General features: G+C 44.9%; 1 long non-coding RNA gene across 1 annotated transcript; it reads left to right on the plus strand.

The window, feature by feature from the left end:
- The first annotated feature begins 25,179 nt into the window (after positions 1-25,179).
- On the plus strand, positions 25,180-35,839 carry LOC310888576. The gene is made up of 3 exons (XR_014575943.1): positions 25,180-25,816; positions 33,751-33,842; positions 35,540-35,839. It is a non-coding gene; the product is annotated as an uncharacterized lncRNA (long non-coding RNA).
- Positions 35,840-72,089: the final 36,250 nt, after the last annotated feature.

Consider the following 72,089-nt stretch of genomic DNA (forward strand, 5'->3'; position numbering starts at 1 on the left):
TTATTATTATTATTATTATTATCCTTTCTTTTCTGTCCTAATAAACTGCCTTTATCTCAATCCACAGGCTTTAATTTCTTTCTGATTCTCTCCCCCTTCCCAGAGGGGGAGGGGGGAGGGTGAGTGAATGGCTGCACGGTGCTTAGCTGCCAGCCAGGTTAAACCACAACAGCATGACTAGAGTTACTCAAGCTCCACCTAAAATATTGAAAATAATATAAATTGTCTTGAGAGAGAATTTATTTGCAATTATTAGCAATAATTGCAATAATTAGCAAATCAATGGCTCTCTGATGAATACTCTGACCCTACCATTTCCCTTCCCGTTGGACCCCGAAAAATATTAGTAAACTTTCTCATTGATACCGGGGCCCAAATGTCAGTAATTACCCATGAGACAGCACAAACCCTGGGCATAACACCTGGTCAATGCAGGGTTAAATTCACAGGAATCGGTGGTGTGGAAAAAGAATGACCCACCTCAAAAATTTCACTCTGGCTGCCAGAGGAACGGAAATTAACCAGAGCAGAAGTATTAGTCGGTGCTGCATGTACTAATATTTTAGGATTTGGCATACTGCATGGGCAAATGTGGAAACTCCCAGATGGAACTGTGTGGAGTTTCGCGACACATCAAAGGGATTCAGACACAGTGAAACTGAGTCTGTTACAAACATCTATACTCTTACCCCCCTTTAAAATCACTGATGTTTGGCAACATCTGTTGCCAGCAGCAGCACTTATGGGGATTGACGGGGTGGTAACAGAAATGGAAGTCAGAGTCATTATTAAAAGGACCCATCCACCTTACAATTCACTGGTGTGGCCAGTAAAGATACCGACTGGGCAGTGGCATTTTACTGTGGATTACAGACAGTTAAATGCTAACACCACACCTTTGACTGCCACAGTTCCAAACATGGCAGAGATAGTGAAAGCCTTCTGTGCATCTACCAATACAATCACCCCAAAGGTTTATTATAAACCATGTGAATATCCTACAGGATTTTACACCAGACAACCTGTGCTGGTGAAAATGCCTTAGATTGGAACATGTAGCAATGGTGCTAACTACTCCCAAATATCCCTACACATGGGAAGTCAAACACTGTTATTTCGCCCTCTTTCTAACTCTGTTGGTTGAATACAACTGAGCATATTTTATTTCCTTTTGTGTTCACGGGAATCCTGAGTGAACTGCATGTGGACAGCTGGAGAATCACAAATCAGCAGTTTGGATTGATAATGCTATGCTTTACCCTGACCTTAATGCAATCCCTTTGGTTCATACCATGGTTATGCATGGAGCCGAGGTGTTTCCAAGTCATGAGTGGAGCTAGGATAACAGATGGCTTCTACTCCTAAAAGGAAGGACAGGAAAAGAAATTCAGGTGGGGTGTAGAATGATCAACGGTTCAGTTCACGAAAAGGCCACATTAATGACAATATCTAGAAACCCAATGACAACAAAGTCCTGTACCACTGATGAATGGGATTGTTACTATAATTTTACCCTGGTGGAACCTACTATTATAACTTGCATGTGACAACAGCACTGTACAGGTTAGGGCCTGTCGCAACCACACTGTACAGGGCTGTCATTCAGATTCAAAATAGATATGATTGAACCCGATCCGACTACACCACCTGGCCTAACTCCATCCACTGCATTTGACATGTTGCAATACGGAGCTAGAAATGTACCTATCATCACCATGACACCTCATAATGACCCTTGGAACCATGCATTGTCACAATATAGTGCAAGTGTTGGAACACCTCAAAACAAAAAGGACCTAAATCTCTCTACTTTAGTTTTACATGGAAACAAAATATTTTCAAAAGATGAATGCAGTTGGAATGATTCTCTTCAAATGGCTGAACTTCAAGCCACTTCAGGCAAGACAATACAAATCAGTTGCCGAATAACTAATGGGTCTACTTACAATAGGCTGTCTGAAATGAAGACAATTTATACTGATTCATCCAGACCACAAACTTATAGTACTGATTGTAGCAAAATAACTGAACCAAATTCTGATTGCTGGCACAATTTTACTTTCACCAAGCCTATAATTGTGTACTGTCTTTGGGGTTACAGAGGCACAGAATTACTATTTGAATTTATGATCGTTACAGCAACATCTGCGTCGACTGCAAAGGATAAGAAGCCTCTGCCCCCACAGATATTTGACAATGTACCAACTCGGCCTCCCATTAGTCTAACTCCCTCCATCTTCAACACAGGTCCTTACATAATTAAAAATGTGGGACAACAACAAGTTCTCTTTAACCCTATCTGGTCTCTAAAAAGGGTAGAGCTAGCGCTGCGCATTAATAGCTCAGAAATCAACTCAAGATGTACCACCTTTTTGAGAACTGCCTACACTAGCTGGTTAGCAGGGTTACATGGATGTTCTCTGAAACAATCTCAGCGCATGCCATAGGACACAACTGGGTTACTGGGAACAGGATTAGGTATATTAAATTCCAGGTGTATTGGACACCCCTCCAAGTGAAAGCAAACTGTGGCCTGCACTGTGCTGCTAGAGGGATGGAGAAAAATGCATTAGCGATATCAGTTGTGGCATACCACTTGGCTGCCTTTGATTCCAGTTCATACTGGAGTTCTAGCATGTCCGGCACTGCAGCGCTCAGTGGTGGCGTGACTTCGTTCAGGCCACGATAGTCCACTGTTAGTCTCCAGTTGCTATTAGACTTTTGCACTGGCCATATGGCAATATTAAAAGGTGAATGAGTCTCGCTGATCTCTCCTTGGCTCTCCAGTTGACGAGTTAGCTTATGGATGGGACTCAGGGAGTCTCGGTTGGTGCGATATTGCCACCGGTGCACAGTTGTGGTAGCGATCGGCACTTGCTGTTCTTCCACCCTCAGCAACCCCACAACAGAAGGGTCCTCTGAGAGACCAGGCAAGGTAGACAACTGTTTAATGTCCTCTGTCTCCAAGGCAGCTATACCAGAAGCCCACTGGAACCCTTTTGGGTCCTTGAAATATCCTCTCCTTAGGTAGTCTATGCCAAGAATGCACGGAACATCCAGGCCAGTCACAATACGGTGCTTTTGCCACTCATTCCCAGTTAGACTCACTTCAGCCTCCAATACAGTTAACTGCTGGGATCCCCCCATCACTCCAGAAATACAGATGGGCTCTGGCCCTTTATAGCTTGATGGCATTACAGTACACTGTGCACCAGTGTCTACTAAAGCCTTATACTTCTGTGTGTCTGACGTGCCAGACCATCGAATCCACACAGTCCAATAAACTCGATTGTCCCTTTCCTCCCCCTGGCTGCAGGCAGGGCCCCTCTAGTCCTGGTCAGAATCTTCGTTTCTGTGTCAGAAGGACTGCCTGCTGGAAGTTGGTGCAGCAAGCTTCTCAGAGAACCCATTTTTCAAGACTGTTTTTCTTTGCAACTCACGAACCCATGCCTCTAGGGTCGAGGTAGATTTTCCATCCCATTTTCTCATGTCCTCTCCATGGTCACGTAACTAAAATCACAGGGTGGCGCGGGGGTGTGTACCCACCATATCGTCTTCCTTGCACGGATGAACACTTACCCCTGATAGCTGAGACACTGGTTTGTACAGGTGGGGAGGAAGATGAACTCTCTTCAAGTTGGTGGACCTCTTCAGAAAGTTTCTCCAAAGTATTCTCTTTTAGTTGGTGGAACTCTTCAGAGAGTTTCTCCACAGCCGAGACACAGGCCTGTAGGGAAGAGGAGAGACTTTCTTCATACTGCTGGAGTTGTTTAGCCACTTCATCCACTGTGGGTTCCTCATCCTCTTTCCAGGCCATTATTGCCAATGAGCTGGCATATGATGATGGTGCACTCCTTACAAACTTCCGCCACATGGGTCGTGTACGCTGGCCTTCATCTGGATCTGTGGCTATTCGTTCGTTGTCTAGGTCTCTATAAATCACCTCCCGTATGGCTAATTCCCTCAGGTACTGAATTCCCTTCTCCATGGTGGTCCACTTGCCTGGTAGACATACAAGTTCTTCCTGGAAGTGATACCTTTCCTTCACAGCTGACAGGAGACGCCTCCAGAGGCTGTAAAGTGGTGCTCCATCTCCAATTGCTTTGTCAATGCCTGAGTCTCTAGCAAGGGATCCCAGCCGCCTGGCTTCCCTGCCCTCTAATTCCAGACTATTGGCTCCGGTGTCCCAGCACCGGAGCAGCCAGGTGACAAGCTGCTCACCTATGCAGCGACCAAAATCTTTTTGCACATCTCATAGCTCACGCTGGTATAGGTTTCAGGTAATTGCTGTTGGTTTTTTGATATCTTCATCTTCATCCTCCTGCTCCTCTGATGGCCCAGCCTCGTCTTCTCTATACCTAGACCTAGCAGAAGACTCTGCGTTCTAAACGACCTGAATCTCCATACCATTTAGTCACCTTGTCTACAGGGGCAACTTGCACTGCTACAGCTCGTTTCTCTGACCCAGCCACAGGGCCCGCCACAGGGGTTGGAATACATGCTGGGCCCATCACAGGGGATGGAGAGGCTGCAGGAGCTGGAGCGGCTGTGGGAGCTGGAACAGCTGCAGGAGCTGGAGAGGCTGCAGGAACTGGGGCGGCTGCCCGAGCTAGAGCAGCTGCAGGATCCATCGTAGGGGTTGGAGTGGCCATTGGGCCTGTCATCAGTTAATTGTAAATACCCTTGGAAAAACTCAAGGTGATACTTCCCTTGCCTTGAGCTGTATCCGAGCGTAGTTATGGATAGTCTGTAGCAGCAGCTATTATTAGAGCAGGAGAAAGAGGAATCTTACCCACTGAAATTCGAAAATTGATTTGGGATAATGCTTTAGAATTTGAAAAGGAGTTTCAAGCATGGTGGCAAAGGACTTTTCAGCCAAGGACTTTTCAGCTTCTCGCTCTGTTCTGCCAGCGGGCAGGCTCGGGGTGCAGCAGGAGCTGGGAGGGGACAGACCCAGGACAGCTGACCCAAACTGGCCAAAGGGATATTCCATACCATCTGATATCATGCTAAACAGTATATCGGGGTGGCTAGCCAGGGTGGGGGGACCGACTGCTCGGGAATAGGCGGGGCATCGGTCAGCGGGTGGGGAGCAATTGCATTCTGCATCACTTGTTTTGTACACATTATTATTAGAAGTACTTTTATTATTATTATTTTCCTGTCCTAATAAACTGTCTTTATCTCAACCCACAGACTTCAGTTTTCTTGTTTCTCTCCCCCATCCCAGAGAGGGAGGGGGGAGGGTGAGCGAACGGCTGTGTGGTGTTTAGCTGCTGGCCGGCTTAAACCACAACAGTCCTTTTGGTGCCCAACGTGGGGCCTAGAAGGGTTGAGATATCGACAGATCTGACCAGAGTGTGTTAAACTAAAATTGGTATCAGTATTAGACCTGCTTAATAGTTGCTAGTCACAGTGTTGATTGCCTTAATCTCAAGTCTGCTGTGCCTGTTTTCCAAATTGAGTTATATAGCACGTTACTTTCTGTATGTGCTCCCTGTCGCGCTGTTTATCCTCTCCGGGCCCTGCTTTAAGATTGTTATGGTACTGTGCGGTGTAACAATGGCTTATGAAATGATGAGATGTCTGGTCATGAGACTAACCTGGTATTTGTACTCAGCACTGTCATCGACTCTATACTTTGGAAACCATATCTCGGAAACTATTAACAATTACACCTATTGCCTTTTTTCGTCAGGGAGCCAATCTGTGGAGGGGACGGGGAAGATATTTTTTCCTACCTGTTCACTCTCCCTTTCTCCTTCACCACCCTCTTATCCTCCGAGCTAGTTACGATATCTCTCCAAGATGTTGAATATCCTTGGGATACTCAGACCAGCATGTTCTTGCTGTTATGTCTCCTGAATGGAATGCGCTTCAGGTTTTGTTTAAGGTTAAACAACTACTTAGGAATCTCATCCGGAGATCTGTCTTGAGGCGGGATAGTTGCGAGTGGCAGGGAGTGTGGGAGGATATGGACAGGTTTCTAGAGCAGTGGGCACCTCCAGTGTTTTGGACATTCACCCCTGAACAACTGCAAAATCCTAAAAAGCTGGCAGAATGCTTGAAAAAAAGGTGTCATGACTCTGGCAGTTCCAAAGAGACACAAATGACTGTAGCGTGCTGGGGTCTGGCTTGTACCTATCGAGCTGCAATCGATGCTACTATCAACCTATTGACAGACCCTGTGGCCACTCCAAGTCCTGTGACAGGCCCAATGGCCACTCCAACCCCTACGATGGATCCTGCAGCTGCTCTAGCTCGGGCAGCCGCCCCAGTTCCTGCAGCCTCTCCAGCTCCTGCAGCTGTTCCAGCTCCCACAGCCGCTCCAGCTCCTGCAGCCTCTCCATCCCCTGTGATGGGCCCAGCATGTATTCCAACCCCTGTGGCGGGCCCTGTGGCTGGGTCAGAGAAACGAGCTGTAGCAGTGCAAGTTGCCCCTGTAGACAAGGTGACTAAATGGTATGGAGATTCAGGTCGTTTAGAACGCAGAGTCTTCTGCTAGGTCTAGGTATAGAGAAGACGAGGCTGGGCCATCAGAGGAGCAGGAGGATGAAGATGAAGATATCAAAAAACCAACAGCAATTACCTGAAACCTATACCAGCGTGAGCTATGAGATGTGCAAAAAGATTTTGGTCGCTGCATAGGTGAGCAGCTTGTCACCTGGCTGCTCCGGTGCTGGGACACCGGAGCCAATAGTCTGGAATTAGAGGGCAGGGAAGCCAGGCGGCTGGGATCCCTTGCTAGAGACTCAGGCATTGACAAAGCAATTGGAGATGGAGCACCACTTTACAGCCTCTGGAGGCGTCTCCTGTCAGCTGTGAAGGAAAGGTATCACTTCCAGGAAGAACTTGTATGTCTACCAGGCAAGTGGACCACCATGGAGAAGGGAATTCAGTACCTGAGGGAATTAGCCATACGGGAGGTGATTTATAGAGACCTAGACAACGAACGAATAGCCACAGATCCAGATGAAGGCCAGCGTACACGACCCATGTGGCGGAAGTTTGTAAGGAGTGCACCATCATCATATGCCAGCTCATTGGCAATAATGGCCTGGAAAGAGGATGAGGAACCCACAGTGGATGAAGTGGCTAAACAACTCCAGCAGTATGAAGAAAGTCTCTCCTCTTCCCTACAGGCCTGTGTCTCGGCTGTGGAGAAACTCTCTGAAGAGTTCCACCAACTAAAAGAGAATACTTTGGAGAAACTTTCTGAAGAGGTCCACCAACTTGAAGAGAGTTCATCTTCCTCCCCACCTGTACAAACCAGTGTCTCAGCTATCAGGGGTAAGTGTTCATCCGTGCAAGGAAGACGATATGGTGGGTACACACCCCCGCGCCACCCTGTGATTTTAGTTACGTGACCATGGAGAGGACATGAGAAAATGGGATGGAAAATCTACCTCGACCCTAGAGGCATGGGTTCGTGAGTTGCAAAGAAAAACAGTCTTGAAAAATGGGTTCTCTGAGAAGCTTGCTGCACCAACTTCCAGCAGGCAGTCCTTCTGACACAGAAACGAAGATTCTGACCAGGACTAGAGGGGCCCTGCCTGCAGCCAGGGGGAGGAAAGGGACAATCGAGTTTATTGGACTGTGTGGATTCGATGGTCTGGCACGTCAGACACACAGAAGTATAAGGCTTTAGTAGACACTGGTGCACAGTGTACTGTAATGCCATCAAGCTATAAAGGGCCAGAGCCCATCTGTATTTCTGGAGTGATGGGGGGATCCCAGCAGTTAACTGTATTGGAGGCTGAAGTGAGTCTAACTGGGAATGAGTGGCAAAAGCACCGTATTGTGACTGGCCTGGATGTTCCGTGCATTCTTGGCATAGACTACCTAAGGAGAGGATATTTCAAGGACCCAAAAGGGTTCCAGTGGGCTTCTGGTATAGCTGCCTTGGAGACAGAGGACATTAAACAGTTGTCTACCTTGCCTGGTCTCTCAGAGGACCCTTCTGTTGTGGGGTTGCTGAGGGTGGAAGAACAGCAAGTGCCGATCGCTACCACAACTGTGCACCGGTGGCAATATCGCACCAACCGAGACTCCCTGAGTCCCATCCATAAGCTAACTCGTCAACTGGAGAGCCAAGGAGAGATCAGCGAGACTCATTCACCTTTTAATATTGCCATATGGCCAGTGCAAAAGTCTAATAGCAACTGGAGACTAACAGTGGACTATCGTGGCCTGAACGAAGTCACGCCACCACTGAGCGCTGCAGTGCCGGACATGCTAGAACTCCAGTATGAACTGGAATCAAAGGCAGCCAAGTGGTATGCCACAACTGATATCGCTAATGCATTTTTCTCCATCCCTCTAGCAGCACAGTGCAGGCCACAGTTTGCTTTCACTTGGAGGGGTGTCCAATACACCTGGAATTTAATATACCTAATCCTGTTCCCAGTAACCCAGTTGTGTCCTATGGCATGCGCTGAGATTGTTTCAGAGAACATCCATGTAACCCTGCTAACCAGCTAGTGTAGGCAGTTCTCAAAAAGGTGGTACATCTTGAGTTGATTTCTGAGCTATTAATGCGCAGCGCTAGCTCTACCCTTTTTAGAGACCAGATAGGGTTAAAGAGAACTTGTTGTTGTCCCACATTTTTAATTATGTAAGGACCTGTGTTGAAGATGGAGGGAGTTAGACTAATGGGAGGCCGAGTTGGTACATTGTCAAATATCTGTGGGGGCAGAGGCTTCTTATCCTTTGCAGTCGACGCAGATGTTGCTGTAACGATCATAAATTCAAATAGTAATTCTGTGCCTCTGTAACCCCAAAGACAGTACACAATTATAGGCTTGGTGAAAGTAAAATTGTGCCAGCAATCAGAATTTGGTTCAGTTATTTTGCTACAATCAGTACTATAAGTTTGTGGTCTGGATGAATCAGTATAAATTGTCTTCATTTCAGACAGCCTATTGTAAGTAGACCCATTAGTTATTCGGCAACTGATTTGTATTGTCTTGCCTGAAGTGGCTTGAAGTTCAGCCATTTGAAGAGAATCATTCCAACTGCATTCATCTTTTGAAAATATTTTGTTTCCATGTAAAACTAAAGTAGAGAGATTTAGGTCCTTTTTGTTTTGAGGTGTTCCAACACTTGCACTATATTGTGACAATGCATGGTTCCAAGGGTCATTATGAGGTGTCATGGTGATGATAGGTACATTTCTAGCTCCGTATTGCAACATGTCAAATGCAGTGGATGGAGTTAGGCCAGGTGGTGTAGTCGGATCGGGTTCAATCATATCTATTTTGAATCTGAATGACAGCCCTGTACAGTGTGGTTGCGACAGGCCCTAACCTGTACAGTGCTGTTGTCACATGCAAGTTATAATAGTAGGTTCCACCAGGGTAAAATTATAGTAACAATCCCATTCATCAGTGGTACAGGACTTTGTTGTCATTGGGTTTCTAGATATTGTCATTAATGTGGCCTTTTCGTGAACTGAACCGTTGATCATTCTACACCCCACCTGAATTTCTTTTCCTGTCCTTCCTTTTAGGAGTAGAAGCCATCTGTTATCCTAGCTCCACTCATGACTTGGAAACACCTCGGCTCCATGCATAACCATGGTATGAACCAAAGGGATTGCATTAAGGTCAGGGTAAAGCATAGCATTATCAATCCAAACTGCTGATTTGTGATTCTCCAGCTGTCCACATGCAGTTCACTCAGGATTCCCGTGAACACAAAAGGAAATAAAATATGCTCAGTTGTATTCAACCAACAGAGTTAGAAAGAGGGCGAAATAACAGTGTTTGACTTCCCATGTGTAGGGATATTTGGGAGTAGTTAGCACCATTGCTACATGTTCCAATCTAAGGCATTTTCACCAGCACAGGTTGTCTGGTGTAAAATCCTGTAGGATATTCACATGGTTTATAATAAACCTTTGGGGTGATTGTATTGGTAGATGCACAGAAGGCTTTCACTATCTCTGCCATGTTTGGAACTGTGGCAGTCAAAGGTGTGGTGTTAGCATTTAACTGTCTGTAATCCACAGTAAAATGCCACTGCCCAGTCGGTATCTTTACTGGCCACACCAGTGAATTGTAAGGTGGATGGGTCCTTTTAATAATGACTCTGACTTCCATTTCTGTTACCACCCCGTCAATCCCCATAAGTGCTGCTGCTGGCAACAGATGTTGCCAAACATCAGTGATTTTAAAGGGGGGTAAGAGTATAGATGTTTGTAACAGACTCAGTTTCACTGTGTCTGAATCCCTTTGATGTGTCGCGAAACTCCACACAGTTCCATCTGGGAGTTTCCACATTTGCCCATGCAGTATGCCAAATCCTAAAATATTAGTACATGCAGCACCGACTAATACTTCTGCTCTGGTTAATTTCCGTTCCTCTGGCAGCCAGAGTGAAATTTTTGAGGTGGGTCATTCTTTTTCCACACCACCGATTCCTGTGAATTTAACCCTGCATTGACCAGGTGTTATGCCCAGGGTTTGTGCTGTCTCATGGGTAATTACTGACATTTGGGCCCCGGTATCAATGAGAAAGTTTACTAATATTTTTCGGGGTCCAACGGGAAGGGAAATGGTAGGGTCAGAGTATTCATCAGAGAGCCATTGATTTGCTAATTATTGCAATTATTGCTAATAATTGCAAATAAATTCTCTCTCAAGACAATTTATATTATTTTCAATATTTTAGGTGGAGCTTGAGTAACTCTAGTCATGCTGTTGTGGTTTAACCTGGCTGGCAGCTAAGCACCGTGCAGCCATTCACTCACCCTCCCCCCTCCCCCTCTGGGAAGGGGGAGAGAATCAGAAAGAAATTAAAGCCTGTGGATTGAGATAAAGGCAGTTTATTAGGACAGAAAAGAAAGGATAATAATAATAATAATAATAATAATAATAATAATAATAATAATAATAGCACTACTACAAGAGCAAACACCCAGCAACTTCCATGTCTTAACAGCTGGAGAACAAGTAGTTTGAGACAGTAAGGCATCTCCTGAATCACCCTGCTTTGTTCCTTCTAAGCTCTTTACATTCCTCGTGGCCATTAATTGTTCAGCATAAAGTCATATGGTATGGAATACCCCTTTGGCCAGTTTGGTTCAGCTGTCCTGGCTCTGTCCTGTGAGAAACAAAGTTGTGTTTTTGCAATAGAAGGTGTTTTTGCAGTGGAAAATTCCAGTAACCTTGCATATTCAAAAGTGATCATGCAGGCATGACAGTAGCATAGCAGTGGGGAGTATGTTAAGCAGATAAGGGGAAGGTCCCACTGTTCCAAAATAAGGAGGATAGTTAAGAAAAACAGGACAAGCAGTGCGAAATCAGTAAAAACAAAAATTACGGGACCTCTAATCATGAGAGAAAAAGAAAAAAAAAAAAAGGAAAAGGAGAAATTAATGGTTGGTCAAATAAAATTGTACATATACGGTATAGAAGTGCATGTGGGAAGCCCACGCAGGATCAGTTCAGGAAGGACTGTACCCTGTGGGAGGGACCCCACATTGGAGCAGGGGAAGAGAGTGACCATGAAGGTGCGGCGGCGGCGAAGTGCTACAGGCTGACCGAAGCCCCATACCCCATTCCCCTGCGCCACTCGGGGGGAGGAGGTGGAAGAGAGTGGATGGGGGGAAGGTGTTTTTAGTTTGTTGTTGTTTCCCGCTTCTCTAGCTTGTTAGTAATACATAATATATTTTATTAATCTCCCTCTGCTGAATCTGTTTTGCCCATCATGATAATTGTTGAGTAATCTCACTGTCCTTATCTCAATTTTTGAGCCCTTTTCATTGTATTTTCTCCCCTTTCCCTTTGAGGAGGGGGAGTGAGAGAGCGGTTGCGGTGGAGCTCAGCTGCCTAGCTGGGTAAAACCACCATGACTGGTTTCATTTTTCTCCACCTGGATGGACACAGGGCCCATCTATTCCTGGCCAATGTATTTGTTACTCAGATCTTGTAAATGCAAATCAGAAGTCCCTTCATTAAGATCAGATGTAAGATCAGACATTCCACTTTGTGTAGGGAACTGCCAATTGGAAACTGGAGTAGCAATTTTCCCGGAAGAACACCCTTTTGTTTTTCATTGCAACTCACCTACCTATGTCTCTAGGGTCGAGGTAGATTTCCTATCCAATTTCCTCATGTCCTCTCCATGGTCACACATGTAAAACTACAGGGTGGCTGTGGTGTGTGCCCACTATATCCTCTCTTTTTAGCAGAGGAAGGCTTACTTGTATTATCTGTGATAGTGGTCCATACAGGTGGGGAGAAGGAGTATGAGTTGGTGGACTGTGGGAATAAAAATGTTGTTTTTGCACAGAGTTACATTGTTTAGAGGGAAGGAATGTGGTATTGAGATATGCTTGCAGTGATAAGAAAGCTTAACAGACAACCTTGTAAAATGCAGACAACCAGACTCCTTAGTGCAATTAGGCAGAAATCACGGTGTCAAGTCAAGTCAGATAAGTGAAGAAACATTACCACCTCGAAGAGTAAAAAAGTCAAAAGAAATTTGACTTATAACAGGCCGGCAACTGAAAGCCATGTATTGTTTGTGAAGCATCGGATAGATTGTGAACCTGGATTACCCAGTCAATGGGGAAACAGGGGAGGGTCCCGGTCGTCGAGAAATAAAGTATACAAACTGTACTATGTGACTAGTAGGTGCGCTCCTGCTTGTGGGATGCCCGCCATTGTAACCACGAATAAAAATGCTACTTCACTGAGATCCTCGCCTGAGCCTATGTTATTGGCTACAGAGTGTTTCTCACAATTTGGGGGCTCGTCTGGGATACAGTCACCTACCGGGGAGCCCTGCCGCTGCAGCAGCAGGAAGGCATGCCCTGCTGATTTCAGCAGTCCTGTGCATCGATGGTGGTGGTTCTGCAGAGAGCTGACAGAGGGCCCGAGACTGATTAAAGAGGCAGGATCCATGAAGTAGTGGGGAAGGGAAGAAGGTAGGTGCTCCGGGTTCGAGAACTGATCCGGTAACTCTGTGCGCAGACCAAGGTAAGAAGTACTAAGTATTGCCTTGGGGATCGGGTGAGGCGCTGTGTGACGTGTGATTGAGACGTGCTTTTGTACGAAGCGAGTTTGGAGTCCTGATCCGTGGTTCCATAGCTCCGCGAGGGGCGTGGTTCCGCAACTGGAGACTAACAGTGGACTATCGTGGCCTGAACGAAGTCACGCCACCACTGAGCGCTGCAGTGCTGGACATGCTAGAACTCCAGTATGAACTGGAATCAAAGGCAGCCAAGTGGTATGCCACAATTGATATCGCTAATGCATTTTTCTCCATCCCTCTAGCAGCACAGTGCAGGCCACAGTTTGCTTTCACTTGGAGGGGTGTCCAATACACCTGGAATCCGTTGCCCCAGGGGTGGAAACACAGCCCTACCATTTGCCATGGACTGATCCAGTCTGCGCTGGAGCAGGGGGAACCTCCTGAACACCTGCAGTACATCGATGACATCATTGTGTGGGGTGACACTGCAGAGGAAGTTTTTGAGAAAGGGAAGAAAATAGTCCAAATCCTTCTGAAGGCCGGTTTTGCCATAAAACAAAATAAAGTCAAAGGACCTGCACGAGAGATCCAGTTTTTAGGAATAAAATGGCAAGATGGACGTCGTCAAATCCCAATGGATGTGATCAACAAAATAGCAGCTACATATCCACCAACTAGCAGAAAGGAAACACAAACTTTCCTAGGTGTCGTGGCGTTTTGGAGAATGCACATTCCAAATTACAGTCTGATTGTAAACCCGCTCTACCAAGTAACCCATAAGAAGTATGATTTCGAATGGGGCCCTGAGCAACGACAAGCCTTTTGAACAAATTAAGCAGGAAAAGTTCATGCAGTAGCCCTTGGGCCAGTCCAAACAAGGCCAGATGTAAAGAATGTGCTCTACACTGCAGCCGTGGAGAATGGCCCCACCTGGAGCCTCTGGCAGAAAGAGCCTGGGGAAACTCGAGGTCGACCCCTGGGGTTTTGGAATCGGAGATACAGAGGATCTGAGGCCCGCTACACTCCAACTGAAAAGGAGATATTGGCAGCATATGAGGGAGTTCGATCTGCTTCGGAAGTGGTCGGTACTGAAGCGCAGCTCCTCCTGGCACCCCGACTGCCAGTACTAGGCTGGATGTTCAAAGGAAGGGAGAAGGTGAATCGAGTCAGTTTGCAGAAGTGAAAGCCATCCAGCTGGCTTTAGATATTGCTGAACGAGAAAAGTGGCCAGTTCTCTATCTCTATACTGATTCATGGATGGTAGCAAATGCCCTGTGGGGGTGGTTACAGCCATGGAAGCAGAACAACTGGCAGCGCAGGGCTAAACCCATCTGTGCTGCTGCATTGTGGCAAGATATTGCTGCCCGGGTAGAGAACCTGGTTGTAAAGGTACGCCATGTAGATGCTCATGTGCCCAAGAATCGGGCTACTGAAGAACATCAGAACAACCAGCAGGTGGATCAGGCTGCTGAGATTGAAGTGGCTCAGGTGGACCTGGACTGGCAACATAAAGGTGAATTATTTAAAGCCCGATGGGCCCATGACACCTCGGGCCATCAAGGTAGAGATGCAACCTACAGATGGGCTCGTGATCGAGGGGTGGACCTGACCATGGACACTATAGCACAGGTTATTCATGACTGTGAAACATGTGCTGCAATCAAGCAAGCCAAACGGTCAAAGCCTCTTTGGTATGGAGGACGATGGCTGAAATATAAATATGGAGAGGCCTGGCAGATTGATTACATCACACTCCCTCAAACCCGCAACGGCAAGCGCCACATACTTACAATGGTGGAAGCAACCACCGGATGGCTGGAAACATATCCCGTGCCCCATGCCACCGCCCGGAACGCTATCCTGGGCCTTGAAAAGCAAGTCCTATGGCGACATGGCACCCCAGAGAGAATTGAGTCAGACAATGGGACTCATTTCCGAAACAACCTTATAGACACTTGGGCCAAAGAACATGGTATTGAGTGGGTGTATCACATCCCCTATCATGCACCAGCCTCCGGGAAAGTTGAACGATACAATGGACTGTTAAAGACTACGCTGAAAGCAATGGGTGCTGGGACATTCAAGAACTGGGACACACATTTGGCAAAGGCCACCTGGTTAGACAATACTAGGGGATCTGCCAACCGAGCTGGACCTGCCCAATCAAACCTGTTACGCACTGTAGAAGGGGATAAAGTTCCTGTAGTGCACGTAAGAAACATGCTGGGGAAGACAGTCTGGGCTACTCCTGCCTCAGGAAAAGGCAAACCCATTCGTGGGATTGCTTTTGCTCAGGGACCTGGATGCACTTGGTGGGTAATGCAAAAGAATGGGGAGGTCCGGTGTGTACCTCAAGGGAATTTAATACTGGGTGAGAATAACCCATGAGTTGAATTGCGTTATGTTAATTATTATATAATACTGTATGTCATCACTACCATGATTCCTATATGTCAATGTCCTGTTAATGGTATTACAGTAACAACCAAGTAGATAATAATTAATGAATTTTGATAGAAATGGACAAGCACAGAGATGTGATGGAACGAGAACAGGCTTCAACGTGTGACAATCCAACATCACACACCATCTCTTCTGCCCTATAAAGACTGCTGTGACAGATGGAGCCAGAAGTCAGTCACAAAATATGAAAACTCAGTGGAGTTTTCATATTTTTCTACGTAGCTTTTTCATAGTTTTCTATGTACCATAGATGAAAATGGTGGTCAATTGGAATGTATTGGAAAGGGTGTAACCTCAGCATGACATAAATGGTATGGAATAAGGGGTGGATATACATCCTGGTTTCAGCTAGGATAGAGTTAATTTTCCTCCTAGTAGCTGGTAGGATACACACTAACTGTGTATCCTCTTAGGTGAACTCCCCCCCTCCTTACCGGTAGAGAGGTGTTAGTGGGTTTTAAGGAGAAGATGAAGTCTTTAACTGAGGACCCCATCAGGCTAACTGAACAATTAGACCAGTTCCTAGGGCCTAACTTATACTCTTGGGGGGAAATGATGTCTGTACTAAGTATGTTGTTTACAGGGGAAGAAAGGGGAATGATCAGGAGGAGAGCTGCTATACAAGAATGGGAAAGAGCTCATCCTCCAGGACCGGGGGTAATACTGGCAGAGCATAAATACCCACTTGCCAATCCTGGCTGGAATAATAATAATGCGCAACACAGAAATCATATGAGAGACCTGGGGTCAGAATGAGAAAGTACTCATGGATGAATCCCGAGGACCCAGTATCCCAAGGGCTCTTGAAAGTTCATTTTGTGATTAAAGCCTGGCCAGATACACAGAAAATGCTCCAGAAGGTGGGAGGATGTAGTGAACAGTCACTGGGGGCCCTCCTGAGGGAGGCCCTGAAGGTGTATGTCAGGAGGGGAGATGAGAAGGAAAAGCAGAGAGTGAAACTAATGGTATTGACAGTGTAGCAGGTAGTGAGGCAGAGGGTTGGAGAAAGAGGAAGAAAATCTTCAGGGGGAGTCAGGGCCAGGATGGAAAGGAGAGGAAGAGAGATGAAGGAATGGCAGGCAAGGAAAGCTACCCGTGTTGCAGCCTGAATCCTAGCAGGGACAGGCTTTGATGGGATGTTTTAAGTGTGGCCAGGCTGGCCACTTCAAATAGGAATATCCGGAGTGGAAGAAGGAAGAGAGAAGGAAAATGGGATGAAATATGGTATACTGATATGTTGTTTCAGCATCCTGGAGAGAAAAATATATGGAATTAAGTTGGCCCCTGACTGAGCCTTTGGTGAAAGTACAGGCTGGAGAAAGATAGAAAGAAGTGTTAAAAAGGGTTATTGAAGGTGTTAAATGTGTGTTATGCACTGTTTGACAGAGCTGTTTGACGTTGAATGGTTGAATGAGCAGGGAAAGAGGATGTAGGCATTATCTAAGTAACAATCCAGAAGTTTTGATATGTTTGCTGTGGTGTTTGGTCAGTTTCCCAAGTAATGGGGGGGAGGGGGGGGGAAACACACGACGTAGCCTGCTCCACCAGGGGCCTCTCCACAGGCCACAGGGGGGCTTCGGCTCCAGCGCCTGGAGCCCCCTCCTTCTGTGCTGACTTTGGTGTCTGCGGGGAGGTTTCTCGCTCCTCGCTCTCCCAGCTGCTGTTGAGCAGCAGGTTTTTGTTCGTTTGTTTGGTTGGTTTCATTTTCTTGGATGTGCTCTCACAGAGGCACGGACTGTGTTGCTCATGGCTTGGCTCTGGGCAGCGGTGGGCACCTTTGGGGACGGCTGAAACTGTCCCTTACCTGCCAGGGGGAGGCTTCTGGATTTTTATCGCGGGGGCTGCCACTGCAGCCCCCCCCACTACCAGAACCTTGCCATGTGTACCCAGTACACTGGGGCAGCTAGGTCATTACTGGCCTGTAAAGTATCAGGGATTAAATTAACTAATGAAACCCCTAAATGGAATTGGGGTAGAAGGGGCTGGGATAACAGTGCCACCTTTGGGGGATACCAAGCTGAGACTAGGGGATAAAATGATCACTGGGCAACTATTGTATGTACCCAAGGCAGGGACTAACTTGTTGGGAAGGGATTAGATGATGAAATTGGGCATTCAAATAGTAAATTGTTAGACTGGAATAACAGTGTTATTAATGGAGTGCCCTCAGACCCTGAGAGCAAAGATATATTCACTTCTGACTGGAAAGACCCTGAAATGGAGGCGGAAGCAGCAATACAGATGGACAGTTTTACCTCAGGGCTTTACAGGGCCACCGATTTATTTGGGCAAGTCCTAGAACAGATTTTGGAGCATTTCCAACCTCCCGAGGAGGTGTTACTGTTACAATATGTGGATGATCTTTTATTGTCAGGACAGGAGAAAGCAGTTGTGAAGGAAGCTACTAACAGGCTATTCATCTTTCTGGGAAAACAGGTTGGGAGTATTGAAAAATAAATTACGATATGTAGAAAGAGAAGTCAGGTATTTAAGGCATCTAATGTCTGAGAGAAAACGAAGAATAAATCCAGAGAGGATTCAGGGAATTGTTGGGCTACCCCTACCCAAAATTAAGAAAGAACGAAAAAGTTCCCCTAAAAAGGGCTTTTTTAAGGAATCAGAAGCCACGAAGCCTGAGGGAAAATGGATACTCTCTGATGGGAGAGAAATGCTGAATAAAGCACCAATGAGGTAAATATTAACTGTTTTATATCAAGAGAGTCATTGGGAGGTGCAAGCAACGTGTGATGTCGTGCTAAGTAGGTCTGTGTAGGAATATACACTTTAGTGAAGCAAAAACGCAGAGGATGTACCAAATGTCAAAAGGTAAATTAAAAGGTCATCCGTAACCCACCTAGAGGGGGACGGGAGCCAGGGATTCGACCTTTCCAAAGTATACAGGTAGACTTTACCGAGTTACCTAAAGTAGGGAGACTTAAGTACTTGTTTGTCCTAATTGACCACGTGACTGGATGGGTGTAAGCTTTCCCCTTGGTATCTGCCACTGCGTACACGGTGGCTAAGGTATCGCTGGAGCAAATAGTCCCTAGATATGGGATAGCTGAAAACATTGATTCAGATCAAGGAAGTCATTTCACTTCACAAGTACTGCAAGGGTTAATGCAGGCCTTAGAGACTGAGTGGGATTTTTACACCCCCTGGCACCCCTCCTCTTCTGGGAAGGTGGAGCGAATGAACCAGACATTAAAGAAGCAATTAACTAAATTAGTGTTAGAAACCCCACTTCCTTGGGTAAAATGCTTACCTTTAGCACTCCTCCAGGTTCAAACAGCACCAAGAAAGGATATAGGAATTTCACCATATGAGATGCTGTTCGGATTACCCTATCTGGGCAGAAGGGATGAGATACCACAATTTGAAACAAGAGAGAGTTTTCTTAAGAACTGTATTCTGGGGTTGTCCTCTTCTTTGTCATCTCTCAGGACCCGTGGGTTGTTGGCTCAAACCCCACCTTTGGAATTTCCCATTCACCACCCTCAACCAGGAAATTGGGTCCTGATTCGGACCTGGAAAGAATCAAACTCCGGCCTGAATGGGAAGGACCATTTCAAGTACTACTGAACCAATGAAACAGCTGTAAGAACTGCGGAAAAAGGTTGGACTCACTATACTCGAGTGAAAGCACCCATCGACCCTAGTACCTGGGAAGCTGTTCCTACAGAAGACTTGTTGAAAGTTAAAATCAAAAAGAGAAATCTCATAATGGACTCTGAGCAGGATAAAAGCTTACAATTGTAAACTAACCTTTTATTTTCACAGGTAACTAATGAGTGTGACTTGTGATTGAGAGAAAGGACTGGCCTATAGCAAACTGAAGTGCTCCTGAGGGGTTTTTGTTCTAGTAGTAGTGTACATATATCTTATTCTTTGCATTGATAATTATTTGGAAACCTAAGGGTTAAAAATAATGACAGGGAAAAATCAACTATTAATTTTGTTTCTAGTGATTGTAGGCCTCAGAGAAGGCCTTGGTCAATTGGCAACTTGGAAAAGGCATGACCAGATAACAGTAAGACGGGATACCCCGTCAAAATATGGGTGACTGTGACAGAGGGTAATGTACCACAATCCGTCATGTTTGATGCTTGTGAGATGTAAGCTTAACAATTAGTCAGACTGATTACATTATAACCATACTTATGGTCTCAGACGTAGCTGGGAGAGAGACCCAACAGCCAGATTGAGAATAGCTGTATGGAAACGATCCTCTATTGCCACCAAAGTTAGGGAGAAACTCAAGGAGAAAACAGGAGGCCCTCTTCGAAATGCAGCAGTTGTCACAGTTAAAGAAGTAAAAGATCGTAGGCAAACATTTGAGATTGAAACAGGGTATGGGGATGTGAATGCCTGGATAGAATGGGTCAAATATACTGTCCAGAGTCTCAACCATAGCAATTGCTATGCTTGTGCCTCGGGACGACCGATTGCCCAGATAGTGCCCTTCCCGTTGGGGTGGACCAAGGATTCCCAGGGGATGCGATGTATGATTGCATTGTACCAAGAAAAGACTGCCTGGGGAAAAGAGGCCTGTAAGTCTCTCTCTTTGCTGTTCCCTTCCTTGCATGATAGCAATATCAGGGTTCCCCCTGTTTTCTCTACATCTATAGGTAACCATACAGCTTGCCTCTCACGGCAGGGTGTGAGTGCTGCCCAGCATTTGGGGAGAATTTGCCTTGTGCACGAGGACCTTGAATGCTACCAAGGACTTGATGGGAAACTACTCAAGACTTGAGATCCCCAGGGCAGATCTCTGGTGGTACTGTGAAGGGAAGATCTTACGGTCCACCCTACCATCTAAACGGGGAGGCACTTGTGCACTTGTTCAATTAGCTATACCCTTCGCCCTGGCATTTGAAAGAGAAACATCACATGTATCCAGAAGAAGTAAAAGAAGCTTAGGAGTATCATTCGATGATAGAGTCTACATAGATTCCACTGGGGTGCCTAGAGGAGTTCCCGATGAACATAAAGCCAGGAATCAAATTGCTGCAGGGTTTGAGTCACTGTTCTGGTGGGTAACAATCAATAAGAATGTGGATTGGATTAATTATATTTATTTTAATCAGCAGAGATTCATAAATTATACAAGGCGTGCGATAAGAGGAACCGCTGAACAACTAGATGCCACCAGCAAAATGTCTTGGGAAAACAGAATAGCATTAGATATGATGCTCTCAGAGAAAGGAGGTGTGTGTGTGTGATGCTGAGCAACCACTGTTGCACTTTTATACCCAACAGTACTGCCCCGGATGGCACAGTAACTAGAGCATTGCAAGGGCTTACAACCCTTGCCAGTGAATTGGCAGAATAATTGGGAACAGACACTTCCATCACAGGATGTTTGGAATCTTGGTTTGGTAAATGGAAAGGGATGGTAATGTCCATATTTACATCCTTGATCGTAGTAGCAGGAGCTTTGACAGCCATTGGTTGTTGCATTATCCCCTGTGTAAGAGGACTAGTCCAGTGGTTAATTGAAACTGCACTATTGAAACAAATGACCATGGAGCCACCACCTTACTCAGATAAGATGATGATATTAGAGGAGATGGAAAGCAAAGAAAGTGAAGAAGAGGAAGATATCTACCAAAATAGACCTTAGAGAAAAGTTTTGCAAAAATCAACAATTTATAAAGGAGAAAAGGGGGGAATTGTGGGAATAAAAATGTTGTTTTTGCACAGAGTTACATTGTTTAGAGGGAAGGAATGTGGTATTGAGATATGCTTGCAGTGATAAGAAAGCTTAACAGACAACCTTGTAAAATGCAGACAACCAGACTCCTTAGTGCAATTAGGCAGAAATCACGGTGTCAAGTCAAGTCAGATAAGTGAAGAAACATTACCACCTCGAAGAGTAAAAAAGTCAAAAGAAATTTGACTTATAACAGGCCGGCAACTGAAAGCCATGTATTGTTTGTGAAGCATCGGATAGATTGTGAACCTGGATTACCCAGTCAATGGAGAAACAGGGGAGGGTCCCGGTCGTCGAGAAATAAAGTATACAAACTGTACTGTGTGACTAGTAGGTGCGCTCCTGCTTGTGGGATGCCCGCCATTGTAACCACGAATAAAAATGCTACTTCACTGAGATCCTCGCCTGAGCCTATGTTATTGCCTACAGAGTGTTTCTCACAGGACCTCTTGGGAAAGTTTCTCTACAGCCGAGATGTAGGCCCATAGAGAGGAAGAGAGACTTTCTTCGTACTGCTGGAGTTGGATTAGCCGAAGTGCCTTTTGCAGGAGTTGGATCAGATCCAGAGTCATTCTCTTCAACTTGAGGGTGCTGAATAGCGTTTTAGTTTTTGATAAGCACAGGTGTCCTGGTTTCAGCTAGGACAGAGTTAATTTTCCTCCTGGTAGCTGGTAGGGTGCTATGTTTTGGATTTAGGATGAGAAGAGTGTTGATAACACACTGATGTTTTAATTGTTGCAGAGCAGCGCTTACACCAGGCCAAGGACTTTTCAGCTTCTCGCTCTGTCCTGCCAGCGAGCAGGCTAGGGGTGCAGCAGGAGCTGGGAGGGGACAGACCCAGGACAGCTGACCCAAACTGGCCAAAGGGGTATTCCATACCATCCGACGTCATGCTAAACAATATATAGGGGTGGCTGGCCGGGGTGGGGGGACCAGCTGCTCAGGGATGGGCTGGGCATCGGTCAGCGGGTGGAGAGCAATTGCATTCTGCATCACTTGTTTCGTACGCATTAGTGGTAGTACTATTATCATTATTTTTTTTCCCCTGTCCTAATAAACTGTCTCTATCTCAGCTCACAGGCTTCACTTTCCCGTTTCTCTCCCCCATCCCAGAGAGGGAGGGGGGAGGGTGAGCGAACGGCTGTGTGGTGCTTAGCTGCTGGCCCGGTTAAACCACAACAACAGGCCAGGCTGCAGCACGGTGCAGTGAGATTGAACTCTCTGGCGTTGCCAAGGTCCTGGCATATCTTTTTATAACATTCTACCTGTTTTTTATGATTCCACGCTTGGTCAGTTTTGAAGTCCAAAACCACTGGAGGTGACAGCCATAATAGATAACTGCACATATTGTCCCACATGCCTTGCCACCCATATCTATCCTGACTTAGGGCAGATCTGTATGTGATATTCTTAACGAGTTGTTTAACCTTAGACAAACCCAAAAACACATTCAGGAGACATAGCAATAGGAAGTGATAAACAGCAAAAGAGAGGGGTTACATAAAATAACCTTGTGAACAAATAAATAAACTTTGAAAACAATTAAATCAACATTGTTATTGGCAGCTTTTAAGCAAATATATTACTTATAACAAATTATAAACAAATTTGTTTTAACATGCTCTGGTTATCTCTATCATCATCTCAACCCTTCATGTCCTATGTTGGGCACCAAAAAAGACTGTTATGGTTTAACTCAGCAGGCAGCTAAGTACCACATAGCTCTTCACTTGCTCCTCCCCACAGTGGGATGGGGAAGAGAATCAGGGAAAAAAAAAAAAGGTCAAACTCGTGGGTTGAGATAAAGACAGTTTAATAGGAAATAAAAGGGAGGAAAAAATGAATATACAAAGCAAGTGAAGCATAACACATTTGCTCACCATCAGCCAACCTATGCTCAGACTGTCCCCAAGCAATGGCAGCCCCCCTGCTGAAAACCAGGAAATAAGAGAAGTTCATGCATTGTGGTTTCCATTAACAATCTGATGCATTTATTAATGCATTAATGATGCATTAATACAGGTGCATTCCATCATAATTAAATTTTTGTATTAACTTACTTTGTAAATAAAAGAATCAATCAGAAATGTAGCTCTATACATTTTCTGAATGTAATATGTTGCTAAATAATATAGCAAGGTCTGAAACTGGTGCTCTTGGCTGAGGACCATCCCTTAGCTCCTGTGACATTATTTATTTCATAATTCAGTACTATGCACAATTTCCTTTGAAATATCCTATAAACTTATAAAGTGCATTGAGTTTCATACCTGACTAGCACCAGCTGACTAGTGAAGGTCAAAGCTGAGGAAAATAAATAACGGTGACAAATGTACTTGAAAACAAAGGACTCTAGAGTTGCACAAAAGCCATCTTTACTACCTTAAATAATCTTTTTCTAGACACATGAGAAGATTTGATAATATACAGAACAGATTAAGAGCATACATTCTGACAATTTGTTTTCATAGAATAATAGAAACATAGAATGGTTTAGATTAGAAGTGACATGAAAAATCATCTAGTTCTATTGGCAGGGACACCTTCCGCTACACCAGGTAGCTCAAAGCCCCATCTAACCTGGCCTTAAACACTTCCAGGGATGGGGAAGCCACAGCTTCTCTGGGCAACCTGTTCCAGTGCTGCACCACCCTCATAGGAAATAATTCCTTCCTTATATCCAATCTAAATCTACCCTCTTGTAGTTTAAAGCCATTACTCCTTGTCCTATCACTACAGCCCCTGATAAAGAGTCCCTCTCCAGCTTTCTTTTAGGCCCCCTTTAGGTACTGGAATGCTGCTATAAGGTCTCCCTGGAGCCTTCTCTTCTCCAGGCTGAACAACCCCAACTCCCTCAGCCCGTCTTCATAAGAGAGGTGCTCCAGCCCCCTGATCATCTTTGTGTCACTCTATAGCCTTATTTCTTAAGAAATTGCACATATTTTTGGCCCTCTTTACTTGATATATGAAACCAGATTTACAGATATAACCTTATATAGAACAAATATTTGAGACTTGGCTATGTGCAAACTGTAGGTTTATTTTAACATTTTACAGTTGCAGAAAGTAAAGAAAGATCTTGAGATGGTATTGTCAACAACTCAATCAAAGAATAAAAACTGAAAGAAGATCTGGAAAGGTAATAAAGTAATTTGGACTTAAAAATGATGTAAGCTATTTACTACAAATTATTGTTTTGACTGCTTAGAGAAAACTGTATTTATCGATTGTGCAACTTCCTATTTGTCATGTTTCAAAGAGAACAGCGGTGGCATGAAGGACAGAAGTAGATACTGGGTGTTTTTAACGGAATGGAAGAAGAGATGAAAAATGAAGTTGTACCATGTTCTGAAAAAAAGGTATTGCTATAATGTCAAGTTTTTCATATTGCATTTAAATTTCAAGAGAAGCAAGTGAGCAAACTCTTAAAAACATACTACTTGTTTGTCCTAGTTTTGGCTAGGATAGAGTTAATTTTCCTCCTAGTAGGAACTGTGTTTTCGATTTAGGATGAGAATAATGGTGATAACATAGAATCATAGAATCATAGAATATCCCAAGTTGGAAGGGACCCATAAGGATCATCAAGTCCAACTCCTGGCACCGCATAGGTCTACCCAAAATTTTAGACCATGTGACTAAGTGCACAGTCCAATCACTTCTTAAACTCTGACAGGCTTGGTGCAGTGACTACTTCCCTGGGGAGCCTCTTCCAGTGTGCGACCACCCTCTCGGTGAAGAACCTCTTCCTGATGGCCAGCCTAAACTTCCCCCGCCTCAGCTTGACACTGTTCCCGCGGGTCCTATCACTGGTGATTACGGAGAATAGGTCACCTGCCTCTCCACTCCCCCTCGCGAGGAAGTTGTAGACTGTGATGAGGTCCCCCAACATGCTGATGTTTTAATTGTTGCAGAGCAGTACACTAAGTCAAGGACTTTGCAGCTTCTCACACCTCCCTGTCAGTGAGAAGGCTGGGGGTGCAGCAGGAGCTGGGAGGGGACTGTGAGAAAAATCTCAATAATTTTCTTCAGACAGGATCTTCTGTGAAGCTATTTTGTTCCTGATTGCAATGGCAGGCATCCTGCAAGCAGGAGCGTACAGTAAAAGATTATATATATAAATTTACATAGGGAACTTATATTCCCTATTACCCGACACCTGATTTCTCCCGTTTCCTCATTGGTTGAGTACTACAGGTTCACAACCTACTCAACACTCTTCTATACCATATATGTACAATTTCATTTGACCAACTATTAATTTCTCCTATTCCTTTTTTTTTCCTTCTTCTCTCATGATTAGAGGGCCTGTGATTTTTGTGTTTACTGATTTCGCACTGCTTATCCTGTTTTTCTTAGCTATCCTCCTTATTTTGGAACAGTGGGACCTTCCCCTTATCTGCTTAACATACTCCCCACTGCTATGCTACTGTCATGCCTGCATGATCACTTTTGAATACGCAAGGTTAGTGGAATTTTCCACTTCAAAAACACTTCCTATTGCAAAAACACAACTTTGTTTCTCCCAGGACAGCTGACCCAAACTGACCAAAGGGGTATTCCATACCATATGACGTCATGCTGAACAATTAATATGGGGTGGCTGGCCAGGGTGGGGGGAACCAGCTGCTCGGGGATAGGCGGGCCATTGGTCAGCAGGTGGTGAGTAATTGCATTATGCATCACTTGTTTTGTACACACTATTATTAGTAGCACTATTATCATTATTATTATTTTTTCCTTTCTTTTCTGTCCTAATAAACAGTCTTTATCTCAACCCACAAGCTTTTACTTTTTTTATTTTCTTTTTCTTCCCCAATTCTCTCCCCCATCCCAGAGAGGGAGGGGAAAGGGTGAGCGAGCAGCTGAGTGATGCTTAGCTCCCGACCGGGTTAAACCACAGCAGTCCTTTTGGCGCACGCCGTGGGGCATGAAGGGTTGAGATAAAGACAGATCTGACCAGAGCGTGTTAAAACAAAATTGTTATAAGCATTAGATCAGTTTAATAGTTGCTATTCACAATGTTGATTGCTTTGATCTCAGGTCTGCTATGCCTGTTTTCCGAACTGAGATTTATAGCACGACTTACTGTATGTGCTCCCTGTCGCGCTGCTTATCCTTTCCAGGGGCTGGTTTAAGATTATTATTTTACTGTACGGTGTAACACTGGCTTATGATATGATAAAATTACTAGTCATGAGACTAATCTGGTATTGTACTCAGCATTGTTGTCAACTCCATATTTTGGAAACCCTACCTCAGAAACTATTAACAATTACACCTGTTGCCTTTTTTCTTCAGGGAGCCAATCTATGGAGGGGATGGGGGAGATGTTTTTATCCCACTTGTTCACTCTCCCTTTCTCCTTCACCCCCCTCTTCTCCTCCAGGCTAGTTACAATAGCTCTTCATAACTTTGAATATTCTTGGGATGTCCAGACCAGCATGTTCTTATTGTTATGTTAATGCACTTCAGGTTTTGTTTAAGGTTAAACAACTACTTAGGAATGTCATCCAGAGATCTGTCCTGAGGCAGGACAGTTATGAGTGGCAGGGAGTGGGAGAGAATATGGGCAGGCATCTAGAGCAGTGGGCACCTCCAATGCTTTGGAAATTCACCCCTGAACAACTGAAAAATTCTAAAAAACTGGTAGAATGCTTGAAAAAGGTGTGTCATCACCCTGGAAGTACCTGACATACAGAAATCACTGCAACGTGCTGGGGCTTGGCCTATGCTTACTGAGCTGCAATTGACTCCACTATAACTCTGGTGACAGACCCTGTGGCCACTCCAACCCCAGAGATTGGCCCTGCGGCCTGACAGGCCCATCAGCCATTATAGCCCCTACGGCCACTCCAATCCCTATGGCGACTCCAACACCTACAACAGGCCCTGTGGCCATTCCAAGCCCTGTGACCACTCCAAGCTCTGCAGCCACTCCAAGACCTATGATGGGCCCTGCAGCCACTCCAAGACCTGAGGCGGGCCCTGCGGCCACTCCAAGACCTGTGACGGGTCCTGCAGTCATTCCAACCCCTGTGACAGGCCCTGCAGCTGTTCCAACCCGTGTTGGAAACAAAACAAACAGTGCCAGCGTCAGTTGTTCCTGTATCCAAGATGAAACAATGGATGAAAAAGTCAGTTTGGATCTCTTTAGCGGAATATTTTCATAGAATAATAAAGGTTGAAAAAGACCTCCAAGGTCATCTGGTCTTAATAATATAATACTTATAACAATTTTGTTTTAACATGCTCTGGTCAGATCTGTTGTTATCTCAACCCTTTTTTTGCCCCACTTTAGGTGCCTATTGGGTGTTTGGGTGACTTGTGGTTTAACCCGGCAAGCAGCAAAGTACCACGCAGCTGTTTGCTCACTTCCCCCCAGGGGGATGGGGGAGAGAACCAGAAAAATGTAAAACTCATGGGCTGACATAAAGACAGTTTAATAGGACAGAAAAGGAAGGGTGTGTTTTTAATATGTTAATGACCCTTAATGAGCAAAAGGTTAACATAGGTCAGTTTGGAATCTTCCTTTAACTGTTTTTCTCCTTATTGTTTTTTACCTTTCATTCCTTATCTCCCTTGCTTCTGCTAGCTCAAGGCTACCAGTCTCCCTGTTTTCTTTAAGGTTTCCTTGTTTTCTCAACTTAAAACTACCATTTCCCCCCTTTGAGACTATGAACCTCACTTTTAGGCTTCATAGTTCTCACTACATAGTTCTTGTCCATTACTGCTAATTTGAGGAAGTACTCTGTTATCCATATCTCATTTTGCTAGCATTACTCGGTGAGGTTTGCATCGGTAGTGGCATTGCTTATGATTTCTAGTGTTGCAGAAATGTTTACTATTGCCCTTTCAAGTTCTATTATTCCCAATGAAGGGATTAAGGCCCTCCACAAAGCATGAAACCAGGTATTTCTGTTTGAAAGGGGATTATAAATGCCTTGATTCTCCTGAGGCGTCATAAAGATAGCCTGTGATCTTAGCCAACTCCTTAAGTCTGAGTGTTATGGAGTCTAACGTCTGGAACTACAATTCCCAGGGCACAAGTCCCATACCATCCAGGAGGAAGTGCTTTTCGTGCTCATGGAACACATAGCAAATATACTCCTCCCAGGGATATCCACCAATGGAGGCCGATAGGTCCACTTCTATATCCATAATTTTTTATGATAGTGTAATTGGTAGTTTCAACTGTAATAATTGCTTTACATTATCCAGTTAGATTCCAAGAACCTACATACGATCCCTGGGCCACGTTCTCCTTACTTCTATTAACTGAATATAGACATGAAAGATTTTCTCTCTGTCCTGGTTTCAGTTAGGACAGAGTTAATTTTCCTCCTAGTAGCTGGTAGGGTGCTATGTTTTGGATTAGGATGAGAAGAGCGCTGATAACATGCTGATGTTTTAATTGTTGCAGAGCAGTGCTTACACCAAGCCAAGGACTTTTCGGCTTCTCGCTCTGTCCTGCCAGCGAGCAGGCTAGGGGTGCAGCAGGAGCTGGGAGGGGACAGACCCAGGACAGCTGACCCAAACTGGCCAAAGGGGTATTCCATACCATCTGACGTCATGCTAAACAATATATAGGGGTGGCTGGCCGGGGTAGGGGGGCCGGCTGCTCGGGGATAGGCTGGGCATCGGTCAACGGGTGGTGAGCAATTGCATTGTGCATCACTTGTTTCGTACACATTATTATTATTAATACTATTATCATTATCACTATTATTATTATTGTTATTATTATTTGCCTGTCTTAATAAACTGTCTTTATCTCAACCCACAGGCTTCACTTTCCCGTTTCTCTCCCCCATCCCAGAGAGGGAGGGGGGAGGGTGAGCAAACGGCTGTGTGGTGTTTAGCTGCCAGCCGGGTTAAACCACAACACTCTCTCAATAGGATACACAAGGATAGAGGGAGACTGGGGTGGAGGAGAAATACTAGCATTGCTCGAGTTTGCTAATTGCCACACATCTGTCTTGTTTACAGTGAGTGGTACAGCATAGATAGGAGTTCCCTCATGTGCTGAGGCGGGTACACGGGTACACACACAACAAGATGATATGTCTGCAAAATGGGTTAACTTTAAAGCTAACTGAACTAGAGTTCTGTGTCGAAGCATTGGAACTGTAAGTCAACCCTGTTAAGGAAATTCTAATCAGAACAGAAATCATTTTGTCCTTTTAAACAGCAATTTCAAGTCCTCGGTCGGTTCTACTTGCCACAAAGTCTCTTTTGCTTCTTCTGATGGTAGGTCTTGCTTCTCCTCTTCTGGTGGTGGTGCCTTCACACGAGTGGAGTGAATCCACGATTTGATCCTTTCCACCTTGACTGCAGTGTAGGTGTGGAGCATGACAGTATAGGGTCCTTTCCACTTTTCCTTTAGAGGCTCATCTTTGCACATTCAAATCAGTACCTAGTGTCCAGGTCGGAATGGGTGTACTGGAACATCCAATGGAATTGGTAGTCACTCCTGTACATATCTGTAGAGAGAGGACAACACAGCGGACAAAGACAGCAAATATTGCCTTACCCAACCTTCCCCTCTTACATGCATTTGACTCCCTTCTGTCACTAATTCATTTACTGGGTATGGTTTGCCATATAACAATTCAGATGGGCTAACTTTTCCTGTAGCTTTGGGGGCTATCCTAATTCTCAACAAAGCTATTGGTAGGGCTTCCAACCACTTCAGTTGAGCTTCCTGGCAAATTTTAGTTAACTGACTTTTTAGTGTTTGATTCATTTTTTCTGCTTGTCCACTCGATTGTGGTCTCCAAGTAGTATGTAAATACCACTTAATCTGTAATGCTCTTGATATTTCTTGAACTACTTGTGATATAAAATGAGATCCACTGTCTGAGGAGAGTACCTCTGGTATTCTAAACCATGGGGTTACTGATTTCAGTAAAGCCTTTATGACCTCCTTAGCTTTATTAGTTTGGCTTGGGAAGGCCTATGGCCATCCAGCGAGTGTGTCCATTGGTACTAGAAGATATCGATATGATCCTTGTCTGAGCAACTCATAAAGGTCCACTTGCCAATACTCCCCAGGTTTCATCCCTTTTATTCTCTCCCCTGGCAGTGGTTTTGGCTGGATCTTGGGGTTGTTGGCACAGCATACAGGACACTTTCGCACTATTTGGTTTGCGATAGTTTGCATTTTTGGTCCAATTGAAAAGCACTTCAGTCTATCCACTATGGCATCAGCACCAAAGTGTGTCCCTTCATGTTAGTCTTTCATTAGCTGTTCACTCAGTTTCTGTTATTAGGATCTGTTCAATGGGATCTCCCTCCCATCTTTTTGCTTTGTACATTAGTTTTTCTGCTAGTTGGAGTTCTTCAGCGGAATATTTTTGTAGAATCATAGAATCATTAGGGTTGGAAAAGACCTCCAAGATCATCTGGTGCAACCATCCCCCTACCACCAATAATACCCACTAAACCATGTCCCTAAGCACCACATCTAACCTTTCCTTAAAAACCTCCAGGGATGGTGACTCCACAACCTCCCTGGGCAAGCCATTCCAATGCCTAACTACTCTTTCTGAGAAGAAATTTCTCCTAATTTCCAACCTGAAGCTCCCCTGGCACAACTTGAGGCCATAACCTCTAGTCCTATCACTAGTTATCTGCGAGAAGAGGCCGAACCCCAGTGGATTAAGTGAAGTCTTTGCGCAGGGGACTAACATACCTTGTAGGTCTCCCAGTGCACTTCTGGCTGCTTCTTTGGCTGTTAAAGTCAGCTTTCCTGTTCCCTATTATTATGTCATGAACTCCAAAGGCCTATTTAGAATCCGTATAGACATTGAGTGCCTTCTCTTCTGCTAATTCCAAGGGCCTAGTCAAGGAAATTAATTCGTTTTTTTTTTTGTGCTGAAGTGTTATGGGGTAGTGACTTTGCTTCTACAGTGTCCCAAAGGGTCATGACCACATGTCCTGATTTATGCTGTCCATTTTCCATAAAACTGCTACCATCTGTAAAATACTCAAGATGTACATTTAGTGATTTAGTTCATCCTTAAGGTCAGCTCTACTGGCATACGTGTGCTCAATAATATCCACAAAATCACGTTGGATTTCTCCTGTCTTCTTGGTTAGAAGAAGCATAGCCGGGTTCAGGGTGCTGACCATGGACAGATTTATGTCTCCTTGGTCTACTAACACGGCTTGATATTTAGCCATTCGACTTGGGGATAGCCAGCGGTTTCCTTTGGCTTCCATTACAGCTAGCACTGCATGTGGCATAAATACCATCAAGGGTTGTCCCAGAGTCAGTTTTCTACCCTCTTGGACTAGGAGTGCAGTCAGTGCTACTGCCCTCAAACAAGATTGTTTCCTCTAGCTGTTTGGAAAAGTAGGCCACTGGTGTTTCCCCAGTGTCCGGGTCATTACCCTGGCTGCCACCCCTCTTTGTTCATGAACAAACAACTGTAAAGGTTTTTCCATGTTTGGCAGCCCTAGGGCTGGTGCTGGTATAAGGGCCCTTTTTATATCATCAAATCCCTTTTGGCACTCAGCTGTCCACTCCAACACATTTTCTGGCCCCTTTGTGGCTTCATACAGAAGCTTTGCTATTAGTCGAAAATTGGGGATCCAGATTCGACAAAAACCTGCCATCCCTAGCAATCCTCGCAATTGTTTTTTTGTTTTGGGAACAGCAGTTCAGCATATAGCTTCTTTTCACTCTGAACCTAATGCTCACTGTCCTTGGAAGATATCGAACCCCAGATACTGTATTTTCTGCTGGGCGATCATAGAATCATAGAATGGCCTGGGTTGAAAAGGACCTTAAAGATCATCTAGTTTCAACCCCCCTGCTCTGGGCAGGGTTATAAACCATTAGAGCAGGCTGCCCAGAGCTGCATCCAGCCTGGCCTTGAATGCCTCCAGGGATGGGGCATCCACAGCCTCTCTGGGCAACCTGTTCCAGTGCCTCACCATCCTCTGAGTGAAAAACTTTCTCCTAATATCTAACCTAAATCTCCCCGTCTTAGTTTAAAACCATTCCCCCTTTGTCCTATCACTATCAACACACATAAACAGGCATTCCCCCTCCTGTTTATACGCTCCCTTCAAGTACTGGAAGGCTGCAATGAGGTCTCCCCAGAGCCTTCTCTTCTCCAAGCAAAAGAAGCCCAGTTCCCTCAACCTTTCTTCACAAGAGAGGTGCTCCAGCCCTCTGATCATCTTTGTGGCCCTCCTCTGGACCCATTCTAAGAGCTCCACATCCTTCTTGTGCTGGGGGCCCCAGGCCTGCACGCAGTATTCCAGGTGGGGTCTCACAAGAGCAAAGTAGAGGGGGACAATCACCTCCCTCTCCCTGCTGGCCACCCATTTTTTGATGCAGCCCAGGACATAGTTGGCTTTCCGGGCTGCAAGCACGCACTGCCAGCTCATGTCCAGCTTCTCATCCAGCAGGACCCCCAAGTCCTTTTTTCACCTTGGTTACGGGTGCAACCAACACTGGTACAGTTTGTTTCCCTGGCTCAGCCTTGGGGCCCGTTTTAGGGCTTGGAGTGGCCGCTGGCTCTGTCTCAGAGGTTGAAGTGGCCGCCGGGTCTGTCACTGGGGTTATATTGGCATTGAGTGCAGCTTGGTAAGCATAGGCCAAGCCCCAGCACGTTGCAGTGATTTCTTTATGTCTGGTACTGCCGGGGTGATGACACACCTTTTTCAAGCACTCTACCAGTTTTTTTAGGATTTTTCAGTTGTTTGGGGGTAAATTTCCAAAGCACTGGAGGTGCCCACTGCTCTAGATGCCTGCCCATATCCTCCCACTCTCCCTGCCACTCATAACTGTCCTGCCTCAGGACAGATCTCTGGATGACACTCTTAAGTATTTGTTTAACCTTAGACAAAACCTGAAGTGCATTCAGGAGACATAGCAATGAGAACATGCTGGTCTGAACATCCCAAGGATATTCAAAGTTCTGGAAAGCTACCGTAACTCGCCTGGAGGAGATTAAAGGGAGAGTGAACAAATGGGAAAAAACATCTTCCCCTGACCCCTCCATAGACTGGCTCCCTGAAGAAAAAGCATGAAAGGTGTAATTATTAACAGTTTCTGAGGTAGGGTTCCCAAAGTATGGAGTTGATGACAATGCTGAGTACAAATACCAGATTAGTCTCATGGCCGGTAATTTTATCATATCGTAAGCCAGTGTTACACAGTATAGCAAAATAATAACCCTGCCGACACTGCCGACTCATGTCCAGCTTCTCGTCCAGCAGGACCCCCAAGTTTTTCTCCGCAGGGTTGCTCTCAAGTTCCTCTTCTCCCAGTCTATATAAATACCTGGGATTATGCACTGTGATTATGCAAAACACACTGGCGTTCCTGATGCTGAATGTCAACAAAAGTTGTGGTTAAGTTAGGGCTTCAGTAATAAAATAAGATCTCATTCTAAGGACTATGAGATTGCATCAGTTTTGTATTTTGATTTCAGTGCACAATATACTATAATCTAATTAGTTAGCTTAGTCTTAGTACAGTATGATTCGTTTTTCATTTATAAATGAATCATGCATTTTCCTTTAGGAAAATGTTTCCAAAAGCCATTTTCTTGGCCGTGCTATATGAGTTTTTCTTTCAGGTGAGAAAATCTAGATGCAATTCCCTGTATTGCCTTCACGAGATACTGCAAGGAGCTGCTATTAAGACACGGAGGTAGCCCTTTGTTTCAAGGTATTTTTAGCATTGTTTTGTTTTGTTTTGTTTCCGCCGCCACCCCCACCCCCCACCCCCACAAGGAGGATGGTTATAAGTTTTAAAAGTTTACATTCTCAAACTTCCAGTTTTATAAGGTACTATAAAATATTGACAAAAAGCAAGGAAGCGATAAGCCTATGACACAAACACGTTGAGAATGAGCCAAAAGATAAGAACCTGGGGTAACAAGAGCTTTCAGAGCTCATAACGAGAGGCAAGAACATCTAGCACACAGCTATAGAGCTTACTGTTCCTCCAAAGCTAGCTCAGAACAGCTACTGCTAGTTGCCATTAAATGAAATCACAGAGATCAGCACAGAAATCTGTACTCATTTATTACTGAAATGTTTAAAATGCTTCTCAGTTTTTAATATCTAGATGAAAAAAAGTATTAAAACAGTATAAAAAAAACAGTTTTAAGAAATATTTTTTCTACATTTCAAGGAACCATTTTATACAGAAGCATCACAACAATTACTTTGATATTGTCAGATAAAACTATTTTGAACTTATCCCTCTTTCAGTGATCTTTTCACTCAATTTATCTACTATATTTTCCAAACTTACTGATAACAAGGTGCTTTTTATAACTTTGGAACATGCTGAAGTTTTGGTGTTTTATCTATTGCTACTATCTGTCCAGGATAGGACAAACAGTCTGTTTAAAATGAATGCCTACCCAAGAAGCGATAAAGAACGTTTTAGTATAATTAATCAGTGTTTGCACCAAGCTTAATAATGTAAGACACTATAAATTCTAGCAGGAATTTTATTTTCCACTTTATATATCCAATCCAGAGAAAACCATGTTTTAAAGAAAATTTCATCTCTAAATTAGTTAATTTGCTGCATAACTTGCTGTATATACAACAGTGTAAGAAGTCATTGAGATTTGTTTGTCCAATCATTTTCTGGCTACTGCCCATCGACATAGCCTCAGTGTCCTTAAATCTATGTATTTTGATATACGATTATCCTTATGGTATGCCCAGACTGACCTAGCAGAAGTTGTCAGCCGTCTCGCAAATCACACAGCAGAGTGAACAGCATCTCTACAGTGCTGGGTGTTGTGACTTGAAGCTACAGAGCAGTCAGGGCTTTGCTTAAGATCAGTTTTCTTGTTTCCAGAAAGATCATGACAATTTGATTATTAAAAACAAAAACAAACAAAAAAGTAAAACTTCATTAAATTCAGTCATAAATACTCACCAGCAACATTATAAAGTGAAGGCCTTTGAAAAAGATATCCAAATTGTTTGTAAAATATCTTTCAAACCAAACCCAATGCATCTGAGACGTGATTTCACTCTACACAGAGAATCAAGAACTGTAGAAAATTTTCACAAGTTTTCCATGGAAAACTTGGCTCTTCTTTAGTTAGATATTTTCATCGGCTAACAGATGTTCAGTGAAATGAGTACTCAACATTTTCCTCTCACCTGCAAATGCAGCTTTATTTCTTTTACTTCATGGATCATCGATTCACCTAACAGAGAAATCAATGTCCTATATAAAACAAATCTTAGTAGAAATAACACTAATTTAAAACTTTATTACAGCATACTGTAACAAGCACTAAACTTGAGATTAGCTGTGTCATAATTTGAGTCTCACAGGCCATGCCATCTTTCTCTTGCTTTGCAGCTCTATTAATGTTTTTCTTTTTGTAACAGAGATCAAAGCTAGAGACATCTGAGAAATCTGCAACATGCAGAGAATCACTGGGATGTGCTGCAAAGAGCAGGAGGAGGAAGAAGGAAGGGGGACCTCCAGTTCTTTTGACAATGGCACAGGTGTCCACACCCCATGCTTCTTCAAGGAAAAAGGCATGTAAATGAAATACGCAATTGATATATTTCTGGTCAAAATATAAGGATTCAACATCATCCATGGAACAAATTCTGTTTAAATGTTGCAAATACATCGTGGAATGCTTCCATGATTTACAAATTCTGGCCTCTGAATGTATTACGTGAAAGACAATATGCAATGCAGCAATGTTTGATTTTAAAGTTTCCAAACTTAGAATTTGCTTTAAGCTAGCTCTGTAATCACATTAATACAAATGCATTAAAATAACTAGTGAAGTTAAACTGTTCTTCACATTTGACAGTTTTGCACTAGCAAACAGGTTACTTCTGCAGTTGTGTCGTCCTTCTACGCGGATAAAACTTTTTCTCATCTGAATGTACTTCATTTTGCAAAGCTTTAGGAAGGCAGAAGCGTTTGTTTTTTAAAGTCAAAATATTCTCCTGAAATGTATTTATATTCTTTATTCCCCTCTATCTCTGCTCTAACAGCTTTTAGCTTCTGTTAAGTAAACACAAATGAGGAATCTGGCAAGGCTGACAAAGTCCCTTTCATGCCTTACTCCTATCAATTTTAAAGCAGTAGAATAGAGTACAAAGAGCACCTCCTAAACATCAAGTATTGATCCTGAACTGCAGAAATATTACTAAGTAGAAGCCTGTGACACTTTCTCAGATTAAAACTTGCTAGTCTTTCTTCCATTTAAAAAAAAATCAAGCTTAATGAACTTTCACTGAATTATATAGATAACCTACTGAAGCATCGGTAAAGGCTTCCTCTACCTGCCTGAGACTGATGAGTCTGGGATGAGGCTGAAGTTCTGAAAACTCAGTTTCACAGCCCAAATTACGAGCAGCGCTGGACCTGGCAATCTTCCGGCCCAAGGGTTTCATTCTGTTTCAGACTAAAAGCAATTAAAATAATAATCACACAATAATCACGCTTCTATAATAATAAAGAAGAAGATTTCTGGTGGTTTAAAAACTTCAGTGTTAGACCAATACTGAAGTCCTTCACTTCAAGGCTAGCCATATATGCTTAGCGATCCAATCTATGTGCCTTGCTTTCTTTTTTTTTTTTTTAATAATGATGCAATTTTCTACTTAATATCAGAAAATTAATTCAAAGATTAATAAAATTCAGCAGTTCTGACTCCTCATTTTTATACAACTATATCCTGTACCTAAAAATTAGAAATTTGCATAATTTCAGACTTTTTCAAACATGGCAATATTATTTGATAATAAGTCTATTTGGTTTTAGCCAAAAATCTCCTACCATAACTGCTTGAATACATCTGCTGGTTGCAGTTGCTTTTCCTCAAGAGAAACTTATTAAACTACAGTAGAAAGAATTAAAGCCTGAATTATACTCAACCTTGGGTGAGAGCAGAATACTTCAGAGAATCACAGAATAATCTAGGTTGGAAGAGACCTCCAAGATCACCTAGTCCAACCTCTGACCTAACACTGACAAGTCCTCCACTAAACCATATCACTAAGCTCTACATCTAAACGTCTCTTAAAGACCTCCAGGGATGGTGACTCAACCACTTCCCTGGGCAGCCCATTCCAATGCCTAACAACCCTTTCAGTAAAGAAGTTCTTCCTAACATCCAACCTAAACCTCCCCTGGCGCAACTTTAGCCCATTCCCCCTCGTCCTGTCACCAGGCACGTGGGAGACCAGACCAACCCCTACCTCTCTACAGCCTCCTTTAAGGTACCTGTAGGGTGCGATAAGGTTGCCCCTGAGCCTCCTCTTCTCCAGACTACACAACCTCAGCTCCCTCAGCTGCTCCTCGTAAGACTTCTTCTCTAGACCCCTCACCAGCTTCTCCTGGCAGAGCTCCGACACTGCACAGGAATGCCCCCACCTTTTTCCTCCTTTCTTCAGCCCTGCTCCTTGGCAAAAAAAAAAAAACAAAAACAAACAAACAAACAAAAAAAACATGCTAGTGCTTCTGTCCAGATAGCTATCAATTGGGGAAAAAGTGCTGGCAAAGAGTCAGGACACACAAGTGAGTTTGCTGCTGGAAAAGGATGAACCTGTCTATGCTGACCTGTATGCTAATCAAAACAGAAATATTTCAGATCATCAAAATTGCTTCTGTACCAATATGCCTCACAGCACAAGTAATGCATCTTCCCCAGATTCACCCCCCTCTGTTCAGATTGTTGTACCATAGCCTCTCTTTTTTTTAACCAATTCAATCTCCCAACTACGAGTGTAATCTTTAAAGTTTCTGCTGATAGAGAAAAGTCTACTTATCTTCAGAGAAGGAGCAGGAGAATAGACGATGGGGAAGGCATTTCTTAGTAGCTACTGATACATCCCAGTCATGAATATCGGTGAGGACACTGGCCTGTGACCACCAGATGAGTTGTGACAATTAATTTTTTGAGGTGAATACCTCTGACAATAAAAACAAGACTAGGAGCATCAACTTGGTGCACGCAAGACACCAAGATTTCTGGTATTTGACATATACTAACAACTCAGTTCTGATAATCAGGTGAAAAACATCTTTGCACATACAACTGTACAAAGATATAGTACAAACTGACAAGCAGCTTCAAACAAATTTTCAGTTAGCAGAATATGGTGCATCATTTCTTGGAAAAGTTTATTGCAGACAAGACAGGGTACTATGTTTGAACTAAAAATATAAGGTAGTCTTCAAATTTAAGGAAAAAACATGAGAAAAGGTTTAGAAGAACCACAGATAAGTATGAAATGAATGAATGGATTACACATGCAGTCTTTTACTCCTATATCATGAGTAAAAACAAATATACACAACTGAATATTTATACACATCTTACGTATCTACACAGACATACAAGGTTCTAGTGCAAGAATAAGTAATCAAAATAAGTATTGAGAATGTAACAATATGTTCAACCATTCCTTTAAAATAAGTGGAAGTACTGTTCTAAGGATCAGTAGTTTTTTTTATTGTAATCCATGAATATCACATGCTGCAGTAAATCATTTGCTTCAAAAAGGTACTGTATCTCCTGAAGTGAGATACACTGTTGACATGTTCTCCTTTGTCTGAACAAATATAAACTAGAGCAGAAACCAAAACCTTCTCCCCAGGTAAGGTAGCCACTAGACCAGAATGACTCAGAGGCAATATTGATATTGAAAGTATCCATGTCAGAAGTGAAATGCAAAGAAAATGCACAGGTTCAAATCCTCTCCAGCAAAGGACGGAAACTAGCCTGTACTTTCAACATCCGGGCTGATGGTTTTGATTCTTGAGCTGATGAGTGAATGTAAGCATTCATATACATGCTCCAATATATGGGTTGAAAACTGCATTGATATTTTGTTAACTGAATTTAGTGTATCTATTTATTTATATTGCTAAAACATCAATTGAGAATACCATGTGTACAACAATATTTTAAGTTACAGAAGTATTCTTCTACAAGCCAGCTTAAGCTTTTCCCCATGTCTCCTCCTTATGATACCCTGTTTACATGGCAACGCACCTTGCAAGTTCTGTGCTAATGAGTGGGTAGGAAGACAAATGCTCAGTTAGGAAGTTTCATATCAAGTTTTACCATTATCTCTCAAAACAAGTTCATACTTCATACACTGAAACACCTGTCCCTACCATGAAGAACAGCTTTTGTAGATTTATCCTCCTCACACCAACCATATTCAGACCCCCCTCCCTTTTTTTTCATTATTCAACTTGTATCCAGATCCCTCTGTTAGCCATTTGCCTTCCATAATATTTAAATGGATACAATGCAATTCTAACATTTCTTTAATAATTCCCAATTTGCATACTGTATGCTCCAATCCTACCATCCTTTTGACAGCATAGCACTCTGCCTGCACCACCAAAAAAAAATCCGCTCATTATGTTGCTAGACATAGCTGTGATCAGATAGACCTGATATTCACTTGTTTAAAACAAAAAGGAAAACCCAAAACAGCAAAGCAAACAAGAGAATATATGATGTTCAAAGATGTTCTAGTTACTGACCTAAATACCCGTTATCTTATTAGTTTTACCTATGCTCTTCTTGTCTCCTTTTCAAGCTATTTTACCCTCTAATGCTCCATCAAGCTTTGCACAGGTAGGACTGAACAAAACCTCTTGTAATGCAGTTACAAGAAGCTCAGCCAAGGGTAGATGTTTGGAACACAAACCAAGCTTCATGGGATGATTTAGTGGTTTTATCCTGCTACGCAGCTGAACTCCACCACAACCACTCTCTCACTCCCCTTCATCAGAGGAAAAGGGGGAGAAAATACAATGGAAAAGACTCAGGGGTTGAGATAAGGACAGGGAGATCACTCAACAATTATTGCCACAGGCAAAACAGACTCAGTGCAGGGAGATTAATGTCATTTATTCCCTATCACTAGGGGACTAGAACAGCGAGAAACTAAAAGCAAACTTAAAACACCTTCCTCCCCATCCACCCTCCTCTACATACTCCCCCCAAGCGGCACAGGGGAATGGGGGTTGCAGTCAATCTGTAATGCTTTGTCACTGCTGCTCCTTCATGGTCACTCTTTTCGCCTGCTCCAATGAAGGGCCCCTCCCACAAGATGCAGTCCTTCCTGAACTGATCCTGCACGGGATTACCACAGGCAGCAGCTCTTCAAGAACTGCTCCAATATGGGTCAGTACAATGGGGTCCATCCATCAGGAAGAAATTGCTCCAACATGGGTCCCCCACAGGCGGCAGCTCCTGCCAGATCACCTGCTCCTGCGTGGGCTCCTCTCCAGTGGCTGCAGCTCCGGCCCAGAGTCTGCTCCAGCGGGGGCTTTCCATAGGCTGCAGCCTCCTTCATGCCAGATCCACCTGCTGCACCGTGGGCTCTTCCACGGGCTGCAGCATGGAAATCTGTTCCACCATGGTCCTCTTCACAGGCCGCAGGGGAACTTCTGCTCCAGTGCCTGGAACACCTCCTCCCCCTCCTCCTTCACTGACCTTGGTGTCTGCAGGGCTGTTTCTCACTCCTCTCTCCCAGCTGCTGTTGTGCAGCAGTTTCTTCCCTTTCTTAAATATGCTGTCAAAGACTCACAACCAACATCGCTTATTGGCTCTGCTCTGGCCAGCAGCGGGTCCCTTTGGAGCTGGCTGAAACGGGCTCTTATTTAACACGGGGCAGCTTCTGGACTCTTCTCACAAAGGCCACCCCTGCTACCAAAACCTTGCCATGTAAACCCAGTACAGATGAAAAATCCATCTCTTGGATTTATGAACATTGCTTAGTGCAATGGAATGCTATTGCTGAACAGCCTTTTTGCAATTTAAGTCAATATAAGGAAGCAGAAGTTTTTGTTTGTTTGTTTGTTTTTTAATGAAATGTCCTTGGTTATTTTAAAAGAAAAAAAAAGGGGGGGGGGGGGGGAATCAACCTCCCTTTGTACACTTATTAGGTATTTTTCAATCTGCCAGGCAAAAAATAACTTGCAATGTCAGGCACTCCAGAGAGATTGCCTCAACACACAACGAAGGCTTTTGTCCTTCCAATATACCTTTGCCAGCAGCAGTACTGCTTGGGACATCCCTCCCATGGTTGTAATTTAAAAAAAATGAGTTTCCATTGTGGTTTGTCACAGGTATACGGAACACTGCAGTAAACTATTGCAGCTTTTCAATACTTAAAGGAGGCTTATAAAAAAGACGGAGAACAACTGTTTGCTCAGGCAGATAATGGCAGGACAAAGGGGAATGGTTTTAAACTAAAAGAGGGGAGATTTAGATTAGAGGTTAGGAGGAAATTCTTCAGTCAGAGGGCAGTGAGGCACTGTAACAGGTTGCCTAGAGAAGTAGTGGATGCCCCATCCCTGGCAGTGTTCAATACCAACCTGAATGAGGCCCTGGGCAACCTGATCTAGTGGGTTGCATCCCTGCCCATGAAAGGGGGGTTGGATCTAGACGATCTTTAAGGTCCCTTCCAACCCTAGCCATTCTATGAAATAGTCAACATCTGTTTCTAAAAAATTAACCTGTATTAAATTTACAAACCTTTGTGTTGAAAGTACTTTCTGAATCATGGCAGGTTATAGGCTTGAAATATACTTGTTAATTATTTTTATATCCAACAACCATATGAAATGGTTGTTTAACCACTGGAAGATATTTGTTACCACTATATAAATTAATATAAAATATGTTTCTATTCTATATTCATTGAGAAAGAACCATCCAAAGTGAAGTTGTTATATAAAATATATTAAAGCTTTTTTCTCAAAAGCAATTATTTGGAGCTGCAGAGAAACATGTCAGTTCTCAGCCTGAAAAAATAACAGACTGATGGAATTATTAAGATCTGAAAAATTATTCAAACTTAATCACAGGCTTTGTTATATGCTTCACCTATAAATACTTATTAGAAAAAGATACGAAAGGGAAATATTTAATAGTCTACTTCTCCACCAGCAAGCTTCGTATTTTAGTAGAGCATTTTGTTTTTCACAATTGACTTTGAAGTTTCTCCATTCAGAAATTCTCCGCCTCTGACCTTCAGGAGCTCAAACGAAGCACTCCATCTTATTCAGGGACCGTGCAGCCCCTGGGCTGGCTCTGGGGATCAGGCACGCCACGCAGGTTAAGGGTGACAAGGGAAAGCACGCACCTGCAAGTGAAGCTGCCTATAATAGTAGCCACTGATAAGCTGCTCTAAGTAAGAAACTTTGGTCAGGGACCTATGACCTGAACTATAAACAACAACAAAAGTAATGAGGAAGCTATTTACTACCGTGCAGACAGATGACTGTTACTTCGAGACATCAAAACAAAAAGAGCTTCCCTTTACTGTTGAAAATAAAACACAAGATGTTCATCTTTCTTTCATCCATATTCATACAAAATTAAGTTGTCTAAATATAATAAATAGGTTTCTGATGTTCAGGAAATGAAAACATTTTACTTTGGAGATCTCAGAAGAGGTTTTAGTCATAAATCAGAAAGAGGAAATTAAATTTAGCCAAATATTTGTGCTTAATTTTTGGAGGACAATGAGTTATGAACTATTCAAAGAAGTTTAACTTAAAAATGTGCAATAATTAGAAAAACCAAATAGATGTTAAAAATTCATTGGTGGAGAACAGCAAGAAATTTAGGATTAAAAATGATTGATAGAATTTCTCATCAGAATCTTAGAAAAAATACTGATCTGTAAACAGCAGAATCAAAATATATAATCTACTGAAATGGAACAAGAAGCATATACAAATTATTCTGATACAGTAATTCTGAGAACACACAGAACCCATGGGTGGCATTTAAAAAATAATAATAAAAGCAGTTTTGCCATTAATAGCTCCTCATGGCTTGAGTTGTGAAAGGTATTCAGCTATCAAGTCCAAATGCTTACAAGTACCTGACCCGCGGGGGAATGAGGAATGCCTGTGATGTGTCGGATACCCCAAGTTTGAAAAAAGGTTTGAAGGGAGTGACTACCATAGGCGGGGCGATTGTCGGTTTTTATTTCCGTTGGGATGCCTAGCGCTGCAAAAGCGACACGGAAGTGAGCCTGGACATGGCGACCAGTTAAACCCTCCGCAGCTGTCGCCCAAATAGCATGAGAGAAAGTATCTACCAATACGTGAACATATTTCAAGCGACCAAATTCTGGAATATGCGTTACATCGGTCTGCCATAACTGTAGGGACCGTAGACCTCTAGGGTTTACCATTAAAGACGGGGTCGAAACATGTTGTTGACAGTCAGGACATGTTTGGACAATCAATTTGGCGTCAGTGATCGATATAGCGAATTGTTTCACCAAGACTTTGGCGGATTGATGGAAAAAGGCATGGGTGCTTGCTCCAGCACCTTAGGCACCAGGGCAGTCAGGGTCATATTAGTTAGCTGGTCAGCGCGTGCATTACCCTCTGCAGAAATACCGGGTAACATGGTGTGGCTTCGCATGTGAATAATACAATATGGGTGCACTCGCTGCTCTACCAAAAATAACAGCTCTTTAAATTTTAGAAACAAGTTTTCCTTTGGGATATGTCTCAAATGTGCCCTCTCAATGCGCTGAGCAACACCTACAGCTTATTGCGAGTCCAATACAATATTCAAAGGTAATGTTTTCTTTTGTGTTTTTTTTTTTTGGTTGGTTTATTTTTTGTTTGTTTGGGTTTTTTTCTGTTTTCTGGCTGCAAGGAGCCCATGTCCTCGATCACCGCATTGATTCATCACAAATCATGCAGTAATCTCCATTGCCCGCTCTTCTTCTTGATGACAAACACTGATGAATTCCATGAGCTGTTTGTCGGAACAACATGTCCTTGTTGGAGTTGTTCTTGAACCAACTCCTGCAGACTACTGCTCGGAAAAGAATCAATTGAGCAATTCTAGTTCCCTTTTGTATTGACAATGGTGGAGATGGTGTCCAAGCCATAGCTTGGATTTGTCCATTGTAGTCAGCATCAATTATCCCCGGCAAAACAAACAATCCGGTCAAAGTTGTACTTGATCGTCCTAGCAGCAGTACACTACAGTCATTCCCAACTGGTCCTTTCACGTTCAATGGAATTTTATGAACGTGAGTACCGCACAAGGTGGCGTCTATTACTGTGGAGACATCCACTCCAGCACTCCCTCTGGTTCTTGCTGAGAGGGTGTCCACGGTGGTAATCGTGGCAGCGGGGCTGCAGCGGGGAACCCTGCTCCACCGTGGTGACTTGCGGAAAACGGACTCCACAATCAGTAAGATTGTAAAGTAGGTATGTTTATTCAGCGCTGGGCAGCACGGGGGGTAGTCCCGCCAAAGTCGTGCGCACCTGACGCGGCAACTTGCCTTGGTTATATGCAGTAAAGAGTTACATATGCGTGAAGTTTCACAGTACGCCTATACGTATTCATAACCTGTCCCCACTTCGTATTAAAATTAGTTCCAAGGAGTCATTTCCATAAACTCCTCCCATCTGCGCTTGCGCAGTGTATTCTGGTGGTGGTCGTCAGGGGTCGTGGGGATGAAGATTGATGACTTCCTCATCACCGCTAGTTGACCTCTTGTCTTTGCGCAGACTCAGTTGCTCCTTGGCTCTTGTCCATCTGCAGGACCAGTTTCTACCAGTTTCTTAAGATAGGCTCACTCTCTTATTAGGAGACTGACCTTGGTAAGGGGCCCAAGGCTTCTTGCTTTAGTTAATTTGCACAATGCACCATAGTTAGCAAAGACACTAAGTAGCATCCTAGTTTAATGCCGTCAGCGCTCTCTCTCTACTTGATAAGATTCTCCTAACTCCCTCTCTCAGTCCCCCCTTTTCTAAAAAGTTAGTAAATTCTTTTACTATTTCTAGGTTCAATATAGTGTTTCTCTATCTATCACTCTTCCAAAATATCTGTTAGACTCCAGTTTCCGTCTGAGCTGTTTTTTTTCCACTTGCTGTAGGAGTTTCCTGTACTCTTAAAACACCATAAGGTACATCGGATCACTACACAAAGAACCATGGACAAAACCACGACCACGATTACTGTGATAAACAACTGTTTCAGCCAGGTTAGGTTTGGCAACCAGGAAGTTAATTTTTCTACCAAGTCTATAAATCCCCAGGACGTGTCATCCTGAGCTACTGCATGCAAAATTTTATTCTTTTCCAAAATCTTCTCCAGGTCAGTCTCAATCTGTTTTTGTTGACATATACACAGCAAGTTTGGTTTATGACTGTACACAATCCTCCCTCCTTGGCTAAAAGTATATCTAATCCCATCCTATTCTGAAGCACTACTTTGTGTAGGGAGGAAATTTCTTCCTGTAATGCCGAAAGAGCATCAGCTGTGGCTGAGATATTTACGACAGCTTTTTCTAATTCACTTATTCCCAGAGATGGAATCAACCACCTTACAAAACTATGGAATCCCGTGGGTCTCATCACGAAGGGGTTATTTGAATATACCCCCTCGAGGGCTAAGATAGCCCCCGATACAATGACCCTTCCAATTTAAGGGTAAGCTTTTTCTAGCATGATCATCTCCACATAGCCAATAGAAACCTTTTTGTAGCTTGCAGATTTGCATAAGAAAATTGAGGCCGTGAGATCCTGAGTTCGTTGACACCTACACCATAACCTCTAATTTTAGTAAGATTAAAAGTTCCTACATATTCTGCCATACTACAGTTGTCAGGTTCCTGGGCTAAATAACTAAGCGGACCTGTACCTACGCATGAGGTTTTATTGTTTAAGCATCTGGTGTATATGTTAACATTTTCGTGTGGGAGTAGTTCAAATCTCTCCGCTAGATGTTCACGATCATCCTTGCCAAATGGACATGTTCCATTTTGTTGTGGTTTAACCCGGCTGGCAGCTAAACACCACACAGCCGTTCGCTCACCCTCCCCCCTCCCTCTCTGGGATGGGGGAGAGAAACGGGAAAGTGAAGCCGGTGAGTTGAGATAAAGACAGTTTATTAAGACAGGAATATAATAATAACAATAATAATAATAAGAGTGATAATGATAATAGTATTAATAATAATAATGTGTAAGAAAACAAGTGATGCACAATGCAATTGCTCACCACCCGCTGACCGATGCCCAGCCTATCCCCGAGCAGCCGGCCCCCCACCCCGGCCAGCCACCCCTATATATTGTTTAGCATGACGTCAGATGGTATGGAATACCCCTTTGGCCAGTTTGGGTCAGCTGTCCTGGGTCTGTCCCCTCCCAGCTCCTGCTGCACCACCAGCCTGCTCGCTGGCAGAACAGAGCGAGAAGCCGAAAAGTCCTTGGCCTGGTGTAAACACTGCTCTGCAACAATTAAAACATCAGCATGTTATCAGCGCTCTTCTCATCCTAATCCAAAACATAGCACCCTACCAGCTACTAGGAGGGAAAATTAACTCTGTCCTAACTGGAACCAGGACACATTTCTTGGTTGCGCAAAGGTCAATGTCCAATTCATACTGGGTATGCCCCATACGGGGAATTCTAGGTTGCCTCTAGGCAGCACTGTGCACACCCAACAGTCAGAAAGGTTGAAGCTATCACTCACTGCCTGGGTGAGTTTCACATAGGTATCGTGCACCCACTGTTCAGTTTCCTTGACCAATGATACCATTAGGACTGTGAGAAATGTAACCTTCCAGGTCACACCTGAGTAACCTTCCATGGGGTCTTGGGTGCCTTTTTCACACTGTTGTGATAGATCCAGGCATTCTGCTCCTTGATTCTTGTCGCTGTGACCTGGAACAGTCCTTCCCAGTGTGGTTTCAAGGTCTTCTCTGCAAGAGACTTTACATACACATAATCTCCAGGTTGTATATTGTGCACTGGTCCATCTAACCCTCTACCCCGAGTCCCACTCACATGCTGTCCAATTTCATCGAGCTGTTTACCTAAGGCCACCATATAGGAGGTCATAATTTCATCCCCAGCTTGCATGGATATCCCTCTTTGTATTCCATAGGGTCGTCCATATAAGATTTCAAAGGGGCTTAACCCTTCCTTTGCCCTTGGTATACGCAAAGGGGCTAAAGGAAGAGACTGAGGCCAGACCAAATTTGCATCTTGTCCCAGTTTCACAATTTGCTGTTTGATTAGGTGGTTCATTTTTTCTACTTGGCCACTCGACTGAGGGCGATATGAAGTTGCCAGTCTATACCCAAATGGCAGCTAATTTCTTGTACCACTCTTGAGATAAAGTGTGGTCCCCTGTCAGAGGATATAGTTGCTGGAACTCCAAAACGTGGTATTATTTCTTATATCTTAATTACCTCCCGAGCCTTGGCTGTTCTAGTTGGGAATGCTTCTGGCCATCCTGAAAAGGTGTCAATTAATACCGATAAATACTGATACCTCCCTTTTCTTGGGAGTTCAAAAAAATAATTTGCCACTGTTTGGAGCTTGATTACTTTTATACCTGTCTAACAATGGTATACAAATTAGGCCCTATCCATTTTCTATTTAAAAACTCTTATACTACTTCAGCTCCCCAGCATGCTTTATTATGTTCTACAATTACCATTCAATTTAATATGGTATCACAATTCTCCCATCATTTATTTACATTAAACCTGCAGGTAACATTTTCCATTTACATCTTAGAATATCCTACTTCATTTTCTAAAGCTTTTGTTAATGCCTGATTTTCTGTTCTTGGTACTAGTGCCAAAATTTGACTCTCAGGGGCCCGTTCTGCCACCCCTTTGGCTCCTACATCAGCCAACCTATTTCCCTCTTCAATATCAGTATCCCCTAGTTGATGTCCTTTAATGTCAACTTTAGTAGGCAGGTATACTGCTTGGAGTAATTTCAGTATCTCTTCTGCATGTTTAATTGAGGAAGATAAAAGTCCTCTCTCTCTTTCCAAATTGCCCCATGTGCATGCACCACACCAAAGGCATATTTCAAATCTGTCCAAATGTTTGCCAGCTCAAAAGCTCTTATCAAGGTGATGATATCCACCTTTTGGGCTGATGTTTGTTACCGCATATCCTGTGAGGCGAAGTCCCTGGTGGATGAAGCTGCTGCCATCTATATACCAATCCTCCGCATCTTCTAGGGGTGTATCCTTTAGGTCTGGTCAGCTGGAGTATACAGTGTCCATGGTCTTGATGCAATCATGAATGGGTAATCTGGAAACTCTGTTACTAAGGAAAGAGGCTGGGTTCACAGTATTAGTGCCGAAAAAAATCAGTAAACTAATAGTCCATTATACACATTCCTTTTCTTCTTCATATTGCAACAGTGTCCCCTTTTCCCGAAGGGGACTTTCAAGCTTCAAGATCACAGGCTAGTTGTTTCCCAAATATGGTGGGGCTATTCTTGAACCCCTGTGGTAACACTGTCCAAGTAAGCTGAGTTTTCCGTCCTCTAGTAGGATTTTTCCCATTCAAAGGCAAAGAGTTTCTGGCTTTCAGTTGCCACGGGCAGGCAGAAAAAGGCACCCTTTAAATCTAGTACCATGAACCAAACTCGACTGTTTTTCTCAGTTTGTAATTCCAATCATTTTTCCTAATTTAAATTTCAAGCATTGCAAAAAAAACCCGCCTTTTCCTGTTGGCCAGTTGCTCCTATTACATTTACTGACTAATTAACACAGAGAAAGAAGCTCCCATAACCAACAAAAATTCAAGCCTCTGTCTTCGTTTCCTAGCTTTATTTCAACTGGTGGACCTGCTAGGGTAGATGCCCCATGTCCCCGTCATTCCTGACTGTTGTAAGTTTGTCCTGCAGCCTAAGACAATTTCTTTCTGATATCAGGGGCCGATTGCCCTAGAAAGAGGCTAGCCAATTGCCTCTGTTTGTTTTCTGAAGCCAGGTCCAAATTTTTGTCTGTTTGTTTTAGTTTTTTTCTCTTCGTTGCATTTCAAAGTTGGTCCAAAAATTCAAAAATTCCATAGGGGTTTCTTTTGGACCTTGTTGGGACAGATTCTCAATTCCCAGTTTAACCAGATTTTGGTATTTCCGGGGTGATTAGGGTCTCAGTGAGGGGGTCGGTCAGGGGAATGCAATCGTTGACAGTTCCCTGAGCGGTCCCATTGGCAATCTGAGCTCACACATGAACTCAGGTTGTTTTAAGAGTTAGCTGCTTTTCTGTTTCCATGACAACTCTCTCGGACCCATCACGGTCCCTCTGCCCCAGAGGGCTCACACCCGTGATTTAGAGATCTCAGCCTCGGGTTGAGGCGGAACTATTAGCATTCCTACATCCTCTTTCCCTGCTCATTCAGCTTCGAACAGCTCTGTTAAATACTACATGCCACACAACCTTTAACACCTTCAACAACCCTTTTAACACTTCCTTTATCTTTCTCCAGCCTGTACTTTTCTAATGCCAACACCAAAAGCTCAGTCAGGGGCCAACTTAATTCCATACCCTTTTCCCTCCAAGATGCTGAAACAACATATCAGTATACAACATTTCATCCTATTTTCCTTCTCTCCTCAAAAACAACATTAATTGCAAGACACTGTTATAGTCGATTGATCCATAAAGTGGCCATTTAGCTTATATAGTGGCCACCGTTGATTGCAATACTTAGTGAAAGTCCTCTTGCTTTCTGTGCCCCCATTTCTAACAATATCCTTCCAATGTGCCAATATGCACCCAAGGAGGCTTTCTTTTGGACGTCTTTGTTTTGGATATTACCCATTTCCTCGATTTCCCATTCCCTTTTATTTATTTATATTAGTTACTGTCCCTTGTTTCAATTTCCACGCAAACCTTTTTATTGAAGGTTTTTACTATCTTTTCCTAATCTTCTTCCCAAATGTCCCAGTTCTCTGGGATTAAACTCTTCTTTCCACATACAAACTTCACTATTTCAGATTATTAATGAGCCCCGTTCCAATCATAAATCCACAGGACTTCGGAAAAACACCTGAAGCACTCAGCCTTCCGTCTTCTAGACAAACAATACCACCTTTTTCACAAAATTTACATTTCAACAGGACCGAATTTCAAGCCGAATGCTAATTTTTCTCATGCACTTTGTTAGTAAGCCCACACAAAACAAGGAATCACTCCTGTGTATCCGTCAAGATGGGGGTTTAAAAGGTATTGAGGCCTAAATAAATTCGCTCTCCCCCTTTTTACCAAATTCCCAGGGCTCAAGCCCGAACCACCAAAGAAGTGACTCTCCATTCTACCGCTTTGATAATCAGTCAGCCCCCCTCCCCCCATACTTGGGAAACTGACCAAACACCACCGCGAATATACCAATACTTCTAAACTGTTACTTAGATAATGCTCCTGTTAGCGTAGCAACCACATAACCACCAAGTGATTATATGAAGGTGCTTTATTCAGCGCTGGAAGCCGGGGCAGGTGCCCAAATCTGGCTTCAAGTCCCGTTACTTCCCAGCCGTTATTTATACATACAACATTGCGTCAGGTATACATATTCATTACAGGTTGCAACATCAGCCTCGCTTTTCATTCTAATTAGCTCCCCTCCCCTTTGCACATGCGTGGCGCACTCTGGTGGTCGTCCAGGTGGTCGTCCAGATGAAGTAAGGAGTCTTCCTCTTCGCTAAACTTTTCACCTTTCTATTCGACGCATGCTCTCTCCGCTCCTCGGTTCTACTTCAACTCACTTCATCATTTCCAGGCCCTTATCCAAGGTCAGGTTGTACCTATTCCCTCCCGGGGTTCCCCTCCAACGATTCTTTTGATTGTTCAGTGTACTCCCTAGGTTTCCAGTATACATAGATTACTTGATAATGTAAGTACATTTAATAATATTTAATTATACCGTATGATCCATCACCTGAGAAACATTAATAGAACATCCATTCGATTCTCCCTGTTAGTGTTGGGGAGAATCGAATGGATGTTCTATTAATGTTTCTCAGGTGATGGATCATACGGTATAATTAAATATTATTAAATGTACTTACATTATCAAGTAATCTATGTATACTGGAAACCTAGGGAGTACACTGAACATTTAAAGGAATCGTTGAAGGGGAACCCTGGGAGGGAATAGGTGCAACCTGACCTTGGATAAGGGCCTGGAGATGATGAAATGAGTTGAAGCAGAATCAAGGAGCGAAGGGAGCATGCGTCGAGTGAGAAAGGTGAAAGAGTTCAGCGGAGAGGAAGACTCCTTACTTCATCTGGACGACCACCTGGACGACCACCAGAGTGCGCCACGCATGTGCAAAGGGGAGGGGAGCTAATTAGAATGAAAAGCGAGGCTGATGTTGCAACCTGTAATGAATATGTATACCTGACGCAATATTGTATGTATAAATAATGGCTGGGAAGTAACGGGACTTGAAGCCAGATTTGGGCACCTGCCCCGGCTTCCAGCGCTGAATAAAGCACCTTCATATAATCACTTGGTGGTTATGTGGTTGCTACGCTAACATTTTGGCGACCCAGATGGGACAGCGTGGGCACTGCTGAGGCGGATCGCGTCTCGGTTTCGCTCCAGCCGGCACCGAGGGATTCTCGGGGAGCAGTCGACCACGACCGACCTCCGCTGCTCACGACGTACCACTGGAGTGGTAAGCAAAGGTGCTTTCAACTTTGGGTATTCGGTACCGATTTGGTTGGGAAAGCCTGCCGGTCAGACGCGGCGAAAGCCACGCTCGGTTGGGCAGGGAGCTCCCGGGGTAAGCCTAGGCGCCGTCCGTTAGACAGAGCGAAAGCTCTGCAGGTTCGGCATTGGTAACTGTATTGGTTTGTGCTGAAGGGTCAGCACCAGGTATTATTGGTATGTAGAAAGCGTGCTGCTGCTGCTCCGGCAGCTTTTTTGCGAAAAGCACGCTGCTGCTCCGGCAGCTTTTGGGAAAGCACACTGCTGCTCCGGCAGCTTCTGGAAAGTGTGCTGCTGCTGCTCCGGCAGCTTTCGGGAGAGTGTGTTGCTGCAGCTTTCGGGAGAGTGTGTTGTTGCTCCAGCAGCTTTCGGGAGAGTGTGTTGTTGCTGCAGCTTTCGGGAGAGTGTGTTGTTGCTGCAGCTTTCGGGAGAGTGTGTTGCTGCAGCTTTCGGGAGAGTGTGTTGTTGCTCCAGCAGCTTTCGGGAGAGTGTGTTGCTGCAGCTTTCGGGAGAGTGTGTTGCTGCTCCGGCAGCTTTCGGGAGAGTGTGTTGCTGCAGCTTTCGGGAGAGTGTGTTGTTGCTCCAGCAGCTTTCGGAGAGTGTGTTGCTGCTCCGGCAGCTTTCGAGAGAGTGTGTTGCTGCTCCGGCAGCTTTCGGGAGAGTGTGTTGCTGCTCCGGCAGCTTTCGAGAGAGTGTGTTGCTGCTCCGGCAGCTTTCGGGAGAGTGTGTTGCTGCTCCGGCAGCTTTCGAGAGAGTGTGTTGCTGCTCCGGCAGCTTTCGGGAGAGTGTGTTGCTGCTCCGGCAGCTTTCGGGAGAGTGTGTTGCTGCTCCGGCAGCTTTCGGGAGAGTGTGTTGCTGCTCCGGCAGCTTTCGGGAGAGTGTGTTGCTGCTCCGGCAGCTTTCGGGAGAGTGTGTTGCTGCTCCGGCAGCTTTCGAGAGAGTGTGTTGCTGCTCCGGCAGCTTTCGGGAGAGTGTGTTGCTGCTCCGGCAGCTTTCGAGAGAGTGTGTTGCTGCTCCGGCAGCTTTCGGGAGAGTGTGTTGCTGCTCCGGCAGCTTTCGGGAGAGTGTGTTGCTGCTCCGGCAGCTTTCGGGAGAGTGTGTTGCTGCTCCGGCAGCTTTCGAGAGAGTGTGTTGCTGCTCCGGCAGCTTTCGGGAGAGTGTGTTGCTGCTCCGGCAGCTTTCGGGAGAGTGTGTTGCTGCTCCGGCAGCTTTCGAGAGAGTGTGTTGCTGCTCCGGCAGCTTTCGGGAGAGTGTGTTGCTGCTCCGGCAGCTTTCGGGAGAGTGTGTTGCTGCTCCGGCAGCTTTCGAGAGAGTGTGTTGCTGCTCCGGCAGCTTTCGGGAGAGTGTGTTGCTGCTCCGGCAGCTTTCGGGAGAGTGTGTTGCTGCTCCGGCAGCTTTCGGGAGAGTGTGTTGCTGCTCCGGCAGCTTTCAGGAGAGTGTGTTGCTGCTCCGGCAGCTTTTGGGTCCGTATCATAAGCTCAAAATGAAAAAGATTAAAGAAATTCTGGGAAAAGATGTACCTATCCCGCGGACATCCCCGCTGGGGTGTTTGCTAGCACACTGGAAAGAGGGAGGTTTTGGTCAAGAAATGCGGAAAGGAAAGCTGATTGATTATTGTAACATTTGGTGGCCACAGTATAAACTAGAGGACCAAGAAACTTGGCCTGAGAATGGGACATTGCAATATAATACAATTTTACAATTAATGCTATTTTGTAAGTGGGAAGGAGAATATGATGAACTGCCGTATGTGGAATTATTCTTTTATTTGCGCCGAAAGCCTGAATGGCAGCATGCTTGTGGAATAATGGTGCTTGAAGTTTAAACTGAGGAACGTTGTTGTGCATGTACTAAGGAGGGACGCTGTATACAGCATCAGGCAATAGAGAATAATAAGTATTATGGGAAATAATATAATATAATAATATAATAATGTATATAATAATATAATAATATAATATAATAATATAATAATGGAAATATTGATCTGGAAGTTGCGCCGTTGGCTCCGCCGGAAGAGCCAGGACAGGGAGGGAAAAAAAGAAAAGGAAGATAGCAGTAGTGATGGAGAATCCCCGATTTTAGTCTCCCCGTGTCACATAGGACCCGGCAACAGCGAAGGGCAGGAGAAACTATAAATGAACAGGGAGGGAAAATAATCGCTCCCCTCAGGCAAGGAGTGGGGACAGAAGGACCGGTATATGTTAAGGTGCCTTTTTCAGCTGGGGATTTAATGATATGGAAGCAAGCAGCCGGCACCTACAGGGAAAACCCAGATAAAGTAGCTAGGATAATGAAAATGATAATTAAAACCCAAAATCCCGATTGGGATGATCTCCAGGTGATCCTGGATACTTTGATGGATTCAACAGAAAAGGACATGGTATTACGGGCAGCCAGAGAGAGAGCCCGAGAAGATATACGTAATGGATTAGTGCTTGGAAATCTAGATCAAAACTTCCCCACCGAGGATCCCCAATGGGATTATAACTCAGGGGATGGAATAAGGAGGCTGAAGAGATATCAAGATTGGGTACAAATCGGGGTACAGAATGCCATGCCCCGGACCATAAATTGGTCAAAATTGTATAATGTCAGGCAAGAAAAAGCGGAATCACCTTCCGCCTTTTTAGAGAGATTGAAAGAAACTGCTAAGAAATATACAGATTTAGACGTAGAGACTGAGCAAGCTAAAGCTCAATTAGTACTCATTTTCTTGGGACAAGCCCAAGAGGATATTAGGAAGAAATTGCAAAAGTTAGAAGGTGCAGATTTGAGAAATTTGGATAGGCTGTTGGAAATGGCCTGGAAAATCAAAACTAGCCCAGCCAGTAAAAATTGAACTTAAGGAAGGGGCCCGACCGGTACGGATTAAACAGTACCCGTTGAAGCTAGAAGCTAGGCTAGGGATAGTAAAGATTATAGATAAATTTCTTAGCTACCACATTCTGGAGGAATGCAAATCTGAATATAATACCCCAGTTTTCCCAGTAAAGAAACCTAATGGGGAATACAGGCTAGTGCAGGACCTTAGGGCAATAAACGAAATAACAAAAGATATTCACCCAGTGGTGGCTAATCCTTATACATTGTTAACATCTGTAAAAGAGAAATATAAGTGGTTTACGGTAATTGATTTAAAAGACGCCTTCTTCTGCATACCCATTGACAAGGAAAGTAGAAAGCTTTTTGCTTTTGAATGGGAAAATCCACGGAACGGACGAAAGATGCAACTAACCTGGACAAGGTTGCCTCAAGGATTCAAGAATAGCCCGACCCTCTTCGGCAGTCAACTAGCTAAAGAAATAGAAGACTGGATTAACCAAGAACAGATTCAGGTACCAAAGGACCGATACTTGCTGCTACAATATGCGGACGATATATTAATAGCTACCGAAGGAGAGTCAGAATGTATTCAGGTAACTACTGATATTTTGAATCAATTGGGACTAAATGGGTACAAGGTTTCTAAACAAAAGGCACAAATTGCGTGCACAACAGTAATTTATTTGGGATGTGAAATTTCTCAAGGACAAAGAAAATTGGGAGTTAACCGAATACAAGCTATTTGTGAAATCCCCGAGCCGCGAAATCTGCACGAACTACGGGCTTTCCTAGGTATGGCCGGGTGGTGTAGACTGTGGGTAATAGACTATGGACTCATAGCAAAGCCCCTCTATGAAACCCAAAAGGCCTGTACATTTACCTGGGGAAAGCCACAACAAGAGGCCTTTAAGAAATTAAAAGAAGCCCTGATGAAGGCGCCTGCCTTGGGCTTGCCGGACTTATCAAAGGACTTTCAGCTGTTTGTGCATGAGAGACAACGATTGGCATTAGGAGTACTGACCCAGCGACTTGGGAGCTGGAAAAGACCTGTGGGGTATTTTTCTAAACAATTGGATGCGGTAAGCGCCGGATGGCCCTCGTGTTTAAGGGCCGTGGCAGCCACAGTCCTTTTAATACAGGCAAAAGGGGGGCCATTGGCTATCGCCCAGCCGAATGAATCTTAAGAACTACTAACCTATTGAACCCAGCAGTGTTTCTAGGAACAACTGCGGAGGAAGGAGACCTCAGTCATGATTGCATGGAGATCATCGAACATACCTATGCCAGCAGAACAGACTTAAAAGATCAGCCTCTGGAGAGACCAGATTGAGAACTTTTCACGGATGGAAGCAGCTTCGTGGAAAATGGGACTCGTTTTGCAGGATACGCGGTAACTACATCAACGGTAGTGATTGAGGCAAATTCCCTACCTCCGGGGCCTTTAGCCCAACGAGCAGAAATAGTTGCCCTGACACGAGCCCTGGAACTAAGCGAGGGTAAGAATGTGAATATTTGGACAGATTCAAAATATGCATTCGGGGTAGTCCACGTACATGGGGCATTATGGAAAGAAAGGGGAATGCTATCCTCATAAGGGACTAATATAAAATATCAGGAAGAAATATTGAAATTAATAACAGCTGTACAGAAACCCCAACAGGTGGCCATAATGCATTGTAAAGCTCATCAAGGAGGGATGTCAGAGATTGCAGAAGGTAACAGATTGGCAGATTTGACGGCCCGGAAGGTCGCGCGTGAAGTACGGAAAGTAATGGCTCTAATTCCATCGAAGGTAGGCCTCTCTTGTTTCAAATTACCTAAAAACCCAAAGTATTCAGCAGAAGATGAGAGACTTGCAAATTTGATGAAGGCCCGGAAGAATCCTGACGGATGGTATGTGACTGCGACAGGACAACTCATAGTGCCTCCTATAATAATGCGAGAAATCTTACAAATAAAACATAATGAATGTCACTGGGGTGCAGGAGCAATGGTGACCTATTTGAAACGAGGTGTCATCTCGGTACACATGTTAACAATGGCAAAGTCAGTAATGTCAAAATGTGAGCTTTGCTTAAAGAATAACCCGGTAGCAAGGAAACATGCTGAGATGGGAAGAACTAGAGCTGGGATAGAGCCTGGAGATTACTGGCAAATAGACTTCGTAGAACTGCCTAAAGCAAGAGGTTATAAATACCTATTGGTAGGGGTTGATACTTTTTCAGGATGGCCGGAGGCCCTTCCCTGTCGCACCAACCAAGCAAAGGAAACGGTAAAATGGTTACTACAGGAAATAATCCCTAGATTTGGTGTACCATTGGGTATTTCTTCAGACAGGGGACCACATTTCATTGCCAATGTGGTTAAGGAGGTTAGTAGGTTACTGGGAATCACCCAGAACACCCTATCCCACTTACTCCACCCCCATCCTATAGTACTAGCGTTAACAAGCAGGCATAGAGGAATCAATAAGATAGTAGACTAACGAAGATGCGTTAAGATTATACTTACTAATCTCTATATCAAGTTATACTCACTAACTTCTACTAACCTGATTCAACCTAATAGTAATGAAAATACTTGCTCTTGGTATGAGTGAAGTATTTTCAAAGGGGGGAAATGTTAGTGTTGGGGAGAATCGAATGGATGTTCTATTAATGTTTCTCAGGTGATGGATCATACGGTATAATTAAATATTATTAAATGTACTTACATTATCAAGTAATCTATGTATACTGGAAACCTAGGGAGTACACTGAACATTTAAAGGAATCGTTGAAGGGGAACCCTGGGAGGGAATAGGTGCAACCTGACCTTGGATAAGGGCCTGGAGATGATGAAATGAGTTGAAGCAGAATCAAGGAGCGAAGGGAGCATGCGTCGAGTGAGAAAGGTGAAAGAGTTCAGCGGAGAGGAAGACTCCTTACTTCATCTGGACGACCACCTGGACGACCACCAGAGTGCGCCACGCATGTGCAAAGGGGAGGGGAGCTAATTAGAATGAAAAGCGAGGCTGATGTTGCAACCTGTAATGAATATGTATACCTGACGCAATATTGTATGTATAAATAATGGCTGGGAAGTAACGGGACTTGAAGCCAGATTTGGGCACCTGCCCCGGCTTCCAGCGCTGAATAAAGCACCTTCATATAATCACTTGGTGGTTATGTGGTTGCTACGCTAACATCCCCAACACTAACATTTCCCCCCTTTGAAAATACTTCACTCATACCAAGAGCAAGTATTTTCATTACTATTAAAACATAATTATATACATCCTGTTTACCGGTAACATGCATATTCGGGTTCGGTTCAGGAGACTCATAAGGTTTTCCATACATGATTTCATAGGGACTTACTGACATCCCACTTCTTGGCTTTATTCTAATTCTTAGCAAGGCTATTGGTAAGGCCTGTGGCCACTGTATCTTAGCTTCCTGACAGATTTTGCTTAATTGTCCTTTTAAAGTTTGGTTCATCCTCTCTACTTGACCACTAGATTGAGGCCTCCATGGGGTATGTAAGTTCCAGGTAATTCCTAGTAACCTACTAACCTCCTTAACCACATTGGCAATGAAATGTGGTCCCCTGTCTGAAGAAATACCCAATGGTACACCAAATCTAGGGACTATTTCCCGTAGTAACCATTTTACCGTTTCTTTAGCTTGGTTGGTTCGACAGGGAAGGGCCTCCGGCCATCCTGAAAAAGTATCAACCCCTACCAATAGGTATTTATAACCTCTTGCTTTAGGCAGTTCCACGAAATCTATTTGCCAGTAATCTCCAGGCTCTATTCCAGCTCTAATTCTCCCCATCTCAGCATGTTTCCTTGCTACCGGATTATTCTTTAAGCAAAGCTCACATTTTGACATTACTGACTTTGCCATTGTTAACATGTGTACCGAGATGACACCTCGTTTCAAATAGGTCACCATTGCTTCTGCACCCCAGTGACATTCATTATGTTTTATTTGTAAAATTTCTCGCATTATTATAGGAGGCACTATGAGTTGTCCTGTCGTAGTCACATACCAGCCGTCAGGATTCTTCTGGGCCTTCATCAAATTTGCAAGTCTCTCATCTTCCGCTGAATACCTTGGGTTTTTAGGTAATTTGAAACAAGAGAGGCCTACCTTCGATGGAATTAGAGCCATTACTTTCCGTACTTCACGCGCGACCTTCCGGGCCGTCAAATCTGCCAATCTGTTACCTTCTGCAATCTCTGACGTCCCTCCTTGATGGGCTTTACAATGCATTATGGCCACCTGTTGGGGTTTCTGTACAGCTGTTATTAATTTCAATATTTCTTCCTGGTATTTTATATTAGTCCCTTGTGAGGATAGCATTCCCCTTTCTTTCCATAATGCCCCATGTACATGAACTACCCCGAATGCATATTTTGAATCTGTCCAAATATTCACGTTCTTACCCTCGCTTAGTTCCAGGGCTCGTGTCAGGGCAACTATTTCTGCTCGTTGGGCTGAAGTCCCCGGAGGTAGGGAATTTGCCTCAATCACTACCGTTGATGTAGTTACCGCGTATCCTGCATAACGAGTCCCATTTTCCACAAAGCTGCTTCCATCTGTGAAAAGTTCCCAATCTGGTCTCTCCAGAGGCTGATCTTTTAAGTCTGTTCTGCTGGCATAGGTATGTTCGATGATCTCCACGCAATCATGACTGAGGTCTCCTTCCTCCGTAGTTGTTCCTAGAAACACTGCTGGGTTCAATAGGTTAGTAGTTCTTAAGATTACATCATCTTGCTCAGTTAGTATAGCTTGATATTTCATCATTCGGCTGGGCGATAGCCAATGGCCCCCCTTTTGCCCCAATACCGTAGTCACCATATGTGGCACGAACACCTCAATTCGTTTCCCTAATGTGAGCTTCCTGGCTTTCTGTATTAAAAGGACTGTGGCTGCCACGGCCCTTAAACACGAGGGCCATCCAGCGCTTACCGCATCCAATTGTTTAGAAAAATACCCCACAGGTCTTTTCCAGCTCCCAAGTCGCTGGGTCAGTACTCCTAATGCCAATCGTTGTCTCTCATGCACAAACAGCTGGAAGTCCTTTGATAAGTCTGGCAAGCCCAAGGCAGGCGCCTTTATCAGGGCTTCTTTTAATTTCTTAAAGGCCTCTTGTTGTGGCTTTCCCCAGGTGAATGTACAGGCCTTTTGGGTTTCATAGAGGGGCTTTGTTATGAGTCCATAGTCCATTACCCACAGTCTACACCACCCGGCCATACCTAGGAAAGCCCGTAGTTCATGCAAATTTCGCGGCTCGGGGATTTCACAAATAGCTTGTATTCGGTTAACTCCCAATTTTCTTTGTCCTTGAGAAATTTCACATCCCAAATAAATTACTGTTGTGCACGCGATTTGTGCCTTTTGTTTAGAAACCTTGTACCCATTTAGTCCCAATTGATTCAAAATATCAATAGTTACCTGAATACATTCTGACTCTCCTTCGGTAGCTATTAACATATCGTCCGCATATTGTAGCAGCGAGTATCGATCCTTTGGTACCTGAATCTGTTCTTGGTTAATCCAGTCTTCTATTTCTTTAGCTAGTTGACTGCCGAAGAGGGTCGGGCTATTCTTGAATCCTTGAGGCAACCTTGTCCAGGTTAGTTGAATCTTTCGTCCGTTCCGTGGATTTTCCCATTCAAAAGCAAAAAGCTTTCTACTTTCCTTGTCAATGGGTATGCAGAAGAAGGCGTCTTTTAAATCAATTACCGTAAACCACTTATATTTCTCTTTTACAGATGTTAACAATGTATAAGGATTAGCCACCACTGGGTGAATATCTTTTGTTATTTCGTTTATTGCCCTAAGGTCCTGCACTAGCCTGTATTCCCCATTAGGTTTCTTTACTGGGAAAATTGGGGTATTATATTCAGATTTGCATTCCTCCAGAATGTGGTAGCTAAGAAATTTATCTATAATCTTTACTATCCCTAGCCTAGCTTCTAGCTTCAATGGGTACTGTTTAATCCGTACCGGTCGGGCCCCTTCCTTAAGTTCAATTTTTACTGGCTGGGCTACTTTTGATTTTCCAGGCACGTCCGTTTCCCAAACAGCAGGCATTACTGCATTTTCTACCTCTTTTGGTATATGAGGAACAGCCTTCTCTTTAATCATTAATATTTGTCCCACTTTTGATTCCGGGATTCTCATAATCAATTCTCCATCTTCAAACATTATGGTAGCGTTTAGTTTAGTTAGCAAATCCCGTCCCAAAAGAGGAATAGGGCACTCTGGTACATATAAAAATTTATGCGTAATTTCTTTGCCTCCAAACCGTAAATCAAGGGGTTGTAAGAACGGCCGTATTTCCTCCTTCCCCTGCCCCTTAATCCTGCATGTTCTCTCCCTTGAATTACTGCTAATAAGTTCTGTTGTTGCCTTTTTGTCGTTTCCTTTTCTCTGTTATTATACACTTTCCAGGTTATTTCCAACAGCCTATCCAAATTTCTCAAATCTGCACCTTCTAACTTTTGCAATTTCTTCCTAATATCCTCTTGGGCTTGTCCCAGGAAAATGAGTGCTAATTGAGCTTTAGCTTGCTCAGTCTCTACGTCTAAATCTGTATATTTCTTAGCAGTTTCTTTCAATCTCTCTAAAAAGGCGGAAGGTGATTCCGCTTTTTCTTGCCTGACATTATACAATTTTGACCAATTTATGGTCCGGGGCATGGCATTCTGTACCCCGATTTGTACCCAATCTTGATAACTCTTCAGCCTCCTTATTCCATCCCCTGTGTTATAATCCCATTGGGGATCCTCGGTGGGGAAGTTTTGATCTAGATTTCCAAGCACTAATCCATTTCGTATATCTTCTCGGGCTCTCTCTCTGGCTGCCCGCAATACCATGTCCTTTTCTGTTGAATCCATCAAAGTATCCAGGATCACCTGGAGATCATCCCAATCGGGATTTTGGGTTTTAATTATCATTTTCATTACCCTAGCTACTTTATCTGGGTTTTCCCTGTAGGTGCCGGCTGCTTGCTTCCATATCATTAAATCCCCAGCTGAAAAAGGCACCTTGACATATACCGGTCCTTCTGTCCCCACTCCTTGCCTGAGGGGAGCGATTATTTTCCCTCCCTCTTCATTTATAGTTTCTCCTGCCCTTCGCTGTTGCCGGGTCCTATGTGACACAGGGGAGACTAAAGTCGGGGATTCTCCATCACTACTGCTATCTTCCTTTTCTTTTTTTTCCTCCCTGTCCTGGCTCTTCCGGCGGAGCCGACGGCGCAACTTCCAAGTCAATATTTCCATTATTCATTTCCCCATAATACTTATTATTCTCTATTGCCTGATGCTGTATACAGCGTCCCTCCTTAGTACATGCACAACAACGTTCCTCAGTTGAAACCTCAAGCACCATTATTCCACAAGCATGCTGCCATTCAGGCTTTCGGCGCAAATAAAAGAATAATTCCACATACGGCAGTTCATCATATTTTCCTTCCCACTTACAAAATAGCATTAATTGTAAAATTGTATTATATTGCAATGTTCCATTCTCAGGCCAAGTTTCTTGGTCCTCTAGTTTATACTGTGGCCACCAAATGTTACAATAATCAATCAGCTTTCCTTTCCGCATTTCTTGACCAAAACCTCCCTCTTTCCAGTGTGCTAGCAAACACCCCAGTGGGGATGTCCGCGGGATAGGTACATCTTTTCCCAGAATTCCTTTAATCTTTTTCATTTTGAGCTTATGATACAAACCCAAAAGCTGCTGGAGCAGCAGCACACTCCCCCAGAAGCTGCCGGAGCAGCAGCGTGCTTACCACATACCAATAATACCAGGTGCTGACCCTTCAGCACAAACCAATACAATTACCAATACCAAACCACCAATGCCGAACCTGCAGAGCTTTCGCTCTGTCTAACGGACGGCGCCTAGGCTTACCCCGGGAGCTCCCTGCCCAACCGAGCGTGGCTTTCGCCGCGTCTGACCGGCAGGCTTTCCCAACCAAATCGGTACCGAATACTCAAAGTTGAAAGCACCTTTGCTTACCACTCCAGTGGTACGTCGTGAGCAGCGGAGGTCGGTCGTGGTCGACTGCTCCCCGAGAATCCCTCGGTGCCGGCTGGAGCGAAACCGAGACACGATCCGCCTCAGCAGTGCCCACGCTGTCCCATCTGGGTCGCCAAAATGTTAGCGTAGCAACCACATAACCACCAAGTGATTATATGAAGGTGCTTTATTCAGCGCTGGAAGCCGGGGCAGGTGCCCAAATCTGGCTTCAAGTCCCGTTACTTCCCAGCCGTTATTTATACATACAACATTGCGTCAGGTATACATATTCATTACAGGTTGCAACATCAGCCTCGCTTTTCATTCTAATTAGCTCCCCTCCCCTTTGCACATGCGTGGCGCACTCTGGTGGTCGTCCAGGTGGTCGTCCAGATGAAGTAAGGAGTCTTCCTCTTCGCTAAACTTTTCACCTTTCTATTCGACGCATGCTCTCTCCGCTCCTCGGTTCTACTTCAACTCACTTCATCATTTCCAGGCCCTTATCCAAGGTCAGGTTGTACCTATTCCCTCCCGGGGTTCCCCTCCAACGATTCTTTTGATTGTTCAATGTACTCCCTAAGTTTCCAGTATACATAGATTACTTGATAATGTAAGTACATTTAATAATATTTAATTATACCGTATGATCCATCACCTGAGAAACATTAATAGAACATCCATTCGATTCTCCCCAACACTAACACTCCCACCTTCCTCCTTGTCAGACTCAAAACATTTAAGAACAAAATAGGATTACAAGATGCCCCGCCGGGCCCGTATATTGGGCACCACCAATCAACACTTGGATAAAACAGCACTTCTTTTCGGTCTGTCATGCGCTTCATTCGTCTCCGGCCGCTCCCCTCGCGGAGAATACGGAACCGCGGATCGGAACTCCGCACTCGCTTCGCAGCAATGCTGCGTCTCACTCACACAGCACAATCACGCAATCACACAGAGAGGCCCCTTGCACTTCTCGCTCATACCACAAGAATATTTCACTTAAAACAATAACCAAACTTGTTTGTATCATCTCCGGCCGTGTTCCTTGTGGAGTAATTCACTTCACAACAATACTTTGTCTCAAACACATACACAAATGCTTTCAACATGAGATACCCAGACATCCACAAATAAGACATACAATTATCAACACTCCAAATTATTATCCCTACAGCAGCTGCAAATATTACCCAGATAACCTTGTCACAATTTTGAGAGGCCCGCTTACCCTTCTCCTGCTTCGTATACAGTCATTAGCAGGTCCGTCCTGGCTCCCAAAACTGGGATGCAGCGGTAACCTCGGATTTGCTCGATCTACTTCCAAGATCGCTAGCGGCTGCTCTATCAGTCAGCAAATCCCCCTTGATTCTATCGGTCAGCAAATACCCCTTGACCACTCCATTGGTCACCAAATCTCCCGTGACCGCTCTATTGGTCAGCCTGTAGGGTACCCTTCTCCCACATGGGGACTATGCTGCACGCCAGATGTCTCTGCGCGATTTACCAGCCGCCCCAGCCACGCGTACGACTTACAGGCCCTTCCTGTACTGTAAAACATACCGTTTGTCTGCAGCTTCAGGAGGTCCTTGTCTGCTCCCGCGGTGAGTGGCTGAGAGTGGAGGCTCCTCCGAGGAAAATACTCGGGGTGCACCTAGGGGCATCCGCTCCGCAGTCGATCCCGCAGCCGAGCAGAGCGTCTCCTGCCTGGCTCGCCAAACTGACTTGTGGAAAACGGACTCCACAATCAGTAAGATTGTAAAGTAGGTATGTTTATTCAGCGCTGGGCAGCACGGGGGGTAGTCCCGCCAAAGTCGTGCGCACCTGACGCGGCAACTTGCCTTGGTTATATGCAGTAAAGAGTTACATATGCGTGAAGTTTCACAGTACGCCTATACGTATTCATAACCTGTCCCCGCTTCGTATTAAAATTAGTTCCAAGGAGTCATTTCCATAAACTCCTCCCATCTGCGCTTGCGCAGTGTATTCTGGTGGTGGTCGTCAGGGGTCGTGAGGATGAAGACTGATGACTCTTCCTCGTCACCGCTAGTTGACCTCTTGTCTTTGCGCAGACTCAGTTGCTCCTTGGCTCTTGTCCATCTGCAGGACCAGTTTCTACCAGTTTCTTAAGATAGGCTCACTCTCTTATTAGGAGACTGACCTTGGTAAGGGGCCCAAGGCTTCTTGCTTTAGTTAATTTGCACAATGCACCATTGTTAGCAAAGACACTAAGTAGCATCCTAGTTTAATGCCGTCAGCGCTCTCTCTCTACTTGATAAGATTCTCCTAACTCCCTCTCTCAGTGGTACTCCATGGGCTGCAGGGGGACAGCCTGCTTCACCATGATCCTCACCACAGGCCGCAGAAGACGTCTGCTCCGGTGCCTGGAGCACCTCTCCCCCTCCTTCTTCACTGACCTTGGCACCTGCAAGGCTGTTTCTCACTCTCCCAGCTGCTGTGTGGTGTAGTGTTTTTTTCTTTTTCTTTTCTTTCTTTCTTTTTTAAATATGCTCTCGCAGAGGCGCAAACAACATCGCTTATTGGCTCGGCTCTGGTCAGCAGCGGGGCCCTTACCTAACATGGGGCAGCTTCTAGATTCTTTTCACAGAAGCCATCCCTATGGCCCCCTGCTACCAAAACCTTGCCACGTAAACCCACTACATTCCACCCCTCGCCTCTGTGAAAAGTATATTTAAGAATAATCACAATATACTCTTACTTTACAGTCATCACAATCTTCACAAACTTACATCAAAAAGAAAAAGAATTCCCCACACCAAAATAAACATAACATCATCACAACACTGACGAGGTGGACAATTTACACACACACCACCCCTCGTCCCTTCACCACACTAATATGAAACATATTCTTCACAATTGTTGCTTTCTTAAATTCTTCACAACTACTACATTCATAACAATCATCCAGTCCATGTTTTGCCCGTTACTTCTCTCAACTATCATCCTTATCTCAAATTCCTTGAGCCCCACGTTGGGCAAGTAAAAAAACATAAGAAGTTATCATGGATTTTTTTCAGCTGCTAGGATTTATTGAGTTTCTTGTTTTCACTGCTGAGATCTGTGGCTGCCTTTTCAGGGGATCCACCCACATCCTTGGCCGAGCTGCCGGCGGCGGCCCGCAGCGCCAGCAGAGGGGCCGGCGGGCTGAGGGGAGGCCGGCCCGGCGGGGGGGGGGAGGTGGCGGCGGGGGGGCAGCAGCGGGGGCCCGCAGGGCGGCGGGCCCGGGCGCAGCAGCAGGCGGAACATGGCAGCGCCCGGTGCGTGCAGGCGGGCGCTCAAACTGGAGAAACGCAGCAGCTGGCGGCGGGGCGGGCGGGCAGGTGCCCGGAGCTGACAGCGGGGCGGGCGACGGCGGCGCTGATGGCCGCAATGGCATCGAGCGCGAAGTGGCCGCCATGGGTTGGGATATTGTCTCTGCCTCTGTTCCCAAGTCTATCAGGTTTACTTCCTCTGGCGGTACGCAGTCACCGCTTTTTATTTCACCCGCCTGTGTAGCCTGAGCGGCCGCTGTCTGTACCCTTTTTTCCGTTTGCCATGATCTCAGTGTCTCAGTTGCTAAGCGCCACGTCATCGTCACCTCAGTAGCTGTTGTATCTCCCCGCAAGGCAGTGTCCCATATAGATGTCCCAGCATTTTCCCAAGTTTTTAAATCAAACATCGCCAAAACTGTCAACGGGGCCCCATTCTTTTGTAAGAACTTTGGCAATAGTTTCACTTTATACGGGTCATATTTCACTCCTCTTTTTACCAGGAGTTGAGTCAGTAGCTTAGCTATCGCCTCCTCCTCGGCCGATAGATTACCTCCCATAGTTAATGCCCCAGCCGCTCACCTGCTTCTTGAGGTGATGTCCCAGGATTAAAGCCATGGTCCCGCCGCCAGCTTGAGTCGTTCAGCTGGGGTCCCTTCAGACGCTTCTCTCAGCGTTGCTCTCTTCCGATCACATCGGGGTCACCATTTGAAGGGATGAAAGACACGGACTCCTGATGGCTCTTGAACATAAGGCCTTTATTGCCATTTTTCACCACTACATATACTTTCCCCGTAGCCCCATGCGCTGTCCACGCGCCCGAATCTGTCATACAATTGGTTAGAGACCCTCAGACACACTCCTCAAGCCAGCCAGCAATTGGCCACTGCCCAAAGCTCATCTTTAACACTGTAGCCAATTTACTTTATCTCGACCTTGCTCAAGTTTTTGGTTCTACCGCTGTTTTCCTCATTATCTCTAACTCAGGGACGTGTGAAACAGCGCAAAGCCACCTGCGAATTCCTTTCCCACACATGGGTGGCATTTAAAAAAAAATAATAAAAGCAGTTTTGCCATTTATAGCTCCTCATGGCTAGAGTTGTGAAAGGTATTCAGCTACCGAGTCCAAATGCTTACAAGTACCTGGGTCCCTAGCTTCTTCACAGAATCATCTAGGTTGGAAGAGACCTCCAAGACCTCCACCTAGTCCAACCTATGACCTAACACTAACAAGTCCTCCACTAAACCATGTCACTAAGCTCTACATCTAAACGTCTTTTAAAGACCTCCAGGGATGGTGAAGGAGGACTTTTCTTAATGCTGCCCAGGACACAGTTGGCCTTCCGGGCTGCAAGCGCGCACTGCTTCTCATCCAGCAGCCCCCAAGTCCTTCTCCGCAGGGCTGCTCTCAAGTTCTTCTTCGCCCAGTCTATATAAATACCTGGGATTGACCCAGCCCAAGTGCAACACCTTGCACTTGGCCTCGTTGAACCTCATTAGGTTCTCATGGGCCCACTTCTCCAGCCTGTCCAGGTCCCTCTGGATGGCATCCCTTCCCTCTATTGTATCGACTGCACTACTCAGCTTGGTGTCATCTGCAAACTTGCTGAGGGTGCACTCGATTCTGTCACCTATGTCATTGATAAAGATGTTGAAGAGCACCGGTCCCAAGACCGACCCCTGAGGGACACCACTTGTGACCGGCCTCCACCCAGACATAGAACTGTTGACCACAACCCTTTGGCTGCGACCAGCCAACCAATTCTTTACCCACCTAACAGTCCATCCTTCAAATCTATACCTCTCCAATTTAGAGAGAAGAATGTGGTGAGGGACCATATCAAAGGCTTTGCTCAAGTCCAGGTAGATGACATCCATTGCCCTCCCTTTGTCCACCGATGCCGTCACTCCATCATAGAAGGCAACCAGATTGGTTAGGCAAGATCTGCCTTTGGTGAAGCCGTGCTGGCTGTCTCGGATCACCTCTTTATCTTGTGCATGCCTGTGCTGGGTCTGTCTGGGATGAAGTTAACTTCCCCTGCAGCAGCTCATACAGTGCTGTGCTCTGCACTCGTAGCTAGAACAGCACTGGTATCACTCCAGTGTTGTGTCTATTGCTGCATAATACTGCCACCGCATCAGGATTCCCACCAAGCCCCCAAGAACCAGCAGGCTGGAGGTGGGCAAGTGATGGGGAGGGGACATCACCAGGGTAGCTGACCTAAACCGACCAAAGGGATATTTCATACCATATGATGTCACACTCATCAATAAAAAGGGGGGCTCTCGTGGTGGAAGGGCCTGTCCTCCCGAACAACCGTTACGTGTACTGAGGCCCTGCTTCTCAGGACGTGGCAAAACATCACTCGTCGATGGGAAGTAGAGAGGAACATTTTTTTCCTCTCTCTCTGTGCTTCCGCGTGGCCTTTTTTTGTTGTTTTTGTTTTGGTTTTTGTTTTCCCCTCTCCCTTTTCCCTTTAATTAAATCATCCTTATCTCAAACCTTGAGCTCTGTGTGTCATATTTTCTCCCCCTTCCTCTTTGAGGAGGGGGAGTAAGAGAGCGGCCGTGGTGGAACTCAGCTGCCCACCCGAGTAAAAGCACTAAAATGCCTTAAAATGTCTTCCAGGAGGATCTGCTCCACGATCTTCCCAGGCACAGAGGTGAGGCTCACCAGCCTGTAGTTCCCCAGGTCTTCCTTTCTCAAAAATGGGAGTAATGTTTCCCTTTTTCCAGTCTCCAGGGACTTCACCCGACAGCCATGATTTTTCAAATACGATGGAGAGCGGCTCAACAACCACATCAGCCATCTCTCTCAGCACCCTGGGATATATACCATCTGGCCCCATGGACTTATACACATCCAATTTCATTAGGTGGTCCCGGACTTGTTCCACTGTCACAGTGGGATAGAATCTGCTCCTCTCACCCTCTCCTCGAGGTTCAGGGTCCTGACAGACATAGGAAACCTGACCACCAGTGAAGACTGAGGCAAAGCACTTATTGAGTACCTCAGCTTTTTCCATGTCTGAGGAAGCCAGTTCTCCCGTCTCGTTTATCAGAGGGGGAACACTCTCCTTGGCCTGTCTCCTCCTGCCTATGCATCTGTAAAACCCCTTCTTGTTATTCTTCACATCCCTTGCCAAGTTCAGCTCCATCTGTGCCTTGGCTTTCCTGATCCCGTCTGTACACATCCCGATGACACCCCTGTATTCCTCCCAGGCTACACAACCCTGCTTCCACTTCCTGTACATTTCCCTCTTTTCCCTCAGTTTAAGCTGCAGGTCCTTGCTCAGCCATGCCGGTCGCCTGCCTCCTCTGCTCGATTTCTTCTGCTGGGGGATGGAGAGCTCTTGCGCTCTCAGAAGGGTGTCCTTAAAGAGCTGCCAGCTCTGTTCCATTCCTATGCCCTTAAGGACAGTTTCCCAGGGGATCCCAGCCAGTAATTCCTTGAGCAGCCGGAAGCTTGCTCTCCTGAAGTTCAGGGTCCTGACTCTGCTTTTTGCCAGACCCATATTCCTCAAGATCACAAACTCCACCAGGGCATGTTCGCTACAGCCCAGGCAGCCTCCAGTCTTAACCTTTCTAATGCTCTCTTCCACACTGGTGAGCACCACGTCTAGTAAGGCTTCACCTCGGGTTGATCCGTCTATTACCTGGACCAGGAAGTTATCCTCAACAGTCTCCAGGAATCTCCTGGGTTGCCTGGAACCTGCCGTGCCACTACCCCAGCAGATATCTGGGTGGTTGAAATCCCCCATCAGGACAAGAGTTTGTGAGCGTGACAGTTCTTGCAGCTGAAGCAAGAAGGCCTCATCAACAGACTCCCCCTGATCAGGTGGCCTGTAGCAGACCCCAATCACTAGATGTCCTTTACCAGACCAATCCTCAATTTTCACCCACGAGCTCTCAGCCTGGTCATGGCTGTTTCTCAGGCACAGCTCTTCACAATCTATCCGCTTCCTAACATAGATGGCAACTCCTCCTCCCCTCCTTCCTCACCTATCCCTTCTGAACAGTTTGTAGCCATCAACAGCCACACTCCAGTCATGCGAATCATCCCACCAGGTTTCCGTGATGGCAACTACATCATAGTTTCCTACTAGCATGGTGGCCTCCAGCTCCTCCTGTTTGTTACCCATACTGCATGCATTAGCGTAAATACACCTCAGCTGGGCCACCTTTTGGGAGGGAGAAGCCCTAATACCCTCTTGACCATACTCAGGTGTTTCCATAGTAACCAATCTCTCACCAACCCTTGTGTCCTTCCTGCAAAATGTTATGTCATCCTCCTCCTTCACCAAGACACAAGACTGCAAGGTCTTCCTAGCGCATTCCTCACCCACAAGAACTGGCATGTTACATTCAGGCTCCTTCATAGTGTCCCCGGTTCCACCCCCACCCCCCTTCATACCTAGTTTAAAGCTCTGTCAATGAACCCTGCCAACTCCCATCCTAAAACCCTTTTCTGCCGGTGGAGTAAGATATTCCTGTCTGTTGTCAGCAGGCCTGGTCTCATGTAAATTGACCCAAGGTCAAAAATCACAAACCCCTGCCGGTGACACCAGGCTCAGAGCCAATTATTAATCCGCTGGCTCATCATGTCCAGTCTCTCATTATTTCCTATAACTGGAGGGACAGAGGAGAACACGACCTGTGCTCCCGAACCCTTGACCAGTCTCCCAAGGCTCTTAAGTCCTTCTTCATAGTCCTTAGAGGAGTTCTTCCTATTTCATAACTGCCTACCTGAAACAACAAAAGAGGATAATAGTCCGAGGGCCGTACTAGCGAAGGAAGTTTCTTCCTTACATCTTTAACCCGGGTCCCCAGAAGGCAGCAGACCTCCCTGCGTAGCGGGTCTGGTCTGCATATCGGGCCTTCCGCTCCCTTCAGCGGTGAGCCACCAATGACAATGACCTGTCTTTTATTCTTTACTGAGGGGGTTTTAATGCAGTGGGTAGCCTGATTAGACTTTGGTGACACCTCCAAGTAGGAAGAACCATCACCCTCACCATTGTCCAGTTGTCCTCGCAGAGCAGTGTACCTGTTCTGCAGGGGCAGCTGGGGAGGTAGGGGAATCACCGGGCAGGTGCACCTGCTACACTTGTAACACCAAGCAGGGACCTTTTGCCATTGCCCCCTGTCCCCCAATTCATCACCATCATTGTTAGGGGGAGGAGAGGAGAGGGGGTTCACTGTAGCAGGAACTCTGCCTGCCTGCTGGTCCCCTCCTATTACCTACTGGCAAGGTGGTAGGTGGGGATGATGTGTTTCTCATGGAGCCTCTGCTGGCTGCCTAAGTCTCAGGGCTGGTAGGGACTGGCTCCACCAATCTATCTCACTCTCACTCTCCCTAATGCTCCTCAGCCTCTCCACCTCTTCCTTCAAGTCAGCCACAAGACTGAGTAAATCATTCACCAGGTCGCATCTGACGCAGGTGTTATCTATGTCACCCTGCACTGCAAGGGCTAGGCTCTGGCACAGGCTGCAACCAAAGACCTATACACTCACATGTTTGTGTGGGGCCTCTGTCTGGGTCTCCCCATTTTCTTGACAACAGCCTTTCGCCTGGGTGCAACCATGGCAAACCAGCAGGATTGCCAGTACTCTCTACGGTAGCTTCCTTGCTAAAATTATAAGTTGTAAGAGGCAAAGTTCCCAGAGAAGAGGAAAGGAAGTTGGGAAAGGGAGGAGGTGATCCTCCCTACCCCACCTGAACTGCCTGCCCTGCGCAAGCTGCCTGCGTTAACTGCCAAGCCAGCCCTGCTTGCACATCCTGTTTGCAGCACTCCTGCTGACTGCTTTTATACAGTGAGGGGGTAGCTGCCTCAGCAAGTGGCTGCAAAACGGTAGCGACACCCGATTTAAATGGCCTGCCGCTGCTACTGCTGGCTCCGCCCATGCCTTGTCAGCCTCCCTCGAGTAGCCTCGAGGCCAGAAAAAAAAGCCCTGCCCGCCTCGATCCCCTGCTCTGCTACAGAACGCTTCTGCCCCAGATACGATTGCCTTGTCAAATAACTGCAAAATGGCGGCGACGCCCGATTTAAATGGCCTGCCGCTGCCGGCTCCGCCCACGCCTCGTCAGCCTGCCTCGCGAGGGCTGCCGGTCCTGGCGGCTCCCTCGAATGACCTCGATGCTGGAACGAAAGCCCTGCCCGCTTTGATCCCCTGCTCCACTGCAGAACGTGTCCGCCCCGGAGCTGATTGCCTTGGTGAGACGATCTGGTCCTTTTTCTGGGATACTCGGTATCTGGCTGTTCCCAGGTAATTTAACAAGCTAATATTCAACTGTAAACATTTTTCTTTGGTTGGGGCT

The sequence above is a fragment of the Anser anser genome, assembly GCF_964211835.1.
Source record: "Anser anser genome assembly, chromosome: W".
NCBI lineage: Eukaryota > Metazoa > Chordata > Aves > Anseriformes > Anatidae > Anser > Anser anser.